Below are 72,089 nucleotides of genomic sequence, written 5' to 3'. Positions count from 1 at the left end.
GTGCATAACAATGCGAGTGAAACGTGCATAACAATGCAGGTGGAACGATGCATAACAATGCAAGCGAATCAGTGCATGACAATGCGAGTGAAACGTGCATGACAATGCAGGTGGAACGATGCATAACAATACAATGTAATGCACAAAATAGTGCGATACGCAAGAAAGCGCGAAAATAAATTGCACAAAACAGTGCGATACGCTAAATAGCGCGATTGTTTTGAAATGCACTAAACAGTGCGATACGCTAAACAGCGCGATTGTTTTGAAATGCACAAAACAGTGCGATACGCTAAACAGCGCGATTGATTTGAAATGCACTAAACAGTGCGATACGCTAAACAGCGCGATTAATTTGAAATGCACTAAACAGTGCGATATGCTAAACAGCGCGATTGATTTGAAATGCACAAAACAGTGTGATACGCTAAACAGCGCGATTGATTTGAAATGCACAAAACAGTGAGATACGCTAAACAGCGCGATTGATTTGAAATGCACAAAACAGTGCGAGTGGAGATACAACCACAAGATGCACAAGACAGTGCAAGTAAGATACAAAGTGTAAGTGCACAAGACAGTGCGAGTGAGATAAAATGCACAAGAAAGTGTGATAAAATGCATTTTCTATGCAAGTATGGGGGCATTTTCCATGTATGAAACAGGAGCATATTCTATGCAATATTGAAAGTAAGCATATTCTATGCAGAATTGAAAGCAAGCATATTCTATGTATGAATCATAACGATGAGCGGCACGCATGCAACAGAAGTATATATGGAAGTTGACATTCTATGCAATAGATGAGCATCAAATATGTACTCTAGTGCCTCCGATTTACCTCTCGGAGGACTTGGCAACACGCTCAGCTCAAAAGGGGACACCCTGTCTATATTGACGAGAGATAACATCTGCTGCTGCTTTAATTTCCATTCTGACTTGAAGTAGGCTTACACTTGGGGTTGAGATACACTCATACTCTAGAGAAACGACGAGGCCTGAGAAGGTGCACCTGGAATGCAGTCTCGGAATTGCCGAAGTTGAAACATGCTAAAATGCTCCAAATTTTTCCTCTTTTCTTTTGCTTTGCAGTCTGGAACCTATACAGCTTCGGATAGGTCCTGGTTTTATTGTTCCCACATGACTCGGGTTGAACCCTGCGATTTTTGAAAAAACAAAATCCTGTTTTGCACAAATGTGGAGAATGGCAGGGCACTCTGAGCACAAAACGATTTTTTAAAATTGAGAAAAGCGGTCTCAGCCGGGTATTGAGCCTACAATTGACCACAATCAAAATGACTCATCAACGGAAAACAAAAGGTAAACAGCCTAAACACATCGAGACATGCTCGGAACAACTCAAAGCAAGAATCGAGACAAACAAAACGACTGACACGACACACAGACGTGTTCCAATGACAAGAGACCTCTCAGTGCACAAGGAGCCAGTTTCTTCGGGTATTATTCCCCACCCTTTCTTATTTGTGATTCTCACATCACTCGGCCCTCAAGCTCAGTTTTTCTCTCAAAACCTTTTCATCGCTTTTCCTCTCAGCGCACATCTCTCTATTCTTTAATCTCTCATTTTTTATCCCTCTCCAGGGTGGTTGATGGATAAACAGGAAGTTGCGGGCTCTTGCCCCTAGCATGCTGCTAGATTCTCTTCTTCTGTTCATAACAGTGAACTTTCCCACAGAGGAGTTGCGCTATAACTGGGTGTGTAGCAAACCTGCAACAGACATCGGTTGACGATGCTATGCTAGGGAGTTTGGACGTGATCAGATCTATCCAGATGAGGGAGTGGAATCTCTTGATCTATTCCAGTTCGTGCTTCGCACTTGATTTGATACCTCGTTGCTCAGAGGATGGGAGAGCTTTCAGCCCTTTGTTGTTAGCTTCTGTTGTGCCCTTTCTGGCGAATACGGTGCCCTTTCTGGCAAGTAGAGTGCCCTTTTTAGCAAGTGCGTTGATAAAGGGGAAAAGACAGAAAACTTGACTTAACTGTGCCCCTAGTTCATCATTTTGACCATTTTTTGTTTTGGTTTTCCACTAAAACAATTTTGACCAATATGGGAGTTAGATTAACATGCTTGTTCAACTTTTTGATTTAAAATCATGCAAGTCAGGCTATGAGCACTGAAAATTTTCCTTTTTTGGGTCCAAGAAATGGTCCAGTTTTGGAAAAAAGTGGAATAATTTTTGAAAGAATCAGTCAACCTTAGTAAAAATTCTCAAAAACTTTTTTTTTTGCAAATGGCCAATGCTCAACGAGCACGGAACCTACCCTTGAGATGCACAACCTCAGATCAGAAGGAACACTGCCCCTTGTCTGAAGGACACCGCATGGCAACGGAAAGTTGCCCCTTGTTTGAATGGCGACTCTTGGCAACGGGAAGTTGCCCCTTGTCTAGATAGCGCCGCAGCATGTCGTAAACAGTCCTCATCAGTGATGATCGCAACCGAACTCTTGGATACAGAGAAGACGAAGATGGTCAAAACCAATATATGGACATAGTCGCTTTAAAAGCGTTGGGGGCTGGACTTCAGGATGAAGTTGCCTACGTATCCCAAAGATAGGAATCAAGCCTTACGTAGTTCAGGTGTAAGGTACACTCGGGTATTAACCTCTCCTTTTGCGATCTAACTTTTGCCAAGGCCGCCCTTTCTGGGTTTTCAACCTTGCGAGCTTTGTTCCTTTTTATTTCAATTCTTTTCATTTCTTTTCTTCTTTCTTTTCAAGATTTTTTTTCTTTCTTTTACTTCATTTTTTTTTCTCTTTTCTTTTGCATTTTTTCTCTTTTTTTGTATTTTTCTCTTGCTCTAACTTTTGCCTAGGTCACCCTTCTGGGTTTTCGGCCCAGCGAGCCTCTCAAAGGGTAAAAGTGTAACAAGTCCATGCCAAATGGTTTTAGGGTTTTGAAACCATCCGTATCGAGGAGAGTGGCCGCTGTTCACTGATGATGAAGACGTCCATCCAGGGGGTGAATTTGCCCCTGGTGTTGTGGATAGGAACTCGGTTATCCTTCAGCGATATTTTCTTCTTTCCTCTCTTCTGGGATTTGGCATTCTTGCCGATCTTTGTTAACTTGAGAAGCATCTCAATTTTTGACTCTTCGAGCACATCTGACATTTTTCTGCCCCTAGGTCAAGGGCTGCTTCAAATTTGGCCACACAGGCCTCACATTGCGGTTGACCGTTGAACATTTTGAATCCAAGTTCAAGGTTTGAAAGTAAAGGGGTCGAGTCTCGAGGCTGAGAGCGATCCTAAGCTGCACAATCTCAAGAGCGATTCCATACAGGTCTTCGCAGGACTGCGCAAAATATTTTTTGAAATCTTTTAAGAAAGCGACTAATCGCTCGCGCGGAAGACAATGTGAAACCAATCTAGATCAAGCCAGGATCCTTCTCAGTACTCACATTAACAAACATGACTTCATTCATTAAGGGCTTAACATGCCTCTCTTTCTCTCAATTGATCAAATTTTTGCAAATCCCGAGGAATTCCTTCCTCTTTGTTTTCATCACAATGTTCAAAAAGTTTTGAAAAAAACTTAGGTCAATGCAATGATTTCAAGGCACAGAAAAGTAGGTGAAAAGCACTGTCATCTCATTTGAAACTTCCGGCACAACTGGCACAAGGCAGAAGCAAACACAAGGGTGTGAAAATCACTGTTGTTTCATTCAGATCTGTTGGCACAACTGGCTCCCCGGTAGAAACAGACTCAAAAGAAAACAAAAGGACAAACACAAAACAAAATAGTGATATCCGAAGTAACACCCCCGGAATCACCCGACTTCTGTACAACAGGATTGACTCGATACAACAAGACAGACCCTTAATCAAAAAGACTGACTCAAAACAAAGAGACAGACTCAAAACAAAACCACAGAACTGATTCAACACCCAAGTCAGGGGCTATAAAAACCAGCATTTGCAAATGCTCAAAACAGTGCGTGCCACACACCACTTCTGAAATATACTGAGCGCCGCCCGCAGGTGGTCCAACCCCTGGTCACATACTCGTGGTATCCTCGAAGTCCAAAAGCTTAGTGGTGACAGACTTTGCTGAGGTAGGTGGGAGGATGACCTCATTGTCGATCAAGTCCTGTACTTCATGACGAAGACGGAAGCAGTTGTCAGTGGCGTGACCGGTTTGCTGATGGTACGCGTAGTACTGAGTAGCGTCATGGCCTGCTGGAAGATGACTAGAGAGAGGCCTAGGCTCGAGGGGTTTAAGATGCCCCTTTTCAGCCAGGATTTGAAGTGCCTTAGACAGAGGCATGTAGAAAGCGTAAAAGAGTCTAAGCCCTCGGGGCAGATACTTCGAAGTCTGTGGATTCTTGCTAGACGCACTAGCGAAAGGGTTGGCAGGCACTGCCTTGGCTTTCTGATCTCTTCCAGGTGCAGGGTTATAAGTGGAAGAAACTGTTCTGGCATGACGGGGCTTATCTCGGTTTTTCATCTGGCTTGAACTGCCATCGGTTGGAGTGGGGAAAGCATTATCTACAGTCTTGGCCACAACTACGAATACCTGCTGCTTATTCATCCGCCCGGCTTTCAAAGCCTCGACTGCCCACAGTAGTTGTTCAATGGGATCGGTGTCTGCCTTCATTTTGTTCTTACCTCTGGCCTCAGCCTGATCAAGAGTTTGGGTTGCCGTTGACATGTCATTGCAATAGCTTGGGACAACCTCAAGTTGGCTGAGCTCGATCACAATTCACCCCAGTAGGGGGGCCTCCTGCGGCACAAAATTTCCGGCATATGATGCAGTTGGTAGCAAAGCTGACATTCCGTAAGCGAGATCCGCCACGGACCTCTGAAGGTCACCAATCACAATGCAGTTGGTCTCGCTTTGCAGGATGATTCCTTGGTCTAATGCGGCTGCCATAACCACGATTTCCTCAGAATTTTGCGTCATCATAGATCCGCTGAACTGAATGGAGGTGGTGCAACTGGTGACTGACGGATTAGATATCTGTCTTGCCTCAGCAAGGGGGAACACTAGCTATTCTGAACTAACTCTCTGAACCCCCACCTCTGAAAGAGAAAACACATGGCATTTCAGCCCAAGCAAAACAGACGTAAGCATAGCTGAATCACTGTACTCTACTACTGATCATTGTTCTGAAAAGTCGCTGCCCCAAAACTGAATTTGATACCCGCAGATATAACTAATTCCTATATACTGATAATGGTGCCCTCAGGTCTGGTTCTCAGATTTGCAAATTGATACGTGCATTCCCTGTAGAGGCCAACTCTAAAGCACATAACAAACAAGTGAGAGCCAAAACACCCCTATGTTGGGGTAGGGTTTCCCTGTCCTATTTTGTCAGGAGCTAGGGTTTCACTACGCACGCAGCGGTTTCAAACAACCTAAACTCGGGTAAGTAACCTGTCCTAGCTTGGAATGGTCACTATGGATTCCAAATATGCACTAGGTCGAATGGTCAACAGGGGTGCCCCGGTAAAACCAGGGTTTGTGTTCCTTTCGTGGCAGAGCCCGCAACCGGTCAGCCTTATGGCACACTTCTCGAAGTGAGCCTCCGGCAAACCGTTCAGGAATAGCGTACGGCAAACACGGTGTCCTAGGCGCACCAATGCACATGTAATGCAAAGAAACACATAAGTGTAATCAAAACCAGATATCATGAGTTCGAGTCAAGTTCTCTAAGTCCCTAGCAGAGTCGCCAGAAACTGCAGACGTCCCCGAACGTCCCGGGAGGGAAATCCCGTTTTGTTCATTTGAGGCTCACTACAATTCAGGACTCAAAGTCACGGTCTTGTATCTAATCTCGCAGAGTACAATGCAAGACCGATGAATCGTCAAAGAGTCCAAATCTGGCAAATCATTTTTGAAAACAGATTTTTTGAAAGAAGTGCCAAACATGGACGACTTTGCCAGATACAGAGTCGCTACCTAAATATTTTATTTTGAGAAATTTAGGAAACCCTGACTCGTTGCCTAAGGCCACGTGTTCGTCATCACCAAAGTTGCCTCGGCTCGGAAACTTGGGTACGATTGGGGAAGGTCAGCTATGAGCACCCCCTCTCACCCGATCCGAAGATCGGCCTCTACTAACCATGATATCTCGTTTTTGAAAACACATGCGTTCTTATTCCGATTAATTAGCTAGAATTACTATGTGATGTGCATAGCAAAACAAGTATAGACTAGATCGCCTAATTTGGAACAAAACATTGCATATCCGTTTGTTTGGAAATGTTTGAAGTTTGCTACTCGCAAGTAGGCTAAAATGCAGATTTCAATGAATTATCCCAATTCAAGTAATCCAACCTTCACCCACAAGCATTCAGGCAGGTATATCACATAAGCATATAGTCACATGGTAAGCATGCTGTCATGTTAACAATCACACTCATGCGAGATGCTAAAGCATAAATACTTACATCGTACTCCACGCCAAAACAGAGAACTCGTTAGCAATCATGCATGATCCAAGTCCATGTTAAGTGCCTAATGTATCACATACAAAATGCAGTCTAGAATAGGCTCAGCTAATCCTAGGACGGCATGTGAAATGCAACAGATAACATGTATTCAAGTTAGATTTGAAATACTATGCAGTTAGTATGATGCGCCGAGCCCAGTGCGTGTAATATAGATGAATGAATGCACACATGCATAGCATAAGGTATGCTAATTGAAATATGCCCTAAATCTAACCATTATAAGCGGTTAAATAAAAGGGAGAAAGAAATGGGGTTGGAAGACATGCACACACGCACCCACACTTATTACAAATTTGCCCTCACTCAGAGGGACCGAATAAATAATACAAGCCACCTAATTCACTAACTTACGAGCTAATTAATTATTACAAAACTAAATTGAATAACTAGCTACAACTAATTATTACACAACTTAATTAATTAACTATCAAATGAAAGACAACAAACAAATAGGGAAAGCAGTAAACGATGTTGTTCCAGCTCTGTTTAAAGAAGAGGAGGGTATGCATGCTCGCTTTGGTTCTTCGCCTCGAAACGCCTTCCGGTTGCTCTTTAAAGGCTCTGTTTGCAAGGTGTCTTCCAGTGCTTGTTGCTGAGACTTACCAAAACACTGTTGGAGAGTTCACCAGTGGCCTGCCGGCCATGGAAGGATCACTGCCGGGCAAAGGTGGTCCATTGCTGGCCAAGGGTGGCATACTGCCGGCCATCAGTGACAGGCTGCCGGCCACTGGTGTGCTGTGACACCAAACTGCAATGAAGCACAAAATAGAGAAAATGGAGGGTTTCCCAAGGATATGTACGCACCGTGGCACTCCAAATCACCTCAAGACATCAAGGGAGAGGCCTAGTCGGATCCACGACCATCAATCGCGCATCCCGATGTATGATGGCCAAAGATCCAACTTATGCCAATCAATATGAAAATGAATGCACAAATAAAGCAAGTAAAGCCTAGAACTCTATCATGAATCATCAAGAGATTCGGCGATCGAGAATTGAGACACGTTCCATCACTTGAAGTATGAAACGCCCCTCGCTCCTCGTGCTCGGATTAACACTTAATCCAAGCAATGCAACATATAAGCATGGCAAACATGCAACATGACCTAAATGTGCAAACATGCAACTAAACCAAGCATACAACAAGCATATAAGCATGATGTGAGGTGATGACCTTGGACAACATGACAAAATGCAACATGAACATGTGAGCATGCAAGGTATGCAAAGCTTAAACAAGTATGCGACAACATACGAAATGAAACAAGCATGTGACAACATGGTAAGATGGGCTTACACCAAAGATGGACGGCTCTCAACTAGGTCCAAATCAGTAACCAAAGCGATGAATTAAGCCATACAACACACTCAAGCATGTGAAATGCGAAAGGTTCATCAAAGGGGCCTAAAAGGGCAACTCTCAAAAGTGCCTAAGAAGTGACAAATGTGCAAGCGTAACAACACTATATGCACTGAAATGAGATGATAAATGATGCAAAATCATTTAAATAGCTCAAGGATAGCATGCGCGAATCACCGGAACACGAAGCTTGCAAGGCCAATTACACTACAGCTATACGAAGAATGAAGGATATGGCAAGGGCAACCCAAAATAGTCCTAGTACATACTGATATGAGACTAAAACATGCATGGAAGTAAGCCAAAGCAAGTTAGCATACAATGCTAAAACATAGGACATGAAAGGCTACAAAAGAGGCAATGCATTACACCTATGAGAACCAATCATGGCATGACTTGGACAATGAAAAACAGAGTTACATTATGGTATATTAGGACCCAAAATGTACTTAAATGATGAGCCAAAGGCTTAGGCTAAGCGACATCCGCAAAAATCCATTCTTGAAGCATAAAGCACAAGCTATACAAAGCATTCAAGGCATGTCAAATGCGAGTGAACAACAATATTTCATGGACTGAAATAGTATGTGGAATGAGGGCAAGGCATGCAAACATCACATGTATGGCATGATAGAGGCTTCAAAACCCAAAACTAGCCTAAGCATTTACACTATAGCTATACAAAGCATGAGTGATATGGCCATGGCAGCCCAAAACAGTCCTAGAATACTTCAAAATAAGCATAAAATCAAGTTTGAGCAAAGCCAAAATATGCTAGTATGATGAGTCAAAACATCATGCACAAAGGGCTAGTAAACATGATTTGTTCTACACCTATATGGAGCATGCAAAGGATGATTAAACCAACTATGGATAGGGTCATAACATGTCAAATGATGACCAAATACATGCTGGAATGTAAACCAAACAAGCTAAAATGACATGGCATGGCATGGAGCATATGAAGCTAGTTTAGGAGATTTACATTACAAGTATATTATGCAAGCATGGAGTAATAAAACCAACCCAAAACAGGTTCATGGCATGGTAAAATATCACCAAAAATCCACTGAAATGGACTCAATACAAACTAAGCACACATGCTACTTTGATGAGCTATGGATGGAGTTACACTACACATACTATATGCATGCAAAATATGACCAAACCAGCCATGGACAAGGCCAAGGCAGGTCCTAAAAGTCACAAAAATAGGCCTGAACCAAGCCTCAAAAATACATAGAAGGATGGTCCTTTGGAAGGCCAAAAATGCAAGTAAAGAGGGACACAAAGAGAGGGGACTACCCCCTCTGATTTAGGACCTCAAAAGCACACCTATACCACCAAAATCCCACTGGATTTCAGTGGTAGGAAGGCCAAACCAAGTCTAGCTCGGAGGCCTCAAGATATGGCTTAAAACAAAGCCAAACAAAGCATGCAAGGGGGCTACACACCCCAAACAGCAAAATGACCTTAACCAAACTTAAAAAGCACTTAAAAACAAGATTTTTTCCAGTTATAAGCAAAGCCTAAATCAATATGCAAAGAGGGCTAAAGCAAGGTGCAAAAAAGTGCAAAAATGGAGAAAATGCTCACCCTTGAAGACCCTCTTCGAAACCAGCAATTTTAGGGAGTGGAAGCTTGCTTTCAGACCTCAAGAAGACCTCCCAAGAAGCTTGGTTCAATGGTGGTGGTGTATATCTAGGTGTTGTAGTGTAAAAGTGCAAGGAAATCCAATTTAGAAGCACAAAATACAAACAATATAGAGAGAAAGAGAGTTTTTGCTCTCCAAAACTCAGAACCTCTGGCAAAGAGGGAGCCCTCTTGCTTGTATAGAGGAATGTAAAGCCAAAGCTTCTTCAAGAAGCTTTACAAGGGCTTCATCCCTCCATACACGTGTATGGAGGGGAGCAAACAAAAAACCAGCTGGCTCAAAAGATCTGGAGGAAAACCAGCTGAGACAAGGGGGGTGCCGGCCATCATCAATGGTCGGCAGTGGCTCACTGATGGCCGACAGGGCTTCACCAGTGGCCGGCAGGAGCAAAGCAATGGCCGGCAGTTCCATGCCATGGCTGGCAGTGCACCAAAAGGGTCACTCTGAAAAGACCTAGCTAAGATCCAAAAATGGGGCAGAAAGGATACAAGGTCCGGGAAGCTCGAACCTGTGACGTTCCGCTGCGACAGTCAAGTACTCAGCGAGCAGTCAAACTAGTCGTTGGGGGTACCTGCAAGCACAACCAAGTCCCGAGGACGGTCAAAAATGGGGTGTCTACACATAGTGTCTCTCATCCTCGCTGTGCCTCGCTTCTAACATGTTTAACCCAACTTTAACCACAATATTGACTTCGATCATGATTGTCATCTCTACTTTTTTTTTTTTGATTAATTCTTGGGGGACCAATCCCACCAGCCAGAGCAAAATTCTGTATGGACTGACCAAACCCAATGATTGATAACACCTAAGAGGTTTTTAATTTAAGACCTAGAGAGGAGCAAACTCCTAAGTCTCAAGCCTACACCACTAAGCCAACCCTTGGGGGTTATCGTTATCTCTACTTCCACCTCATACAACTTGAGAGGAGATAGAAAGGAAAACAAGTATTTTATCGAGAGATTTCATTTAACAAGTTGTAAGTATTATACTATACTAGCATATATTTATATCATACAAGAAACAAAAATACTAATAAAAATAAATTTGTAAGTATTACCAATAAGAAATAAATATTTAGGTACCGTTTGGTAACGTTTAAGTTTTTTGTCTATGTTTACAAAAAATTTATAAACTGCTTTTTGTTTATTTTTAGAAAAATATAAACTATAAATACGTTTGCTTTGAATAAAATATTTGAAAAATTTTAAAAACATAAACTAAAAAATATGTTTGTTCAGGCCTAAAATATTTTATATTTATTTATTTTTATTTATGACAATGGGATCATACACATTATAATTGAAAAAAAAATTAATTAAAAAAAATAATTGAAAAAAAATATATTGAAAAGAAAAATTAATTGAAAAAAAATTCGTTAGTCAAATTTTTAAATTTCTATTTAAAAACCAACATAAACTCATTTTTTTGAGTTTATGTTTTTTTCTCAAATTTATAAACTGAGACAACCAATTATAAATAAAAAAAATTAAGAAATAAGTTTTTATGATAATTTTTAAAATTTTGATAAATATAAATTGAAAACTGAAAATGAAATGATTGCCAAACAAAACCTTACTGATAGACTTTACAACACAATAAAGGAAATTTTACCATAAACTAAATATTTAAAGGGAGCAAATTATAAGAACTTCTTTTTAAAGAAAAGAAAAGCATATATACCAAGATATATAGGGAAAATAAAGAAAAATATGTTATTTACATATGCTAATTTATATATTTATTTATTTTAAGTCGAGGAGGGGCATGTGCTCTTATCAGGCATATGCACCCTCTGCCATTACATGGGATAATTAAAAAATTATTTTGTTTACTCGTCTGATAAATAGATGAACAATATTTTTTATTTGATTAATTAAAATAGTGTGACAAATTTCATTTCAAATAGTAGACCCACTATTTTAACCATTCAAGACGAATCCACTATGAAATTTCACAGGAGAGAGAGGCCACCAACAAAGTCCAAATTGGGTAGCTCAACTCTTGGTGGGTGAAGTGAGTTACTACTTAGACTTGGAGTGGTGTTGGTGGGGTGGAAGTGAGCGAGTGGCAATAGATATTGTGATTTTGTATTAAATTGAAAGTTTTATCAAGTGCTTTCAAGGATAAGGACAGTATGCCAACTCTGCCTAAAATTAGGTTTGGAAACCACTCTCTTTGTACCCCTCTCTCTCTCTCTCACTCCCTCACTTGCCCAAACCCCAATCCCCCCACCCACCCCACATTTAAAAATAAAAAATAAATAAATAAAAAAGTTATATACTCAAGAAAAAAAAATGTAAGCCATATGTAGAATAAATCTAATTCACATATTTTATTTTTTATATTTTGAATTTAGACAACATTTTTGTGTACTTATTCTCAACATATAGTTTTTTTTTTTTTAATGACCAAAAAAAAAAAAAAAAAAACATAACAACAACAACACTACTAGCTGACTCTCAACTTTCACATTAAGCAATAACAAATGAAAAAAAAAAAAAAAAAAAAAATCCATTTATGGCATGAGCAGATCTCAGTCATATTATAAATTCTCGAGTTTGATATCTCAACGTAGTTGTAATAGAATGCAAAGTCACATGAGTGTCTCAGTAGGAGAGATCATATACTAGAACTTTCACACAGTTCCAAAATGTTTTCTGGGGTTGACAGAACTAGGCATTAGAATTAAACTAATGGGTTTCGTGTTTGAACCAACATTGCTGTCGTGGCATTCTTGTGCTGATAAATCACAATGAACAATAAGTACACCGACACGGAATCGAGAACATAAAATATAAATAGAACAATTAGAATGAAATTGTATTTTTTTTCTGATGAAATTCATCATCTGATATGCATGATTAGGATTGTTTTACATGGTTACTTATTTGATCACTTCTGTGTCTATACTTTCAGATATAAGTACCGGCCAAGCCCTGAGATTTCAGGAGTCCAAGTCGCTAATTAACTGAAACTTTTTGGGGTTCTTCATATTTTTTTTTTCATTGGAAAAAAAAAGAAAAACGATTTGAAGGCAAAGGACAAAAATATTTGTGTCAAAATCACAAAAAATACTTAGTATTACATTATAACAACTAATAAGTATCGCTTGATTCTCGCTCTTCTTACAATTTTAGAAGCAAATAAATCAATCATACTTGCATAATTTATTTTTTTGCAAAATTATTTTCAATGGATAACAATACTAATTATTTTAAATGGGTTTTTCAATTTTTTTAATGAGTCAATTTATTTTAAATTAGTTTGGCCTTCCTTAATTTTTTTTTGGACTTAAAACATACCTAATATATTATACTAAACTATAATAGGAGGGGGCTTTTTTTGGGTCTATAGTCAATGGATAACAATGTTAATTTTTTTGAATGGGTCTTTCAATTTTTTAATAGATCAATTTATTTTAAGTCAATTTGGGCCTTTTTCAATTTTTTTTTAGAACTTAAAACATACCTAATATATTACATTAAATTATAATAGGAGGGGACTCTTTTTTTAAATCTACCATGGCTTGATAGGCCTATGCCTAGGGCTGACCCTGTATAAGGATGATCACTTCATAAAACTCCCACTACACCCACTAAACTAGAGTTCGGGAAAGTTAGTAGGTTTTGGGGGGGACAAGATTTACATTTTTGCATGACTTACTGCATGAGACTCCCGTTAAAGTAGAGTTTGAAAGGTTAACGGAATTTAGGAAGGATAAGATGTACACAGTTTTACCCACTTTATAGAGAGGATTATTTCTGTAATTCAATGTCACGCCATGACTAAAGAAACTAAAACCTAAAATAAATGAATACTTGGTAAATAAAATTACTCAGAAAAAGGAGGCAACGAGTATTATCTGAAAATGATATCGGGAATAATATCAACCATGGAGAAACACCCCCATGGCTGGACATGTCAAGGTTTTTTTGTCTGTGGGTGACAATTCATATGGGCATCAAACAAAACAGAGGATTAGAAACTTTAAGCCCAACTTTCCATGTAATTCATATTAGTGTTTCTACCAAATATGGAATCAAATCAACTCAATAATCCTTATCCCATTTAATTGGGCACAGATTCATTTTCTCCAATTAGTTCTACTGACAGTCATATCCTTAACTCGAGTTTAAGATAGCGATGTCTGTTTTTTTATCATCTTAAACCTAAGTCACTCTCTACGTGAATCAAATTTGAATCACTTCTCGTGTTCAATGGACTCCTCAAAGCAGTGTTTGCTAAAATAGCATTGCCTTGTTATAATTTAACAAGGAATAGTGTTATTTTATCAAATTATAGCAATAGTGCTTCAATAGTCACATGTTATTTTGGCAAATCTCAACCAACTTTCCTTTCAAGTTTGTAGGTGTTGTTTGGATATAAGTTTTTTAGTGATTTTTTTGGTTTATTTTTTTTCACCTTTTGTCAAATATTTGTAAAAAAAATTATATATATACATATACCCGACTAGGCAATTAAAAAAAATAAAAAAAATTCCAGAAAAAATTTAAATATAATTCACCTATAAATTTAAATATAAAATATTCAAAATTACCTTGAAAAATAAATGACATTGCAAAATTAAGAATTACATTCCCCCATAATCATTCATCAGGAGATAGGGGAAAATAGTAATTTGGGTTGCTGGCATGTGCCGACCACTTGACGAAAATCTCTTTTTTGCACATTATATAATACACTTTCGTCTGAGAGTCCAAATGAGAAATGTCCGTAATCATTATCAAACGTTTTCCTTTTTGATCTTAAGTTCTTTCATCTCCTGCAAATGTTCTTCTTTTTTGATCTCTAGTTCTTTCATCTCCTACAATGCTTGAATCTTTTTTTCTTCTCTTTCAGTTCTTTTCATTTCCTTCTTGACAAGGTGTTAGTTAAATGTCTCTAACAAATTGTTATATTTGTGGATTTCAGCTTGAACTTCACTTTTCCGAAGCAATTCTTTTTTAGATTTCCTATCTATAGGGCTTTTACCCCTTGCAGAGACACTACTCTCATCGAATGGATTATTACCAACTGTTGGATTGTTACCAACACTTAGACTGTTGTCATCTTCAAGAGAAATGCAATTATCCATTTGGGATTCATGGCTGAATTAGGAGAAAAAAGTATATGTATCCTTGACTTCATTATATTTGTAAGAGTTACATCTTGCCACCTAATATTATTTTGCAAGATTTGCCAACAATTTTCAAAAACAAAATGTTTGTTTTTATCTTAATGGTATAAATAAAATATTAAATGAAGATGAAATCGTATTAAAATATTAAATTAATTAATTAGTTATTTTATATTATGATTATAAAAAAAAAAAAAATACCAACATAATAAATGAAGATGAAATCTTACTATAACAACTTGAGACATCCCACTGGGATGTAGACTTTTAACTTGCACCAAACACCCACGAAATTGTTGCAACATTTCATGATTATACCCCATCGAGATGAGATAGACACTTGTGTTCTTAAGTGATCGTTCTGCAGCAAGTAATAAATTTAAAAAATTCTTCCCCCAAAATGAGCATGAGATTGCGAATTCCCAACAATTGGGTCTTCAGTAATGTGACACCAAACTCTACAAATTGCCACATCTTTTTGAGTGGTTCGTTTTTGATGAACCTTCCATACTAATTGTGTGAAAAATCTGTATAGAAAAAAAAAATGTAGATTGAAGAGAAGGTGTATATCAATTGAGATTGATTGTTTAGTTTTATAGGGAGCAAAAAATATGACCTTTTTTTTTTATCCATTTAAATTATAACCGTCACAAACCAGCTATTTCAAACATTTCTCAATTGGAGAAAAAAAAAGAGTCGTTGCTTAATTTGTGTATTCCGATGACAAAAAAACACTATTGGATTAAACAATCCAAGGATTCATATTGCTGCTTATGTTTCTCTCTCTTATCACTTCTCTTTTGATTCTAGAACTTACTCCCACCTCTGCTCTCTCTCTCTTTCTCTCTACCCAACACTCTCTCTCTCTTTATCTCTCCAATGGCTCCCCGATGAAGTAGTCTTCATCTCTCTCCCTCGCCCTCACCGATTGCATTCTTCCTCACTCACTCACCACTGATTACACTCATCGCCGGAACAACCACCACACCCACTACTAATCTCCAACCCTTAAACCCCAATCCTCTTTCTCACTTTTCCAACCATTTTCTGCCTCTATCTCTCACCTTTTTCCTTACCATAACCACCACAACCACAGCAACAACCAAAGCCCAACACCCTTCTCTTGATCTCCAACCTTTTTCTCTCCCTTCATTCTAAACCGTCGATCTCCATCGATCGAAACCCTAACCCTAACCAAAATGATCCTCTTTCTCCCTCTTTGATCTATCTCTCCCTCTATTCTAACCCTTGATTCTGACAATCCCTCTCTGTCAGTGATGATCTAAAGCCAACATCGTAATGACAACCTCTTCTCCAACGATCCCTCTGTCAGTGATGATCCAAACCCAAAACCCTATGGAAGACCACCCAAAGAACATGAAGAAGATCAACCCTTTGTGTCAGGTATTTTTTGTGATTCTAAAATAGTTGTTCAATTTAATTATTTATTTATTTATTTTGCATGAAATTGCTGAAATTGAAATTGTGTTGAAATTTTGCTTGAAATTGAAATTGCTTGAAATTGCTCAATCTTTGTTTACTTCTGAAATTTTGCTTCTATTTTTATTTTTTGGTGGATTTTGAGTGAATTTTGCTTCTATATTTATGTTGGATGATGAGAAATGAAGGGAGAGAGGAAGGAAACGGTTGATTGAAGCTAATTTAAAACAGCTATCAAAACTTACCATTAGAGGTGACTTTCTATGAACTGCTACTATAATTTGACAATAGTAGCTCCAATGACAAGCCATTGGAGATGCTTTAAGATCATCACAAATGACTATAGCTACTTCTAACCTCTTACTAGTGGATTCATTTTTTTTAACTGCTTAACATTTAGGGCTGGTTTGACATACCTCAAAAAGGTCAAAAAACTAAAAAGTTACCAAAAAGATTAAAAAGTTATCACTATTCACCAAAAAAAATATAAAAAAATTAATTTTACAAAAAAAAAAGTACAACTCACATGTCGCGTGAGTTGTACTTCAACTGCCCACCGTTTGTACAAAAGGAACAGGCAGCGAAACAAACAAGACGGTGCTATTCGACTTGTGGAGGCCCATCACGGGTCCCCTTTTGATAATATGAACCGTTCAATGTGTAGAACTCGTCGAGTAATACATACCTGTAAAAAATTACGTTGATCGGATATCACTAACTACATGATCAAATCAATTTTGTATAAAAAATAGATAGTATTATAATTATCGATTGACAAAAAATTAATCCAATTAGATAACTATCGATATCCGGTTAACGTGATTTTTTACAAGTATATAATACTCAATGAATTTTACACATTGACGGTTCCGATTAGCAAAACGGGACTCGTGACAGGCCCCCACAGGCCGAACAGCACCGTCAAATTCAATGCCCGAAAAGGAGGCAAGCTTCTCCTAAACACTACTCTACCTACTGTACTTCCTACTCTGCCCAAGCTTCTCCTATACACTAATTTATACAATTTTTTAATACACATTTTTTCGTAAAAAGTCGAAAAATTACCCTAAACAACCATATTTTTTTCCTTAACTTTTTAGTCTAAAAAAATCAAAAAGTACACTTATTTAGAACACCCCAAACAACCCCTTAGTAACCATATATCATAGCAAGTCTTATAGCCAATTTTTTTTTTACATCAACTTAATAAGAATCCTATAATTTCCCAACACTTATGATATATTAATCTATTTCATCAATCCTATGGCCCCGTCAATCTCTCCAATAATCACTCTTAGGTATCTAATGCCAATCAAGTTTTCTCTACATTCTTAAATGTTTTTTAAGTTTCACTATTGTTAACACTACATAAATATATATATATATATGTATATATATATATTCCAGTCTTAATCCTACTTAATCTTTGCATGTTAGCCTAAAATCTATCATCCTGGTAGTGATTGTAAGGTGAATTGTTTTGCTGAAAAGCCATTGCAATCAAAACTCAGCTTTGGCATCACCAAAGTGCTACATGAGATCACAGGTGCTCAAGTAAGAAAAATGACTATACAAACTAACAAATCTTACCGATTTTTCTTAATAATTTGATTACTACACACAAACTACAAATTTCATATACATATCATTGGAATATAGAGGGGTACAGAACATACACCAAAAATGAAAGATCCAATATCCCATGGCTTGGCAATATATATATTCCCCCAATCCCCAATGACCCTTCACATTTCAAAGGCCATCATTACACCATGAACAATAAAATAATTACCTTGGTCTCTCCTATCCTTACTGGCATGTTTGATTGGATAGATTAGAGCATGTGATTGAAATTATTAATTCGTGAACCCAACTATCCTATGTTTATTTTAACATTTTAGTTTAGAATTATTAATCCAATAGATAATTAATCCAACAAATTTGTAAGATTATTAATAATGGGGTAATGGTGAGATTAGTAATCCAATTAGATAATGAATACCACACTAATTTAATATGATTATTAATACTTCACTATTAATCTTGTGAATTAAACATGAGCTACAAGTATACAATTTAGCATGCTTGCTGCTGTCCATTGCTATATTGGCAACTCTGTTTGGTTGAATTTTCAGAATTTGTTTTCTGATTTTTTTTTGGGAAAATTTATTAGAAACTAGTTTGATAAAAACAAACAATAAAAACATATATATTTAAAATTTTAAAAATTATTCCCTTCCCCCCAAAAGAGAAAATCATATGAAAATAATGAGTAATTTTTATTTTTTCATTTTTCGCAAAACAAGTTTTTTGATCTTTATTTTTATTCAAAAAAAAAAAAAAGAAAGATTTTGAAAGCTCAACCGATTCAATGTCTGAATGCCATGCTTGGATAGATAACATATGAAAATCAAACTGCCATGTTTGACAGCACATGAACCTCAGATGTTTCTAGGCTCAACAAACACCGACGTTGTTCTCGAGGGAACTGTAAAACTCCCAGTCAACGCTTCATACGTAGAGTTCTTCACAAATTCATCAATTGACATAGCCTGCACCGAGGATCGCACAGAAAAACCAAAATTATTTAATTCAAAATGCATCATGCTTCAAAACACAAACCAAACACACCCTATATGATTATTATGTGCATGATAATTTGTGGGCAGCCTCAGAAGTAACTTTCAGATGACCACAGTACTTCTCATTGGCCTAGATCAACTGCACATTACACTCCATTTGACAGTAGGTTATACCCTGGATGGGGACCCCCCCGTATGATGATTTTGTTTGGCAACAGCTAAAAGCCATTTGTTTTTCCTGAACCTTTTTTTTTTTTTTTTTTGGGAGTGAACTTTTTTTAACTTTTCAAATCCATCCAAGTCTAAAAGGATCCAAAGAGTACATTTTTTTAAAAATAAATTTCAAAAACATTCACTAAAGACAAAAATAAATAAATAAAAAAGGTTTGTTTTTTGGTCTTCAGTGGAATTTTTTCAGTTTTTATCTATTTATTTACTTTAAACCTTTTAGGTCCCATCTAGTCTATTAAGACCTAAAAGTGATTTTTTTCTTTTTTGAAACATTTAAAAAAAAAAAAAAAAAAGCAATTGTCAAAACCCACTCTGAATCTGAAGTAGTTAATCAACAACCAAAATGGCAGTTATGGAAGTTATCTTCTGACAGAGACCATTCATGCTTTCTTCCAAAATTAGTTCAGATGTAAAATTTGTATATTTTTAATCAGACTAGATTATATATAAAGCATAGAAATTATAAATGTAAATATCAAATGAAAGCCACCTGGCTAAATGTTTTTCCAGTTAATACTAAAGAGAAACACAATACCTGTATGGGGTGCAGTGCAAAAGTTCTCACCCGTAGTGCAGGGTTGGCAAATGAGACAGCAGTTGGGCAGACATTGACTATAACAACAATGTATGAGTAGCTGTTGGAAACAAAGCAATAGAAGTATCATTACCTCATATGATTAGCATTGGTGTACTACCAAAAAGAAAAGGAAAAGAAAAATTGCATATACTTCATGTTTACTCACATGGGATCCAGTTGAGATAACCCAGGGACACCTTCATGACCATCTTCAATGCTCATCACTATGACACCGGGGACCCATGAGGGACCAGTGTTATGGAATCGTACGCGTTGCTAGACAAAAATGTGATTACATGACTTCAGAACTTTGAATGTTATTGGTTTGTATTTAGCTGCTTGACTCTAGTTGTACTCAACAAATTTAAAGCTGCGATTATCAATTTCTGAAAGTTTAAAAGAGAAGAGAAAAGGAAGAGACAAGGATATAATCACTCGAGGTAAATATAAAACATATCAGTTTAAAATCACACTACGGGTGGTAGGACGCACACCATTGTCTCCCCCTTCAAGCCATTTCCAAACTTATAAGATTAAATTTCTCTATGTTTTGACTCATAATGGCCCTGAAAATTACCTCCAAAATTCAATTTGTTAGTTGCTATGGTATGACCTCTTGGCAACCTCTAGGAAATTATCACAATTTCAAAATACTCACGCTCCACCTTGAGATCTCAATATTTGCAGCAATATGCCACTGCAGTATTTACAACAATATGCCACTGCAGTATTTACAACAATGCCACTAGCCCATGCTAGTGTGCCAACAAGCACCATAGCATGCACAACACCTCCACCTTTGTGCCAAACCCACAAATGGCAACTCAATGTCACGTAAAAGGGAAGATCAAATGTAGGTATTACTAAAAAATAAATTAAATTACTTTTTTATAAACAATATTTAATTCCATCTACACTTAAAAACAGTTTCTTACTAAATATAAAGTGTAATAATAGCTGTTCTAACCTGGATGGCATTTGCTGTCCTCAATCGGAAAAGTGGTGAAGAGTACCTAATTTGTAACACATTCAAAAAATTCTCTACAGCAGCAAGAATGTGACTACTCTGAGGCTTGAAGGATGGATCTGCTAATCTTGGTTTAATTCTGAAGAAGAAAACAACACCTTCAAGCTTATTATAGATATATTATATATAAAATTGGATGCTTATAGAGCAAGGGGTAATCCACGAAAAAGGATTGTATGCATAGAAAAATTAAACTCCAAAAGAAGTTTGGGTGTAACCTACATAAATCCATAGTTAAAAAGGAAATAACTGAATGCTTACAGGGGCCAGTTCTTTTCATTTTTTTCTTTTGGTGGAAGGCCGACGCCCCAATTGTTAGATTTGTAGCTGAAGTCTAACCTGAAAACAAATTCATCTAAACAATAAGTTGAGCTGATGGAAACATGCTACAACTTGGACTAAAGTCATCTGCATTATGAGACCATAAATCAAAAGTAACCATTTATGATCATAAATTTAACCAAAATATGATTCAGTTGTACCATCATCAGGGAGTTGGAAAAATGTTTCAAGCAGAGCAGATAACAATTCTGGAAAAATAACAATTGTAAACAACTAGAATTCACTTATAATTGCAGACCTGTTAAACCAATCACCAGAATTATATGAATCCCGGTCTAGTGACTTTGAGCGCAGGATCTCATCACCAGAATGAAAAAAAGGTATTCCCTACAAATAGAAAAAATATTTAATGATGAATCAAGAAATACAACAAATAACATCTTATTGGAAATTTTTTGCTGAACTTTGTGAATTATTCTATGCATCTGACTCATTTTGATGAATTTCCATGCCCAAAGAATTGGCCCTCCCCAATGACGTATGAAATCCGTGGTACAAAATACAACAGACTCAAAGGTTCTGTAAAATGTGTTGAAGACTTGCATAGGAATAGGATCGATGCAAATGTTACAACTGATATACAGCTAACATCTACAAAGACATACCTGATAAAGCTCTTTGTATTACCCAAAAAAAAAAAAAAAAAACCCTCTGTTTTGTGCACTCTGACTGGAAATTTATTTTTCAAAACCTAGCTAACAGAAGACCTGTTGTTACATAAGCAGCACAATTCAAGTAACAATAATTCAGCCTGCTTGCAGACAGATCAGATTTAACTTCCTTTGCAACGAGTTTGACTGGAACAGGGCCAATATTATTACTTCAATTATCATAAGAATTTGACCTAGTAAATTCATTTAGTCCAGGATAATCGTCCAATATTAATTTAAAGATATTAATAATTCAGTTAGTAGGTTGGGTCATATGAATTATTTAACAGGATAGCCCAGACCATTTCTTGGAATCCAAACATAACTGGACCTACTTAGTTGTAAACCAATGACAGCTCAACAATTCAAAGATCTTGCAGCACTATTAAAATAACCATGAATGAGATTCGCTAGGGCCAACAAAATGGAAGATCTTACGGAAAATTCATCTACGAGTAAAAAGTTACACCCAACAAATATACAACCAAAAGTTCAAAAATCCATATAGAATGTTATTGCTTGAAAAGCGCGTGATGGATAAAACAGTAGAGAAAATACTATTATTCAACAACTATGGAGTACCTGTGAAAGTCCGATTATACTTGTTGCCAAATGATTTAATCTGCATCTCTCATCTACAGAAATTTCCATTGGAGTCTATGGCAGTGCAGGGGGCCAAGTTAGACTAGAAGATAAATGTATGACTCAGGTAATTTAACATATTTTAAGAGAAAAATAGACTATACCTTCAAACTCACAATGTCAAACAAGGTCTCGTTGTCATGAGCAGAAACATAATTAATCTGCAAACGGTTTAAGATGGTGATCAAAGGGTACTTTAGAAGTATTAGAACAGACAAACAAGGGGAGAAGATTCAGGAAAGCATATTATAGGAATGACAAATAGAGCATTCAAGTGATGATATCATATAACACCACAAGAAGGAAAGCATATTATAGAAGAGAAGCGAAGTCGGTCTCCCTATCACATCATACTAATCAAACTGAAGAGAAATAAAATAAAATCAAATATATCACACCAAGAAAACATTACAATCCTTACTGTTTCTATTGGACTTAGAGCATATGCAACAGGAATCCCGTCGTAAGTACAAACTTCTGATCCTTTGACCTGAAAGAAAACAAAAAATTACATTAAATTAAAAAAAAAAAAAAAGAAAAAAAAAAAGGAAAAGAGTCACCAGTTTAATACTAGGAGAAAGAAATCAGTCTGAAATTCGGAAGAAGTATTGATAGAGCTTTATTAGATTAAAACTAACCACCTTAGAATAGGTATAGGGATAGATAACAATGTAGCCAAATATTAGAACAAATCATTTTGAAACAAATTCTCTTGCTGATACAAACTATTTGATTGATTTCTGCTGTGTTGATGAAAGAAGTTTGTTGAGCAATCTATAATGGTTCTCCTCTTCTGTTATCTTGTGTATTGATTCTCAATTTCTAACCTCATGAGAGTTCAACATGGGCTTTAGAAGGATTTTTATTTCCAAATAAAGGTGCCCCTCCCAAATGAAAATTAAGGATTACATCAAAGTTTTACTCACTTTGCTAAATATGATAAGTCTGGGAACTTAGGGATAATTGACAACATTGTTTCATTATAAATAACTATAACCAAAAACCTCTACAAGTGGTTTCAAGGAGGGAACTAATGTCCCTGCAGTAGCCTACCTATTCTTGGGCAACTAGCCTTTGCCAAGGGCTGTATTAGAAAGATAACGAATACAACAGTGGCTTAATGTCTCACTGCATCTGTTTACATAACAAACGTCCGGGTTTCAAGCATTGTGAGGCCTCCTAGTCTGGAAGAGATTATTAGTGCTCACCCAGCTGCTAGCTACTAACCAAAGAAGCACCTTCACTATATGAAGGCTTAAACTTTCCAAATCAGTTAGTTTTGGAAAAGGAGCAGGAATTAGCTTTGCTTGAGACTAGAAAGTATAGGCCTTCTTCCTCTCTATCCTTCCCTCGGTTTATCTCTCCCATTCTCTTTCACAAAAGAAATAAAATAAAATATGTTTTTTTACAGATTTTTACTCCCACTTTGTACTAATCTGTGTGGGACAAGTACATGGACTTGCAATCTTCATCTCAGTTCAACAATCTTGAACCTGTTGATACCTACTCAAGCAAGCCAAGCTCATCCCCTGTTGGACTCAGCCAAGCATGTAACCATGTGGAACACATCCTAACTCATCCCAACATGTGACCTACCAAAGCACATCTCTGTATGGGAACCCATACAAGAACGTCTCCACATAGGACCCACCCTACATTTCCAATTTGTGCTAGCTCTTATGAAATTTGTATCACCTTGGACCAGCATTGTACAATATTAATCGTTTTGGGCTAAGCCCACGTGACTTTAAAATGTGTTGTACAAAGCCGGTTCAAAGCTAACTCTTATAAAGAACTTCACTCAGATCACACTTCACCAAGCAATGCGGGATATGTACATGAACTTGCAACCTTGACCTCATCTCATCCATCTTGGCCCCAAGACTCAATCAGATATATTGGTTCTTGGCTCGGGCAAGGTTTCGAAAAGCAGTTATGGCCGCCGCAACGGTTGTAGTGGCGCGGTTGCGGTTATGGTTGCAGTTGCAATTGTGGGGTATAAAGGCCGTAGCGTAACGATTGCAGTAACCAAAATCATCACTTTTTTTAATTTTTCGCACAATTTGAAAAAAACTTACCGATACACATTTTTTTAGAATCATATTTATTGGGATTTTAAATAGATTTTGATCAAATTTTGTTAGTTTTTAAGTATGATCCAATATATTTCATATTTTTAAATCACTATAAAAAAAGTTTTTTACATTTTATTTCAATAATTAAAGACTTTAAGAATAATTGATTTTAAATGTTTACAAAATTATTTTTGATCAACACATGAACTAAATAAATAAAAAATATTTACAATTATTAAATGAAATGATTATAAAAATAAAAAAATTATGCCATAAACAAAAATTATTTTTGAGCTTTTTTTTTTTTTTTTTAAAGACATTTTTTAGACAACACTTTATAACTGACTATATAAAATTATTTACAATTAAGTATTAAATGAAATGATTATAAATATAAAAATAAAAATAAAAATTGTGCCATAAAACAAATTATTTTTGAGCTACTGATTTTATTTTATTTTTTAAAAGACATTTTAGAATAAACATTACAGTAACAAAATGAAAAAATATTTACAATTAAATATTAAATGAAATGATTATAAAAATAAATACAACCACCGTTTATACCAATAAATCCCAAATAGTGATCTTATGAACTATTTTGTCCTCCCTTTTTTCTTATAGACCCAAGTCTCATTCTAATGCAAATTACATAAAGGGCCAAATACAAATACTTGTGTGCTATGTATTGAGGGACAAATGTGGATTTTTCCATAATGTTAAAATTACTATACGTAACACTTCAAAAGAACTTCTTAGTGTACTTTTCCCAAATGTAATACTCCAATGTAATACTTAAAAAATGTAACACTCCAATATAACACACTAAAGAACTTCTTAGTGTACTTTTCCCAAACATAACATTCCAATGCAACGCTTAAAAAATGTAACACACTAAAAAAATTTCTTAGTGTATTTTTTCTAAACATAACACTCCAATGTAACACACTAAAAAACTCTTTAGTATACTTTTTCAAACGTACTCCAATGTAGCATGTTAAAAAGCTCCTTTCGTATATTTTTTTCAAACGTAAAAAAAACTCCTTAGTATATTTTTTCAAGACATAACACCCCAATCAATATAACGCTAAAAAACTCCTTAGTGTACCTTTTCCAAACATAACACCCCAATTAATGTAACACTAAAAAACTCCTTAGTGCACTTCCAAATGTAACACTCCAATGAAACACACTAAAAAACTCCTTAGTGTATTTTTCTTAAACGTAACAATGTAACATTTCAAAAAACTCCTTAGTGTATTTTTTCCAAACGTAACACTCCAATCAATGTAACATATAAAAACTCATTAGTGTACTTTTTTCAAGCACAACACTCTAATGTAACACTCCAATGTAAAACCAGAAAACCACACTAGCAGAAATGTAGATTTCCATGCTCGACAACCAACACTTCAGCCACCAATCCCTCCAAAAAAGAATCTTCCATACCTCATCTTTCCATTCCTATCCCAAAAACTAATAAGCAAATTAGAAAAACGAATCAAAAAAGGACATTCACTTAAACTTAAATGACATCAAATCAAATAAATGCAACTTTTCAAAACAAAAATTACTAATTGGTTCATAAAAAAACTCTTAAGACTAAATGGATCAACATTTTCCCATATGGGATTTACAGGTAAATTTTCCTTTGTAGCAACAACAAAGGACTTTATTGATAAATTCAAAAAAGTAAGCAATGATAAGGCATCCTCTTACAAAAGAAAAGGAGAAACAAAGCAAAACCTTAATAAGAAACTCTGAAGCAAAAGGCTATATATCACTCACCGCCAACCAATCTCTAGCTAACAAAAAAAGTGGGACCCCCTTAAATACAGGATTCCCCGAAACCCCAAAAAAAAGTTAAATGGCAAACACTATCCCACAAACAGTCTATCTCCCGGAAACTTATCTTCAAACACCCTCGCATTTCTTTCCATCCATAGAACCCAAAAAGTTGCAACGACCGCAAAAGACCATAGCATTTTGGCTTTCTTCGATCCCCCGAAAAAGCGAAAGTCAACTTGGAGCATATGTGCAGTCCCTTTTGGAGCTGCCCACATAACATTCCCCAACAAAAAAAAAAAAAAAATTGTGCCATAAATTCAAAGCAATTGGGCAATACAGAAATAAATGATCAACGGATTCCCCATTCTTACAGCACAGAATGCACCAATGAGGTTAGAAAGCGATTAGGTCTCCGTTTATACAATATATCATTTGTCAAAATGCCTCCATGAACCAAGGCCCACAAGAACACCTTCACCTTAAGAGGAACACAAGCCTTCCAAATTCTCTTGCAAAAAGGAAACTAAGGAACATGAGGAGTATTGATCAGTTTATCAAAAAAAGACTTACAAGAAAATATCCTAGATGAATGAAGAGTGTTAATCATATTGTTTAATTTTGATGATGCCTAAAAGATTATTTGAAAAATTCGGATTTTTTTTTTTTATACATATTCTATACTATTTGACACAAAATATTATCTGTTTAAAATATAGATTGTATGATATATTTGTTAAAAATATTATTTAAATGGAAATATTTTGAAAATATCACTATTCACTTTTGTATTATTTTGACAAAATTAATTGATTGGTTGGCTGGTCACTATTCACTTCTTGACAAAATTAAAATTGATTAATTTTTTTTTTGACAAATGTGATATTAATGAATTATTCCTTTTTAATATACTCACATGGGATGATTAGTTATTTTTATTTTATTTGAGTATATTTATAATCTCTTCAACAATTACAAAACTTTTAAGAGGGATATATATATATATATATATGAGTGTGAATTGAATTTTATATTTAAAATTATGATGACTTGCTTGCAAAACTGGTCAAAGAAAAGGTGTAATGTTTGACAAAAAAAAAAGTGGACAAAGAAAAGGTGTAAAAGTTGGACAAAGGAAAAGTGGACTAAGAAAAACAAAAAGGATATGCTGTCGAGGAGCATCTTCTCTTCCAACGGGTATATTTTTTTGTATAAATAGAAGTGTTGTGTACGGAGAAAAATCAAGAACTTGAAGAGAAAAAATTTCAGTGTGCTCCAAAATTATGAGTATAATGTATTCTGCTCTTTCACTTTCAGATCTAAGTATAGCCTTTGTTCTTATACTTTCATATCTACTCTTTGTGAGAGAATTATTGTAAAAAAATGTTTAAGTACCACTTATTTTTATTCATTATTTTTGTGAGAGATTTTTGTAAGAGTGAGACATTAATTGTTGAGCGAGACTCAATAAATAAAAGTAAGTCTTGTGCCAAATCCACAAGTTTGGTGGTGTATTTATTCAGTTGATAGTAAAGAAATTCTTAAGGAAGTTCCTTGGCGTGAACTATAAATCTCAGTGTTTGATTTCTCTCTCTATCTCTCTTACTTTTATATTGATAATTATTATTCTGTTTTTTTTGTTTGTTAAAATTCTGAATATTGCATTAATTTTAATATTGTAATTTTCTTTTAATAACCCAATTCACCTCCCTCTTGGGTTGCCTACCTAGCATAACAAAGAGCCCAAACCCTCTTGTCCTCCAAATGAGGAGCCAAAGAGAAATTATCGATTCTAGACAACAAAGACGCCAACTGTGAAGCCTCCCTATCATTAAGATTTTTAAAAAAATCAAAATTCCAAGAAGTTGGAGCCAAAAATGAACAGGCCATGGAAGCAATAGAAGAACTATGAGATCGAGTCACTCTATAGAGATGTGGAAAATCAAAAACAAAAGAAGATTGACCCATCCAAACATCCTCCCAAAAACGAACAAATTCTCCATTGCCCACCCTTACAGAAAGATGATGAGACCAACATGTGTAGATATAAGAAATTGATTTCCAAGGAGCACGATAATTACCACTCAGAACCACCCTTGAATCCTTACAATTGTCTTGAGTCCCATACTTGCTTCTAATAACCGAATGCCATAGTGAATCACTCTTAAATGGAAATCTCCATAACCATTTTCCAAGAAGGGCCATGTTCCTAGCCAAAATGTTACCAATGGCAAAACCCCCCTTATCCTTAGGCAACGAAACTAAATCTCAATTCACTAAGTGATCCTTCTTTCCGTCATCCTTGCCCTTCCAAAGAAAATCCCTCATCAACTTTTCTAATGCCCTTGCCACCTCAACTGGTATCTTGAACAAAGATAAGAAATAAATAGAAATACCACTCAAAACCATCTTAACCAAAGTGTATCTACCCCCGCGTGACAATAAAGCCTTACTCCACCCTTCCAACCTCTTACCAATCTTCTCCACAACTGGATTCCAAAAAACTTCACTTCTAGGATTACCCCCCTCAATGGAAGACCTAAATACTTAAACGGAAGTGCCTCTATACCACATCCTAAAAGTGCCGCCCTATTCTAAAGTAGGTTTTGCTGCATATTAATGCTCACCACACTACTTTTCTCCAGATTAACTTGAAGCCCTGAGATTACCCCAAAAAGTGTCAAAATCGAATAAAGGTTAACTATCTGACTTTAATCCCCTGTAGCGAAAAATATGATATCATCCGCATACTGTAAATGTGTCACACTAACTCTATCCCCCCCCCCCCCCCCCCAACCTCCAATCTCGCAAGACCTACTTCTCTAACTCTATCAACCATCTTTTCCAGTATGTCTTGCCACCAAAATAAAAAGAAAATGAGATGGTGGATCCCCTTGCCGTAACCCTTGCAAAGCCCTGAAACACTCCCCTGATTTACCATTAACTAGAACAGACATATTGCACGTCGACAAACATCCCCTAATTCGAGATCTCCACCACCTACCATAACCCTTCTTGTCCATTACAAAATCCAAAAACTGTCAATTCACATGGTCATATGCTTTCTCGAAATCCACCTTAAAAATAAGTCCCCCTATTCCCTAGACTTCTATTTTCCTCTACTACTTCATTTGCCACTAAGGCTGCATCCAGGATTTGTCTTCCTTTCACAAAAGCCCCTTGCGCCATAAACACAGTCTCCCCCAATGAAATCCGTAGTCTCTTTGATAAAACCTTCCCCAAAATCTTATAAAGTGATGTGACCAAACTGATGGGCCGAAAATCTCCAATTCTTACAACATTCACCTTTTTAGGAATTAAACAAATGAATTCATACAAGGTTTTTTCTTTGGGTTTGGATCATTGAGTATTCGTTCTTTTTTTTTTTTTTTTTTGTAACTTTTGTAAGCTCTTCAGAATATTATAAAGATGTGTAATGGGCCATTACGGTACTGCTACAGCCATTATGTAACACCGAAACGGCCGTTATACATATAAATTTCTGTCACATCGCAAAAGCGGGTGTAACGAGTAGCACCTACTGCCGCAACCGTCATCGCTTTTTGAAACCTTGGGCTCAGGTTACCACCAAAACAAAATAAAATAAAATGTGAAAAGTAATATTCAAAAGGTGTATTAGATAACTTCAAACTTTATTTAGTGCCATGCTATGCTTTACCTCTTGTCCTTCGTAATTGGTTAGCACAAAGTCCCTTAAGTTTGCAGCCATCCCAACCTGGATTATTTGAGAAGTACTTCAGTTGTATATAGCTACTAGATGCAATAAAGAAAACATAATGTCCAGACCAAGAATGTAGAGGCCCAAACCCAATAAATAAAAAATGTTGGAAAAGATGTAAAATCTAGGTCGTAAAACTAGTTATAACCATTACATGAGGAACAATAACAAACACATGACTGAATCGCTGAGACAGATGATCATGAAATTTTTTTCTTTTTCAATCAATTTTCGGTTGATTCACAAGATCATGACATACTTTTCTCAAACATTGTTTGCAGTTCATCAGACATCAACCTTTGTTCCCTAAACTTCAGATGTTCTAGCCATTGTTATGTGCACAGACAAATATTTATTTCTATTACACTTTCAGTTATGAATATTATGACATATATAGGTGAACGCATGTAGAAGTATCATATTATAACTTTAATTAACATGAATGAATACACATAACGCAAACTAAAAAAGAACCTTACTCCCAAGATTCCGGCTACTTGAGCACAAATCAAATCACTTGTCTCTAGTCAACTTGATCCAAATTCATATATATATACACACACACATAATTTTTTGGTGGGGTAAATTACACTGACACCCCCTAAAATTTCTGTTTAATATAGATCCCTCCTCACATTTGAAAAATTACACCTATCCCCCTGTCAGATTAAAATGACATAGTTGCGCCTTAACTTTTATACAGATAAAATAATAAAATAATGCAGATATTTTGTTCATATCATTTCAAGGGAAAGAACAATCAACTTCTTTGGTTTAATTCACACAAAAAATTGAGTTTTTTTACTTTAATTGAATTTTTTAAATATTTTAAGCATTTTTTTTTTAATTTATTTTTTAGATACACCTAATCTAGATATACTTAAGAAGTATAATATTTTGTGATTTTTTTTAAATTCACCAAATACAAAAAAAAAAAATACAAAAATTCAATACATTACCTTATTTTGTTGTATTCAATTTTTTTTTTAAAGTTTTTTGAACAAATTTTATACTTTTTAAATATATCTAGATTAAATTGATCTAATCTAAATATAATGGTGGAAATAAAAATAAAAAATTATATTCATATATAAAAATTTATACAAAAAATGTCATAAAAATGTTGTGATAATTGTATTGTTGTAAATATAAATTATAATTATGAGTGTTTTGCTTTAATGTGAAAGGTCACCATTAAACTATATCATTATGTTTGAAATTTTTTTATAAAATTTATATTTGTATATCATCACTCAATAAGAATATGCTTAGGTTGAATTTAATAATGGAAAATTGTAGAATGTAGTCATGACGATAGGAACAAGAAATGGTAGGGAAAAGGGCATAGCATCAGCAATCCAGAGGGCAATTTGTAATGAGATTACAAACTTTAGGGAGGGAAATGTAATTTTTCAAATGTGAGGGGGGATCTGTGTTAAACAAAAACCTCAGGGGGTGTCAGTGTAATTTAGCCTTGTTGGTAGGCTTAGAAAAGCAAAAGAAAACAAAAACAATAACTTATAGCACAAACTGAAACTCCCCTCTCAATGAAACAATTAGCAAAAGAAATAGAAGAATATATCTCCAAAGCAAAAAACAGGTTCCAGGAGCTATATATCATAAGAATTTACCTCATACACACTCTACAAATGCTCTTCCCCATTTGTGAGCAGCTACTATTTGCTCCGTCCATCTAGCTCATCACAGTGATTGAACTAAACAATTTCTTTAGTTCTCGTTCACATCTCAAACTAGACCAAAATCTACTCTCCTTTGACCCTAAACTCCCCATAGGTCTGCATCTTGTTCCACCATTCCCATTCAAAGTCAATGCTTCATCCCAAACCCCTAAAATGGAAGGGAAATTACGTGTAAATCCTAATAAGTGACTTATTGTTCAATAAGTTCTATGATAATTAATAACATTTTTCATTAAGCATTATTAAAAAACGTCACTAATTATTAATTTTGCAACGACAATTTGAAAATTGTCACAAAAAATGTCACTAATTATAAGTTTTAGTGATAGTTTAAAAAAATCGTCACAAAAAGTCGCTAATTTTCAACTTTCAGCTACAATTAAAAAAATTCATCACATAAAAATGTCACTAATTGTCAATTTTTAGCGACATATGTAAAAAATCATCACAAAAAAATTATTTTTAGCGACGATTTTACTAGGACTTATTTTTAATAGGATTTTATGGGAATTAAATCCAACCATTAAGACCTATTAGTCATTTACCCCAAGCTGAAACTGGAAGGACTTCGCTGAAGCCCTTAATTCTCTTTTTCAACCAAGCTGGCAATTAACCAGAGTTCCATTCGAACCACCTAACATCAATTCCTCTAAAATGCACCATGAGGGGCTCAGAGCATCCCCTTAGGGTAGAACCATTGATATAGGGTGCACTAATTGGAGAGATTTCTTATCATTTAGTCATTTTTTTCTTTGTTGGTGGACTTCTTGTCCCTTTCCTACTGTGCTTCATCTTTTTTTTTTTTTTTTTTTTGTAATAAAGTTTCACCTTTGTTGCTGATCAAAAAAAAGAAAAGATTCTCATCAACTTACACATACACTATCTAGCATTTATTTCCCAACAACAAAGTCTAAGCTGTCATTTTTTTTTTTCACTTTTTTTTTTTTTTTCACTTTTTTTTTTTTTTTTCATAGGTAAAGTGCAATTGAAAAGCAAAGAAGAAGAATAAGAAATGCTAACTACTATCATTTTTAGCATATATGCCTCTCATCCAGTCATTCGTATGCTAACTTATTGCTCTACATATGTAATTGTTAATCACAGTAATACATCTCAATAACTTATCTCTAATGTATTCTCTTCTTAAATCCACCATTATCTCCTATGGGGCCTGAAATATATATATGTACAATATAACAGAATGCGAGGATACATCATTCTCAGACATGCACGACACAATCACGTGAGAATCTATGTCCACAGATTGGGAGGATTGGCAAGATCGACACCAGAGCAAAACCCTAATAATATTATTCACACAAGTTGCACAGTACCAAAAACTTGTATGTGGAAGCCTGCTATCATTCTCATAACTTGTTTGAACAAGAAGTTGACCGAATAACAGGGTAACTTGTTTGAGCTAAAAGATCTCTGAACTCATTTTTACTTCTCTCCACAGCTAGTACACAAGGACATCTAGTACTCCAGATGCCGGCATATGAACAACTCAACCAAATCTATGGATAAGGTAGCAACTACTAACCAAAGTCAAAAACCATTTTACAACAATGAAAGAATGTTATAAACTCAACTATACATACATAAACAAGATGCAACCTAAATACACTTCACCTACCACTGCTACCAACTGGACCTCTCCCACAATGCACTTAGTTAGAAGCAGTATTTCTTATGCCTTGATGAACAGCATAAACCAAAATATTTCCTCCATTTAAATCGCACCATTTTTATATAGGGTTTTAAGGACTCTCCACTAGACTGGTGTATCTGAGCTGAAACAAGAGAAACTTAAGACAATTTAAAGTAGGAAGGTATGAAGACTGCCGACCTCAATGTGATCCTTTGATCCAGCAAGCATACACTCTTCAACTGCTTTAGAACCATGGTCATGATCATTGGGCTGCCAAAGAAGCATAAGCAAATTCATTGATTAAATATGATCATACAATTAACTGTAATCCAAAAAAAAAAAAAAAAAACGTGAAAGAAAGCAGCCATCCAACAATCTTTTATTTATATTCTGTAACAAACCAACTATAAATTTTGACACTGTTCACACCTAGAGCAACCAAAATTTTATGTAGATGGCCAAATTCATTGGTCTTCGTTTCAACAAAGATGTGGGTTCTAAAACACAACATAAATTATACATTAACAAAATTGTAGGAAGTGTAGAGCAATGAACAAAATTGAATTGACAACTAAGAATCATGGACACGCAACCCAACACAAACACGTTAACACAACAAATTTCAAAAGGGTAGATTACGAATACACCCCCTAAGGTTTACTGTAAATAGTCTTCCATTAAATGGATCGTCACCTATTGTGATCTACTCTATTTGCTTCTTCTAAGGGTCTTCCATTCTTGTCTTTTATCTTCCATTGAAATCTCTTAGGTACTCATTTGTTATTTTGTTATATGTATTTGGGTGGATCTGTGGATCAATGGAAAATATTCAAGAGGCAGAGGGCTGCTTTGGCATATCAATTTAATATCATCAGCTGAGAGCTTTGATGAATTCAAGCATTAACATCATATATAAAGTCCATCGTGTATAAGCTTTGACAAATCCAAGCATGGGATTGACACTGTTTTGGTGTTTGAGACAGAGAAGGCTGAGTCTGACCATAGTGGTTTAATGTGGTACAAAAAAGTACCCAAACAAGATACTCTTCCTTCAGTAGAAATTCCCTGCTATGCACATCAGCTGCAGCCACATTTAAATGTGAATAAGACACCCATTTGGCAGGCCTCTTGTGAACCAAAACGTTATCAAAATAGGACACCACACAATGCATGAGACTTGCCCAAGTATAGTTTTTACAGAAAGATTCTCCAAGTTGTCCCATGAACTCTTTCCTCTCTTTGGGTGATAAACCTTCAAGTTGTCCCAAAAGTTCTAACATCTCGTTTAATGATATTCCACGTTCCAAATCTCTCTAATAGTCTTCTCTCTGTTAGTAGCCCTACCAAGCAACCAAGTTTTAGTCTAATATTCTTTGCAACACATTGTGTTTTTCTGGATCTTGCCATGGGCAAGATAATTGATATTGTAAGGAAAGAGCGAGCCTTTACTTTATCAAAACAACATTTTTCTTTTTCTATCAAATAATATGTTGATGATGAAATTTCTTGAAATCTTTGCCAATCAAAAGAATAAGGCTCTTCTAAAACATCAAAAATTTTATCTTGATTTATTAGCCATGGAAAAACATGGCTTGGTTTAACCACTTCCTATAATATCATGTGGTTTTCAAATGACTTTCATCAACTTCATCTTCGTCTCAAGTCAAATGTGTTGGAAGTAACCTTCATTAACCACAAAATAATCCTTACTTGCAGTGCCACTTTTCATCATCAAAATCTTTCAAACAAGCTGCTATACCATCAAAGACTTGTCCAGAAAGGTTGTCCTTCCAAGCCTTTGTAGGTTTAGAGAAGAGAAACAGTTACGGAATGAGTTAGACTTCATCCTCTTTTATATTGATAATACTAAGTAATTACAGGAGTACCATAAGGCATAATTTATGGGTCAGCTCATTACACCAATCAAGGGAATAAAATAAGAATAAAATACAATCAATATTATTTCCTATTCTAACACTCCCCCTCAAGCTGATGCGAATATATTTCTTATGCTCAGCTTGTTGAGAATGCCATGAAATAGTTTGCTCCCTAATCCCTTGGTGAGAACATTAGCTAGTTGGTCCACAGTATTCACAAATGGAAGACATATAGTGCCACTAGTGAGTTTTTCCTTAATAAAGTACCAATCAATCTCCACATGCTTAGTTCTATCATGTTGAACTAGATTATAAGCTATGTTGATTGCGGCCTTGTTGTCACAGTATAGTCTTATGGAGTCAGTCTGATGGATTCTCAAGTCTCCCAACAATAGTTTAATTTATAGCAACTCACATACACCCTGAGCCATAACCCTTAATTCTGCCTTAGCACTAGATCTAGCAACTACATTCTGTTTCTTACTTCGCCATGTGACTAGGTTGCCATCAACAAATGTGCAATATCCGGAAGTTGATCGTCTATCAGTGACTAATCTAACCCAATCTGCATCAGTAAATGCCTCCACACTGAGATGGCCATGTATTGAGAAATAGAGACTTTTCCCAAGAGAAGATTTCAAGTATCTCAGGATTCTCATAATTGCCTCTAAGTGGGAAGTTCTAGGAGCATGCATAATCTGACTAACCATGCTCACGACAATGGCAATGTCTGGACGTGAGTGCAATAAGTATATAAGCTTGCCCACTAGTCTCAAGTATCTCTCCCTATCCACAGGCTCTCCCTTTTCATCCTCACTTAGTTTCTGACCTGGTTCTAGAGGTGTATCGCATGGTCTACCGCTAAGCAGTCCAGTTTCCTTTAGCGAGTCAAGTACATACTTTCTCTAACATATGAAGATGCCATCCTTGCTCCTAATTGCTTCAATACCCAGGAAATACTTTAAACACTACCAAAATCTTTGATTTCAAACTCTTTGGCTAAGTATTCCTTCAATCGAGGGATCTCCTCAACGTCATCCCCTGTCAAAACAATATCATAAATATAAACAATTAGAGTTGTGGTCTTACCTCGTAAGGAGTGTTTTACAAATAAGGTGTGATCAGCTTGACTCTACTTGAACCCATATTTCAACATAGCTCGAGCAAACCTTTCAAACTAAGCCCTAAGAGACTACTTTAGTGCGTTAAGTGACTTTCAGAGCCTGCATACTTTATCTTTGGGCTTAGCATCTGTAAAACCAGGAGGAATATCCATATAGACCTCTTATGCTAGGTCTCCATGAAGAAAGACATTCTTCACATCAAACTGATGTAGTGGCCAATTCAAATTTGTAGCAAGAGAAAATAAGATTCTCACAGAGTTCATTTTAGCAACCGGTGCAAATATCTCCTGGTAATCTACCCCATAAGTTTGAGTGAAACCTTTAGCAACTAATTTTGTTTTGTACCGTTCTATGGAACTATCTACTTTGTGTTTTACCATGTACATCCACTGACACCCAACTGGATGTTTGCCTCTAGGTAACTCTACTAACTCCTAAGTACCACTCTTGCTGAGAGCTCTCATCTCTTCTATCATGGCATGCTTCCATTCAGGAATAGAGAGAGCATCCCGAAAACTGATAGGTAGACTCATAGAAGACACTTTAGACAAAAAAGCCTTATATGACGAAGACAGATTAGCATAAAAGACATAATTAGTAATAGGATGTTGAGTACATGACCTAACTCCCTTCCTATTAGCAATGGGAACATCAAAATCTGAAAAATCAGGAATATGAGCACTAGGATCAAAATTACTGGGACTCTCAGGAGAGAGGATTGAATCTGAACACTCATCAGGAGAAGAAGTTGGCAGTGGAGGAGGGAAAGTAGGCTCTTGCATCCAGGTGTCTTGCTGTCTATCCTGGTCTCTGACATAAACTTTGCCTACTTTTTCCTCAACAACTGCTGGCTCATCATCCTCTATCTATTCACTATGTTACCCAGACTCGGGTACGGATATCGGGTGCGGGTGTGTATCTAGGGGTCGGACACTTCAAAATTAAAAATTAAGAATACATGGATATGGATCCAAATTTGGATACGGATACGAGGATACGTTAGATAGTTTTTTTTTTTTTTAAATATATTTATTTTATGAAGATGAGTTTAAAAAAAATAAGGAATAAATAACAGATTTTGTTAAATAAAACAAAGAAAATATAAATTATTTTAGATATAAATAAATTATATTATATATGATAAAATAAGTTATTTTTATTTTAATAAATATGTTAGCCAAATACAAAACACTAAAAAAACTAAATAGGCCCATACTTATTTTATTTAGGCCCAAAAAATTAAATAAGCCAGAATAAAATATTATAGGCCCAAACGAAATAAGGCAAATACAAAATACTAAATAGGCCCAAACTTTTATTTGATTTATTTGGGTCTAGCTCATTAGCCAAACCTAGCAAATGCTCTCCAACTATATATAGCCAGTCAAACTCTCTCTTTTCTCTCACTCTTTTTCTCCTCTTTCCTCTCTCTAAAATACGCACAGCAGAGTTCAAAAAAAAAAAAGAAAGAAAGAAATACGCACAGCACCATCAAAGCTCTCCTCTTTCTTCTCCTTCACACTTGGTGATTATGACTCTCTCTCTCTCTCTCGGTTCTAACTCTAGATGACATGGTTATTGTAGCCGACATTCACTCGTCGATAAAGCTATGATCCAACGAATCCAGATCTCGAACCCAACAGATTCATGTAAGTATCTCAATCTTCTTCTTCCTTTTCGATTAGCCGTGTCCGAGAGAGAGGAGGTGAATCCGACACAGATCCCGTACCCGCACCCATGTCGTGTCGTGTCGTGTCGTGTTGTGTCGACACGGGTACTTCACCTTCAACTGCCGAGTCCATGTAACACAGTCTGTTCAACCACTGGCGGAAGTGAAACAAGAATCTTTTCACTCCAAGGCTCCTCCTGAAGGGATGACTGGAATACCACAGAGGCCGAAAAGTAAGGCTGAGACTCAAAGAAAATGACATCCATGGAAACAAATCATTTGCGAGTAGGATGATGATAACACTCATAACTCTTTTTGGTGGCAGAATAACCCATAAAAACACACTTAAGGGACCTAGGATCCAATTTACCACGAGTGGGTGACTAATTATGGACAAAGCAAATACGGGCCAAAGGTCTTAGGAGAAATAGAGAACCTGGAAGAGGTTGACCCGAACAAAACTTGAAGAGGTGTTTGTTTTTGAAGGACTTGGGTAGGAAGATGATCAATCACATAAGCGGCAATGAGAACCGCATCCCCCAATAGGATTGAGGAACCCGCATCTCAAAGGATAGACAACGGGCGACATCAAGGAGATGGCAATTTTTACGTTCTACAACACCATTTTGTTGAGGGGTATTAGTGCATGAAGTCTAGTAAATAATGCCATGAGTGGTGAAGTAAGTGGCAAGACCTGAGTCAATATATTCCCCCCCATTATCAGAACGTAGAATTTTGACAACCGCCCCAAACTGAGTACAAACCATTTTATGGAAGTTTTGAAGCACAGAAAACACCTCACTTTTATCTTTCATCAAATATACCTAAGTAGACCTAGAACAATCATCTATGAAGGTAACAAACCATTTGTGACCGGTTAAAGACACAAAACGGGATGGACCCCAGACATCAAAATGAATCAAAAAAAAGGGAACTGAACTTTTATTAATAGAAGGAGCAAAAGAGGCTCAGTGTTGTTTTCTAAATTGACAAGACTCGCATTGAAAATCAGACACATTATTTTTCTCAACGACAAAAGGAAATAAATGCTTAAGTAATAAAAAAGGGGGATGTCCTAAGTGACGGTGCCATAGCCAAGTGTCATCCTTGGTGGATGGTAACTAAATAGATGAATGGGCCAGCTTGTCTGTCTAATCCAGAATGTAAAGACCATGTTCCTCTCTACCACTGCCAATCCTCTTCCTCATGATAAGGTCCTCAAAAAGACAATGATCAGGAAAAAAGGTCACCCTACAATTTAAGTCACGGGTTATATGACTCAAAGGTAAAAGATTAACACTAAAATTGGGAACATGGAGGACAGGGGACAAAAGAAAAGAAGAGGCGGCATAAATTAAACTTTTCCCTGGCACAGACGAAATAGTACTATCAGCAATACGCATTTTTTCTTGACCTGTGAAGGGTTTATACTCTGAAAATAAATTAGAAGAGCCAGACATATGGTTGGAAGTACCAAAATCAATAATCCATGGTACAGGCATATGAGATAGCAATGCACATTGCGAGGAAGCCAAGTTACCTGAATTGGCAAAGGAAGAAGAGGGTGCACCTAGAGCAAAAGTAGAGGCTCGAAGATCTAGCAAGTGGCGAAGAGCAATCTTAAAATCCGAGAAAGATAATCCCAAAACATCCGCAACAGAAGCGATAACCGAAGATGAAGATGGTGGATCAATCATGTCTGAAAGATGTGCCCAAGCATTGGCCCCTCGGCCTCTAGACTGACTAGACCTACCCTCTCAAGTACTAGGACGGTTTCCTCGGCCACCAAAAGGTGTCCCATGTAGCTCCAACAGGCCTCTCGTGTGTGGCGAGGTCAACGGCAGTAGTCACAAAAAATATTATCCTTCTCAGAGGAAGGACGAAAACCATGAGTTGCACAGTCTCCATCGCAAAGGGGAGCAGAAATCAAGGCCGAGCGATCAGTAGTGACAGAAGGAAGCATCACAGAGCAGCGACTCTCCTCATTTTGCACAAAAGCAAACACCTCCTGGAGAGAAGGAAGCACATCCATGCCAAGTACTCTGCTCCGCACTGAATCATACTCCACATTGAGGCCTTCTAAGAACTTGAAGACACGCTCTTGTGCCACAAACTTCCAATAACCACAAAATCAGTGGGACAGACTAGTTTGTAATCCTGAAAGTAATTAAGTCGCTTCCACCCATTGCTAAGGAAAGTAAAATATTGAAGGATAATCATCCCAACTTGGATCGACCTTTCAATGGAGCGACGTAACTCAAAATACCAATTACAAAACAAAAAGGAAAGGAGCTTTCTATTATTTTTATTATGGAATTATGATGGAGTTATGAAATTAAGAGAAGTTAGTAACGAAGTAGGAAACAAAAGGATGGAGATAATTTACATTGTTTATTATGTTGGCTTGAAAGCCAATTTATAAAATACATCTTATATATACAAACAAAACCATAAAGTTATCCTAGTCTACTAACATTATTACATTGTAAAAAATTAGCACACCAATACGGCCAAAATTTTGCACCTTTCTACCAAAGGCTATAAGCCTAGACATAGGCTTGGACAAAAGTTCTATAAAAAATAAATACAAGATCAAAAAAGTCTTGAAAACAATAAATAAAAAACTGTCATTATTGGTCATATTCTAACAAACTACAATTATACACAATTATATACACTATCTACCCTCCCCGGTTTTCAAAGGGACAGACTGAAACAGATAAGATTTGGCAGATCTTTTCTGTCTTGTAGCTTCGGCTGAAAGGATTTGTTTGACCACTTTCTACCTAATAATGTAAGCTGCTCCACGTGTCCTGGATAAGGTTGGAGTCGTGTCCTGGATAAGGTTGGAGTCGATCAGGAGACAGCTGCATATGATAGTGGGGACCACTATGCTTCTATCCGGTTTATGAGATTGTGATAATCTTCATCAGTCTCAGATGGAGGAAAATCAAGATCCTGGTTGTATTGCTCATTCTGAAAATGTTCTACATCATCCGCGGTCATGGCTAGTTCCAACGGAAGATCCAAATTATTTCTCTTTTTGAGATTTAATAACATGTCAAGAGCTTCATTAATTTGTATAGCAGACCTTTGATATGTTATGGGAAAATGGATTACAAATACTATTCTACCATCTGTGATCATGATTGATAATTTTGTTGAGCCATGGATAGCAGACGCTACCTGTGAAACAGATATTAGACTGTCTATCCAATATTCTGTCAAAGAAAGTTTTTGAATATTTTCCAATCGCTCTCTCCAACAATCTTCATCTAAATAATCATCTTCAAATTCAAAATCTTCAGTTTAGTTAAGATACTAAATCTGGTATGGTTGGAAAAAATGTTCTCGTTCCCGCCAACCAATAGTGCTGGAGATCCAGAAAGTAAACTATTTACTCCATCGGAAGCCTTTTACTACCCATGAGAGCATTGCTTTGATGATCCTTGGATATTCTATCCATTGGATTGGATCTAAAATTTGAAAAATAACTTGATTAGTTATTCCCCAATCTATATCTTCAAAATACCATATGCCATGATTTGCCATGATGGTTATTTTGGGAATTCCATCTTTAAAATTTAATTTATCATAAGATCGTTCTAAGATTTGTCTAATCTTATCAAGATGATCCTCAACTCAATTTTTGATTAATAGATAATTTTCTTTTGAGAGCAAAGTTCTTGCTTTTTCAAAAAGACATTCTTTTTATTTGTTCCAAAACTGGATCAGAAAACTCATTTGATATGAGGTATGATAGCTGAAGAAAATTGTTTATTTTTTCAAAATTGAAATCTTCATTACAATTCATTTGTTTAAAGATATTGAAACAAAGATTTTGCAAATCTTTTAATTTAGCTGTTTGCTCAGCTAATTTGTTGGCCAGAACTTCCATTTGTTTTCGAAATTTCACTTTGTTGTCTACAATATGAGTTTTCCAAACTCCGTTGAGTTCTGTATAAATTTCTCTGAATATACCAGGGTTGAAAAAATATTTTATCTCAAATTCATCTGGTTTAGATATCTAAATATTAGTTGGAACTGGGTTAGTTATCATTTGACAAAAATTCTTTAGATAAACAGGCATAGCTGGTGCACTGTAAAAAGCTTTTTTAGCTTTGTTCATGCTATCATATGATTTATAGCTTACACCTGAATATCCCCAAACTTGCGTTTTGCAATCATTCCATTCTGTGTAAATTCCAAGTTGTCTTCCTAAAAATACAACATAAACTTTTTCTTGTCTAGGGATTGCTTTTTTAGCAATTGTCACCCAATTTCCTTAAGCGAGTTGTTTACCCTTGTCCATTTTTTCGTCTTGGTCTAGAGAACTTTTGCAAAAATTAAAATTACTTGTTTAGTAATTTAATTTTTTGAAACAATTTCTACTAAGAAAATCTGTAAGAAAATTGTTAGTACCTTTAAGATGTTCTACCTCAAAAGTATATTCATAAATTTTATTATACCAGGCTAATCGTCTTCCTTACTCAATAGGTTTTTTATTGATCAAGAAATCTCTTACTGCCTTATTATTAGTGTGTATAATAAAATTTTCTGGGGCTAAATAAATATGAAAACTTTTTATTGCCAATTTTATTGCAAGTAATTCTTTTTCAAAAATAATATATTTCTGTTCATTTGGTTTAAATATTCCAGAATTATATCCACAAATCAATTCTTCTTTTTGTAATTTTATGGGTATTGGATTTTTTTCTTGGTCTAATCCCATTTTCTGATAAAGGTATCTCTTTATCATGCCATAAATTACTTGGTATTGTTTTAAGAACACATTCCCAGCATGCTTCTGAGGCATCTGTTTCTAAAATTAATTTATCACCTGTTTTAGGAAGATAAACGTATGGAAAAGTTTTAACATTTTCTTTAATTTGTTTAATTAAAACATCTTCTGTTGTCCATTCAAAAATAATATTTTTCCTTAATTTGGCTAACCAAGGAATTTCTATTTTTGAAATACTTTTGATAAAATTTAGTCCATAATTTAAAATACCTAATAAACTCTGTAATTGTGTTATATTTTCAAGAATATCAGGAAAATCTTGTACTTTGGACAAAATATGATCTTATAATTTTAAACCTTTCTGGTCTAAAATTATTCCCAAAAATTCAATTGATTTTTTTTTTCTAGTTCAATCTTTTTTGGAGAGAAAATAATTTCATGTTTTTGGAATTTTTCACAAAATAATTTTTAATATTTCTCATGCTCCTCCTTGGTTTTAGAGAAAATAAGTATATCATCAATATAAACTACACAACAATCTTTAAGATCTTTAAAAATTGTATCCATCCACTGTTGAAATACCTGTGGTGCTATATTTAACCCAAAAGGCATTACATTCCAGTGGTAATATCCTCTAGGTGTACTGAAAGCTGTCAATTTTTTTGACTCTTCTGTCAATTGAATTTACCAAAATCCACTCTTACAATCAAATTTGCTAAAGATTTTTGATCCTTTGGTTAATTGTGTATAATTTACAATCAAATTTGCTACAGTGTATATAATTGTGTATAATTGTAGTTTGTCAGAATATGACCAATAATGGCAATTTTTTATTTATTGTTCTCAAGACTTTTTTGATCTTATATTTGTTTTTTGTAGAACTTTTGTCCAAGCCTATATCTAGGCTTATAGCCTTTGGTAGAAAGGTGCAAAATTTTGGCCGTATTGGTGTGCGAATTTTCTACAATGTAATAATGTCAGTAGACTATGATAACTTTATGGTTTTGTTCGTATATGGAATATGTATTCTATAAATTGACTTTCAAGCCAACATAATAAGCAATGTAAATTCTCTCCATCCTTTTGTTTCCTACTTCGTCACTAACTTCTCTTAATTTCATAACTCCTTCATAATTCCATAATAAAAATAGTAGAAAGCTCCTCTCCTTTTTGTTTTGTAATTGGGAGAAGTTCCCCTTCCGAGAGTAAGTGGTAGTCACGGCCTCCCAAATATCCTAGGCAGTGTCAATAAAGAGACCCCTCTCCAATCTCCGAAACCATAGAATGCATCAACCAACCTATAATGAAGGAGTTGGTGATCTCGGGTCCGTGGTGGTGGGTGCCTGTATCCTATCAACATACCTCATTTCTCTCTGCTCTTCAAGAAAATAGTCAGACTCTGCGACCACGCTAGATAGTTCTGACCATTGAATAGAGAAGTGGTGATTTTAAGGCCAGGGTTGAGATTATCAGTTATAGTAGAAGGCAAGGGAGCTCTCGCTCTTAAGCGGCTGAGAAGTTGGCGACTCATTAGTGAAATCTGCCATGTAGATTCTACTAAACAACCCTCAAACCCAGGGCCAATCACACACTCGGAAGATAATAGTGGAAGGAAACGCACAACTCCTCCTATGAAAGCATAAAGAAGAAAAGAAAACTTTTGTTTTTTTTTTTTTTTTTTTTAATGCATTTTTTTTTTTAATTTTTTTTTCTTGGTTCTATTTTTGTGTTATACAGAGACTACAAGAAAGAAACAAGGGAAAATTAGCAACACTAGGAAGGACCAACCAGAGGCATTCGTGTGGCTAACCAGAGGCTAGACGACCAGCCAGGGGGGATCGAATGCGCTAGTCGACCACCTGGGAGGCCACAAATGCCCTCATCAACCACCTGGGAGGCTAATCCAGAGGCTAGACGACCACTCAAGTAGGATCGAATGCCCTAGTCGACCACCTAGGAGGCCACGAATGCCCTAGTCACACAACCAGGAGCTATCGCCAGAGAGAGAGAGAGAGAGAGACGATGGCACTGTTAGGGCTACCGACTGTCCTAGGCAAGAGTTTGGGTGGCCTGGGCAGTCCTGCGGTGGAGGAAAGGAGGCTGTGATTGGTGTAAGATTCCTCCAAATAAGGCTCTGATACCATGTAGGTTTAGAAAAGAGAAAGAGTTAGGGAATGAGTTAGGCTTCATTCCCTTTTATGTTAATAATACTGAGTAATTACAGGAATGCCATAAGGCATAATTTATGGGTCAGCCCATTACGCCAAGCAAGGGAATAAAATACAATCAATATTATGTCCTATTCTAACAGCCTTCAACCCAACTTATTAACTTCGATAGAGCCTTTTGATGGAAAATGGCATCCTCAATAGGGAACTAATTTTTGGTAAACAAAAACCTGAAATTTATATGAGTACTGAATGATTCTCAAAACAACAATCCGGAAAGCAAGCTTATATTTACCATACTTGGTATATAAATGGTAAATGAACTAAAGAAAGCTTTGTACTAGTTTGTCAAAAGTGTATAAAGGTAATTTTTTGATCTTCTAAAAATTTACAGAGTCATATTTTGAAGTTTTTAATAGGGCTCCACAATTTCCCAACCAGAAATCCATTTATTGTTTCGACATGCCTTGAAATGTGTACTAAAAAGGAGGTTTGATTACCATTCGATATTCACAAGGAAAGACTAGAATCAATTATGGACTAGATTTAAAAGAACATTCTTAAATGAACTGAGAATGGGAATGAATATACCACCCCACCACATGGTAATGAGATAACCTCTGTATAACGGTATCTCATTCATGTAGGATGGGATTCAAATTATCAAATGTGCACACCAAACATGGGAAATTGGTGGGACTCTTTCCCTTAATTCTTGTCAAACAAATGCATCCTAATCTCTTTTAACAATTGTTCCTAGGAGCTTGTGATAAAGTTGTCAAACTAAAAGGCTAAACTTACCTTAAACATATGTACTACTCAAATGACTATCATAAAAGTTTCCATATCACTCAGATTCTTGCACTAAGAGCAGAATGTTATCATAAAAATAAAACAAGAAGATTTAGTCATGACGAGAGAACAATCCATAGATAATCTTTTATAATGCCTTTTCAATGACAAATCTATTGTTTACCTGCAATAGCAAACCAGTCACAAAACCTTGCTGAAGAGGATGGCCAAATGGAGATCCACCAAGCAATGCGTCTCGAATTCGATCATTGAAGCTGAATCAAAACATAAAATTCACTTAATAGCAAGACTTTCTTACTGCTAATTTCTGTGATATTAATTATTTACGGAGAGAAAAATTGAACATCCTTTGACGCAGTCAAAAAAAAAATGTTACTATAATTCAAAATTCTATGTGCATTTTGAATGGTTGGTATTTAAGGGTGGTAAGCCCCTTCCCTGAGCAATTTTTGGATTTTGTATAGTCTTTTGCCTAGCCTTTGACGCTTTTTTAACATACTTCTCAAAAATAAAATTAAAAAATCCAACATGATTTTCTTCATTTTCAGTATTCCCTTCATCAGCATGATCCTCTTCTTGATAAACTGAGGCCTAGAAGAACCAAGCTTTAAGGGATTATAGCTATCTGAGTCGCAAGAAGTAATTAGATATTACTTAATGGTTTCACATGCAATCAAGGTAATCCATCTTTTCCATGGGCACTTTAAATGAGTTACTCAGTTAGGAAAAGCTACAGTTTATTGTCCTTCTAATCCAAAGGGCAACAGATGCTGACATTTGCAAGTTAACATGTTAACCATGGTGACTTAATCTAAGGAATCAATATACATTATACTTACTCTTTTGCATGAACCAGCCACTGGAACACAAAGAAAAAAAGATGTTACACCATATCTTAGGATGAGAAACTAACAAAAAAGTCTATACCTCCCAATTCCAGTTCCACATAGGTTGAACTGCGATGCATTTATCCCACGTCCATTTTTTGCCACTTCGCCAAAATCCCATCCTTCACCATATCTACAAAAAGCAATGTTATCAACCGAAGGTAGATGAAATTGATGCATATAAAGGAGGCAATGGTACAGGAATCACACAACGGTAATGATACAACCAAAATGTCTAGAAGGAGAGGAACAGCTCAATAATTCCATGCTTACATGTAAATACTAGAACCATCAACTCCCCTTGTATCCTTTGATAGGCCATTAAGCACACTTCTTGCTTTAACCTGTATTCAAAATAAGTTATCTTTTAACAGCACGGATTTCGTGCATTGGGTACTATCACTCAAACAAAAAGGTCAAGAATATCCTCTTCTTTTCTTTTTTTTGTGTGTTATGTAGGGTATCTTAGGCCATCTTCTGCGCACCAGACTAAGTTCTTATAGCCCGAACAAGCCTTTTGGAACAGGTTTCCCTGCAGTCCGTGGCCTCAAGGGTTTTATATTGGTTGGGGGAATCAAACCTAAGACCTAGAGGGAGTAGACCCCTAAGCCCCTGGCCTCAAGCCACTACGCCAACCCCTTGAGGTTGGTCAAGAATATCCAATCCAAGACGTTTTTCATATTCCAGCAATGCCTCTATATTTCTATCAAGAATTAGTTTCTTAAGATTGTCGTTCAGATGTCTATCAACATCCATCATTTTATGATATATTGAAACATTGATATCTATTTCATAACAAACCATACAATAATACAAACTAATAATCTCACATATTAATAAAGATCATATTACTCGTGATGGCTAACCCTTAAACATGTATATATCATCAAAATTCAATCAAGTCGTCAGTAGGGAATATGAACTTGCAAGTTGCAAACAAGTAACCAAGAATTGGAATATGTCGCAGCATTAAGTTGTGACTTGTGACAACTCTAACTGGAAGATAGGTGACTAGAATTATTCAAATTTGTTTATAAAATGCTTAAGTAACATAAAAATCATTGATAAGAAGAGTGAGGTGTTTCATACCATAGTACGTTTCATAATATGACCCATAAGGTCAAATCGAAACCCATCAACCTGCAAGACAGCCATGAAGTGAAATACCAATTATGTTAAAGAACCCCAAATGAATATCCAAATCCATGAATAATAACCAGAGTGTAGTGTGCAGCTTACAATAATAAATTCTTCAGCAAGAAAACAAGTTATCAATATGCTAAACACACCACTAAAAGAGAAACAGAGCGAGATTCCCTATCTTGATAACGAGTATAACAAGATCTTTTTCTCAAAGTTAATTCATACTACAATTTAGATTACAGCATTAGAGTTCCTATCTTTAACCATCAACGTCATCTTTAAATAGTTCCTATCTTTAAACCTAAGCGTCATCTTTAAATAAATTTCTCACCCTTTTACAGTTTACCCACTATAATGGTCTCAATCTGTCAAATACTCTTGCACAAATATGTATTTGCGTATAAGTTAGCACATGTAATTCTAAGCATATGGAATGGGAGTTTTGAGATGCTCACAAAAGCACAAGAAGCTCATTGTATTTACATGAAGAGGCACCAAACCAAACTAAGCCTTATGTCCCAATCAAGTGGAGTCAGCTAAAAAGGCATCACTTTCCCATAATTAAAATCAAATGCACTTAAGTCCTCTGTTTTAGCTATTTATCATCTTCAATAATCACATCAGACACATGTTGTGAGGTAAAACAGACCTTCCAGACATCAACTTTGTGCAAGTTTCAAGTGGATAAGTGTAGCTTAACCACACGTGGGGGTGATAGTGGTAATAACAATGGCAACAAAACCAATAATGATCGTGACAATGATGATGCTGATCAAATAAGAAATCATAGCAACAATATTAACAACAACAACAACCTTATCTTAAGTGCTTGCAAGGAGAGGGTGGGAGTTCAACTCCCCCTAGATGCCTAATCTAACAACTAATTACTGACTTTCGCTGATCAAAAATAAATAAATCTTATCTTTGTTTTAGCTGCTGTTGCCACAGTTGCGTAATCATTGTTATTACAAAAATTGACAATAAGGAAACTCAACCCATCAAAGCCTAAAATTCCAATTTTCTAGGCAATCATTTCTTCCTAACAGCCTCAACACATGTTCTTCATGTTAGAATATGTTAGAATATTTCCTATTTTATTCTTATGCATATTCAGTATATTTATGTGCTATAATGGGCCGGTCCCTTATTTATGCCTTGGGACACTCCTGTAGTTATGCTTAAATGATTTAATATAAAAGGGGATGAGATACCACTCATACCTCTAACTTCACTCTTCTCAAAACTTACATGATATCAGAACCACTCTAAAAAAAATAAAAAAATCCTAGAAACCACAACCCTATAGCCACCATCACACCACCACACCAGCCGCAGCCCCCCTAGGGTTCCGACAGCACCAGTCGCAGTCTGTTAGGGCTCCGATAGTCCTAGCCGCATCCTCCTAGGGCTTCAACAACACCCTAGGGCTCGTCGGAGCCTCCATTTTCCCAGCCTAGGTCTGTCGGCAGGTTTGGAGGTCCAATCGGGGGTGATTTTCCTCCCTCCTCAGGCTGTCAATAGACGCTAGGAGCCTTGGTTCAATCGGGTGGCTCTCTTGGGTCTGGGTTGCTTTGAAGTCCTTAATCGGTGACCATTAGTGCTTAGTCTCTCTCTTCATGTAATTCTTTTCTATCTATTTTCTGTCTCCTCCAAAAAAAATATATATATATTCTTCCATCTTCTGGGTTTGTGATTAGACCAGTGTTTGTTTGTGAGGGTTCCTTAGTAGAGTATTCATGGCGGAATTGACTAGTGAGTCTACTACTTCGCAGCTTGCTCCTCAAGGCGCGAGTCCTATTTTGCTTCCTACTATGACTGATTCCCTCAACCTTAGCCAAAAAATCAACACCTCTCTCTTTAATGGTCAGAATTATCTGGCATGGTCACAAAGTTTGACTTTTTTTATAAAAGCAAAGGGAAGATGGGATATGTTGATGGGCCCGTTCAGGACCCCAATACCACATATCCGGGTTATGATCAATTGGAGATTACCAATTCTCTTATCATGGGCTGGTTGATACATTCAATGGTTCCGGAGATTGGTGAGGGATACTTATCTATGGACACAGCACAGGATATTTGGGAGGCTGTGGCCACTACGTATTCCCGCAAAGGAAATTTTTCACAGACTTTTAAGTTGCGATGATCCATTGACCAGTCCGTCCAGGGTGAGATGACTCTCCTCCAATATGTTACTTTCCTTACCAATGGGTGGAAGAGAGTTGATCATCTTCAAGACTACAAGCATGTCTATCCCACTGATTCTGCTGGTTACCAAAAATTTGTTGAATAAGTGCAGGCCTTCAAGTTTTTGGATGGTCTGAATGTGGAGTTTGATCCTGTTCGGAGTCATGTGCTTGGTATAGATGTGCTTCCTTCTCTCCAAGAAGCGTTTGCTTATGTGCAGAATGAGGAGAGTCGTCGTTCTGCTATGCTTTCATCTGTCTCTTCTGATCGATCTGCCCCGGTTTCTACACCCTCTAGAGATGGGGATCATGGTTCCCATCCTACTTCTAAGAAGGATACCCTCTTCTGTGCCTATTGTCGTCACCCTCGCCACACCCGTGAGACTTGTGGGAAGTTGCATGGGCCGCCATCTAGAGGTCGTGGAGATCGGTCTGGTTCTCGAGAGGGCCGCTCCAGTCAGTCTAGAGGCCAAGGGCCCAATGCTCGAACCCATCATTCTGATACAGTTGAGCCACAGTCCTCAGCTCCTGTTGTTTCATCTGCTAATATCTTTGGGTTTTTTACTTCTGAATTGGAGGTTGCTCTTCACCACTTGCTAGACCGTTGGGCATCTAGTTCATCTTTAGGTAACTTTGCCCATTCAAGTAACTTAACTTCTTCTACAAGTGTTTTCCTATCTCATCAAACGTTGCCTTGGATTATCAATTCAGGTGCTTCAGATCATATGTCAGGGTCTTCTAATTTGTTCTCCGCATATTCCCCTTCTTCAGGACAAGATAAAGTTCAAATTGCTGATGGTACCATTTCTTCTGTGTTTGAGAAAAGTTTAATTCATGTCACTGCTTCCCTTCCTTTGTCTTCTTTACTACATGTTCCCAATTTTAGTGTTAATCTTTTATCTTTGAGTCATATTACTTAAGACTTAAATTGTAGTGTGACCTTTTTTTTTCCTAATCATTGTCTGATTCAGGACCTTATCACGAGGAAGATGATTGGCAGTGGTAGAAACAAGAATGGTCTCTATATCCTGGATTAAGCAGACAAGCTAACTCATTCATCAATTCAATTACCATCTACCAAGGAAGACTTTCTGAGTTTCACTGTGAGTCATGTCAACTTGAAAAACAACACAGAGTTTCTTTTGCTTCTTCTATTAATAAAAGTTTAGTTCATTTTTCATTGATTCATTATGATGTATGGGATCCTTCTCGTTTTGTGTCTTTAAAGGGTCAAAGATGGTTTGTCACCTTTATTGCTGATTATTCTAAGACCACTTGGGTGTATCTTATGAAAGACAAATGTGAGGTTTTTTCTGTATTCTAAAATTTTCATAAAATGATTTGCACTCAGTTTGGGGCGGTTGTCAAAATTTTGCGTTCTAATAATGGGGAGAAATACATTGACTCTGGCCTTGCCAGCTATTTTGCCACTCATGGTATTATTCAATACCCCTCAACAGAATGGTGTTGCAGAGCGTAAAAACTGCCATCTTCTTGATATTGCACGTTGTCTGTCCTTTGAAATGTGTGTTCCTCAATCATATTTGGGGGGAAGTTGATCTCACTACAACCTTCCTCATCAATAGTCTGCCTACCCAAGTTCTCCACAAACTCCTCTTCAGGTTTTGTTAGGGTCACACTCTTCTAGTTTCTCTATTCTTTCCAAAACCTTTAGGTATGTGTGCATTGTTCATAACCATTCTCTTACCCGTGGTAAGTTGGATCCTAGGTCTCTTCGGTGTGTCTTCCTGGGTTACTTCACTACATAAAAGGGCTACAAGTGTTATCATCCACCCTCTCAGAAATGGTTTGTCTCTATGAATGTGTCTTTCTTTGAGTCTCAGTTCTACTTCCTGTCCTCACCGGTGTCCTAGTCATCCTTTCAAGGGGAGCCTTGGTGTGAAGCAATTTCTATATCACTACTTGTATCACTACCATTAATGATTGAGCAGGTTGAGAATGGTAATGGTGACCTAACTATTGAGAATGTTGAATCTAAATCCACAATGAAAAATGGAAAAGTTTATGTCAAGGACAAGGATAGAAAAAAAGTTACTTGGGTATAAGAGACCAATTCGGATTCTCCACTGCTATCTTCTCCTTCTGATGAGTGTCCAGAATCCTCTTCTTTTGATGAAATTCCAAGGAACTCTATTATTTCTGATCTAGATGTTCCCATTGCTAAAAGGAAGGGGATTAGGTCTTGTATTCAACATCCTATTTCTCATTTTGTCTCCTATACTAATCTGTCTTCTTTCTATAAAGCTTTTCTGTCTAAAGTTTCTTCTGTGAGTCTTCTTTCTAATTTTCCGGATGCTCTTTCTACTACTGAGTGAAAGTATGCCATGATAGAGAAGATGAGAGTCCTTGCTAAAAATGACACTTGAGAATTAGCTGAGTTACCTATGGGCAAACGATTTGTTGGATGTAAGTGGGTGTACACCGTGAAGCACAAAGCCGATGGTTCAATTGAACGTTATAAGACAAGATTGGTGGCCAAGGGCTTTACGCAGACTTACAGAGTAGACTACCAAGAGACATTTGCACCTGTTGCTAAGATGAACTTTGTCAGAGTCCTCTCCCTTGCCTCTAATCTCGACTAGCCTCTCCATCAATTTGATGTGAAGAATGCTTTCCTCCATGGAGATTTGGAAGAAGTGTACATGGACATTTCCCCAGACTTTGAGGGTGTTAAAACCAAAGGAAAAGTGTGCCAACTGCACAAGTCACTTTATAGACTTAAATAGTCTCCTAGGGCTTAGTTTGAGAGATTTACTCAAGCCATACTGCGATATGGTTTCAAATAGAGTCAAACTGACCATAATTTATTTGTGAAACACTCCTCACATGGCAAGACGACAGCTCTTATTGTCTATGTGGATGATATTATACTCACAGACGATGATGTTGAAGAGGTTTCTCAGTTAAAAGAGTATTTAGCCAATGAGTTTGAAATCAAAGACTTACGCAACTTGAAGTACTTTCTAGGTATTGAGGTTGCTCGGTCCAAAGATGGCATCTTCATATGTCAAAGAAAGTACATGCTTGATTTGCTAAAAGAAACTAGAATGCTTGGAAGTGAAGGTTGTGATACACCACTAGAGCCTGCACTTAAGCTTAGTGAGGATCAAGGAGGCAAGCCTGTAGACAGTGGGAGATACCAGAGGCTAGTGGGTAAGCTTATCTACTTATCCCATTCGCGTCCTGACATTGCTATTGCAGTGAGTATGATTAGTCAATTTATGCATGCTCCACGTGCAATTCACTTAGAGGCAGTTATGCAGATTCTGAGGTACTTTATGTCTTCTCCAGGAAAGGGTTTCTATTTCTCAAAATATAGTAATCTTAGTGTGGAGGCATATACAAATGCTAATTGGGCTGAATCAGTCACTGATAGAAGGTCAACCTCTGGCTATTGTACCTTTGTTGGAGAAAATCTAGTTACTTGGAAAAGCAAGAAACAGAATGTAGTTGCGAGATCCAATGCAAAGACTGAATTCAGAGCTATGACTCAGGATGTGTGAGAGCTATTATGGATCAGATTATTTTTGAGGGATTTGGAGATTTATCAGACAGATTCTATGAGGCTATACCATGACAATAAGGCAACCATCAATATAGCTCACAATCCGGTTCAGCATGACAGGACCAAGTATGTGGAGATTGGTAGGCATTTTATCTAGGAAAAACTCACTAGTAGCACTATATGTATGCCATTCGTGAGGTCTGGGGACCAACTGGCTGATATTCTCACCAAAGGATTAGAAAATAAACCATTCAGTGACATTCTCAACAAGCTGAGCATAAGAGATATTTTTGCACCAACTTGAGGGGAAGTGTTAAAATGTGTTAGAATATGTTAGAATATTTCCTATTTTATTCTTATGTATATTCAGTATCTTTATGTGCTATAATGGGCTGATCCCTTATTTTGGGCCGGTCCCTTATTTATACCTTAGGGCACTCCTGTAATTATGCTTAAATGATTTGATATATAAGGGGATGAGATACCACTCATATCTCTAACTTTTCTCTTCTCAAAACTTACACTTCATAGCCTTCTAACTCTCCTGGCACGCTCAATGTGAATCAGTTCACTCATTTGAACAAATAGAAATGAATACGTAAATGAACACGTCCAGGAATCACAATCATGTATCATCAGACAGAATTCTTTCATGATGCCCAACTAAAAGCATGTAAAAACTAAAAGATCTTCAAAAAGTTTATTTTATATATTCAGAAAGAGGCTGAGACAAAAGCATACAAGCATCATTGCAAATCATACAATTCTGTAATCCAGTACTCAAGTGATCGTACATCAATCTGTGTGCTGTATAAGTTTTAGAAGAGACCAGAGTATTGTTTATTCAAATTTGAAGCATATCAACTTCTTTAACATTAATGTACAAAACATAACCAAAACTAAAAATCAATGTCAAAACATATCTAGCAATGAGAAGAACAGTGTGCCAGCATCTTCGAGGTATCTGCAAAATTTGAAGTGCAAGAAAAGACCAAATAATTGTATCCAACCAAGACAAAGAAAGCCCATATTATATAATAAACTAAGCTCTGCAAACCCCATGACAGTTGCCACCAACGCTAATTTGTAATTTATCATAAGCCAGAATCAGAATGAACCAGAATTCTTGACCAGGCGCATAATTCCAAGCTAAACACATTGGATACATGCTTATTGAAATGCATAAGTAACACAACAAACGGATAGCCCTTCTTGCACAAATAAAAAATATGATATTTGTGCATCTGCTATTTAATTTAATAAATTGTTATATCTGAACATAGAATTCTTTATATCCATAAAACAGTTGCAGGAGCACTGCAAGCTGTGTCTATGCATCACTGGGACTCAGCTTTGTGCTAATTTCATTAGAAATGGCATCAACAGCATTCAAATAAATTAATCACCATTCAAGTCCTCCCATCATTAACTTTGAGATGAACCTACAAATTTCTGACAACAAAACAACTGAAGAAAATTGCAGTAGGTTTTGATACTTCAAAACCAACATTAATGGACATGAAAATCTCTAGAAATACAGGAATTAGGTAAAGTATCTATTAAGTTTCTTCCATAAACAAATTAACGACACGCAATTTGACTTTCATTTCAACAAGTATATACTTAAATCACCTTGATGCCTAAGTTTAGTTAAACCACTCATTAAAATCGGTGCATTAATAAATCTTCCCAAAACATACAATTTCAGAGGCTTCACTTTGAGAGTAGTTTCAGCAGCAGGTTTAATATGTAGCCAGAAACATCAACATGGAGAATGAGAAACCCAAAACACAATATTTTGAATATCATAGGGCTCCGCTTGAATTATTAAGGAATAAAAAAGTGAAACAATGAGAACAATCACCTTATATTGAACTGTCCAGCACAAAAGATCGTCAATAATCAAACGTTCAACCATAAAATGCTCACTGGCAGTGTTATTTACACAAGTGCTATGCTCAATGCAACCATCATTGTTCAACCTGAGGTAGTAACCTGGAACAATCTGTGAAGAACTTTTTGTCATGACAGGAGTATGAAGAGACCTTTTTCAAAAAATGTAAATAAAGGAAGGAAAGAAAGATATTAGGCAAGATAATAATTATACATACAAGCCGACCCCATGTGATGGGACTTAAGGTTTGGTTTGGTTTGGTTATAATAATATACATACACAGAAATCGCATAATCAGAAGCAGATGTTAAAGTAATGGCTGACAAGAAGGCTAAAAATACAACATAGGAATCAACTCATGACCTTGTCAAGAACAGAGTTCTCATCAAATGGACCACTTCCATGCAAATGGTTATAGACAACATCCAACACAACGCGAAGGCCAATATGGTTAAGTGCCTGCAACAAAAATGTCTTTAATACACAATACTAATCATTTATTATCTAATAAAACCAATGTGACTCTTGCCTGAACTGGGGAAAACATTAACACAATATCAGGAATTCTTCATGCAAAAGGAAATATAAAGTACGGACCTGCACCATCTTTCTAAACTCAATTGTACGACATGGACCATTTGGATTGCTTGCATAGCTTCCTTTAGGAACTCCCCATATAACAGGATTGTAGCTTTGTTCAGCACAAGAACATAGTATAATTTTCCACACAAAAAGAAAATGGACTATTAGCATATACAATTCGAAAATAACAACAACAATAATAATAATAATAATATACTTCATCTAAATTGACAATCAGGAACATGAGATCATACCCCCAGTTGTACCCATCCTCATTTTGGATGGCCGTGATATGATCTTGCTGTTCATCTGAATCTGGTGGAAACGATTCCAACACCTGGTTATCTGGTAAAGCCCTCATATGATTTAGTGGAATAATCCAAAGAGGCCAAAAGATTAAAGATAAATTAACCAAACTTTGTTTGTCATTTACAAAACTAATTTCGCTATAAAATAAAAGAGAGGGAACAAGTTGGATTCGGGATATTTAGCAAAAACAGATCTCAATGTGACACAAGTTTTTAGCATATCAGATGCATATTAGCAAAATGTGGGACATGAAAAAAAAAAATTTATTGGAGTTAGATGCATCTACAAGACCAACATTTGTACTCCATTTATGTGGACACATACTTAGAAAATCATAGTAGACCTTAGTGTCATCAAAAATCAATAATCATGTATCATATAAACAAATCGTTATAAAACCTACGCCATAGTTTAGAAGTTAGGAACACCAACCCCATCAAAATATGAAAGTTGTTAAATTTTTGAAGTTAGTTAACATACTCCTGCAAATTTGTTTTCCACGTCGGGAAAAACATGCACTAGCCTATTTTGACCACCAAAGATAAAGATATGAGGCAACAATGAGGAGCTCCAGATACAAAAGGTTAAGACCCAAATATCTCCTTCAACCATTTAGGCCTAAACCCAAGCCCATACCTTCTTCCTGTCTATCGGCAACTCTATCTTCCCAAGGAGCCCAGTCGGCCAGAGTAGCCTCTCACCCACACTATCGTCTGTCATCCCACAGTCCAACCAGGCCATCGTCAGTCTCCTAAGGGGTCTGTCGGCACTCTAGGGCCTCACCCAGGCCATCGTCAGTCCATTAGGGGGTCTATCGGTAGCTTCTCTGGCACCATAGGGCCTGTCGACAGCCCCTCTGGCTTCCTTGGCTTTTATCGGCATCTTCTAGGTTGCCGTCAAATACTGGCAAGGACACTGATTATGGGTTGGATGATCTATTCTATGGTTCCGAAGATTGGAGAGGGCTACTTGTCTATGGACACTGCTCAAAAGGGAAACTTCTCACAGGCTTTCGAGTTACGTCGATCCATTGAAAAGTCGGTACAAGGTGAGCAAACTATCCTCCAGTATTTACCTTCCTTAGCAATGGGGTGGAAGCAACTTGATCACCTTCAGGATTACAAGCCTGTCCATCCCACTGATTCTACTGGTTACTGGAAGTTTGTGGTGCAAGAGCGGGTCTTCAAGTTCTTAGAAGGCCTAAATGTGGAGTATGATCCGGTTCGGAGCAAAGTAATTGGCATGGATGTGCTTCCTTCTCTCCAAGAAGCCTTTGCTTTTATGCGGAATGAGGAAAGTTTCCGTTCTGCGATGCTTCCTTCTGCTACTACTGATTGCTCGGACTTGGTTTCTACACCCTCTCGCAATGGCAACCGTGTGACTCATGGTTCTCGTCCTTCCTCTGAGAAGGATAACCTTTACTATGACTATTGTCGTCGCCCTTGCCACAAACGAGAAACTTGTTGGAAGCTGCATGGAACTCCCTCTGATGGCCAAGGCGACTGTCCTGGTACTCGAGGGGGTCGGTCTAGTACTAGAAGCTGCAGGATCAATGCATGAGCCCATCTTTCAGACACTGTTGAGCCACCATCTTCATCTTCAGTAGTCTCCTCCGCTGCTGATATTTCGAGATTATCTGCCTCGAATTTTGAGATTGCTCTGCGCCACTTGCTAGACCGTCGAGCCTGCACTTCTGCTACAGGTGCACCCTCTTCTTCATTTGCCAATTCAGGTAACTCAGCTTCCTCCCTTTGCCCATTGCTATCTCATACAACTATACCATGGATTATTGATTCTGGTGCTTCCGACCATATGTCTGGCTCTTCTAATTTATTTTCAGAGTATAACCCCTCCTCAGGTCAAGAAAAAGTGCGTATTGTAGATGGTACCATTTCGTCTGTGTCAGAGAGGTTTAATTCATGCCACCTCTTTCCTTCTTTTGTCTTCTGTCCTCCATGTTCCCAATTTCAGTGTTAATCTTTTATCTTTGAGTCGTATTATCCGTGACTTAAATTGTAGCGTGACATTTTTTTCCTGATCACCGTCTTTTTCAGAACCTTATCACGAGGAAGAGGATTGGCAGTGGTAGAGAGGAACATGGGCTTTACATTTTGGATCGGACCGACACGCTGGCTCATTTATCTATGTAGTTACCATCCACCAAAGAAGACATTTAGCTGTGGCACCGTCACTTAGGACATCCCTCTTTTTTATTACTTAAGCCTTTATTTCCCTCTGTTTTTGAGAAAAATAATGTGTTAGATTTTCAATGTGAGTCTTGTCAAATTGAAAAACAACATAGAGCCTCTTTTGCTCCTTCTATTAATAAAAATTAGTTCCCTTTTCTTTGATTCATTCTGAAGTATGGAGTCAATCCCGTTTTGTGTCTTTAATCGGTCATAAATGGTTTGTTACCTTCATAGATGATTGCTCCAGGGCCATTTGGGTCTATTTGATGAAAGATAAAAGTGAGGCTTTTTCTGTATTTCAAAACTTCCATAAAATAGTTTGTACTCAGTTTGGGGCAATTGTTAAAATTCTACGTTTTGTTAATGGGAGGTAACATATTGACTCTGGTCTTGCCACTTACTTCGCCACACATGGCATTATTCACCAGACTTTATGCACTAATACCCCTCAACAAAATGGTGTTGTAGAATGCAAAAATCACCATCTCCTTGATGTCGCCCATTGTCTATCCTTTCAGATGCGGGTTCCTCGATCCTATTGGGGGGAAGCGGTTCTCACTAATGCTTATTTGATTAATCGTCTTTCTACCCAAGTCCTGCAAAAACAAACACATCTTCAAGTTTTGTTCGGGTCTACCTCTTCTAGGTTCTCCATTTCTCCTAAGAACGTTGGTTGTGTTTGCTTTGTCCATAATCATTCTCCCACTCATGGAAAATTGGATCCTAGGTCAGTTAAGTGTGTTTTTCTGGGTTATTCTGCCACCCAAAAGAGTTATAAGTGTTATCACCCTCCCACTCGCAAATGGTTTGTCTCCATGGATGTCACTTTCTTTGAGTCTCAGCCTTACTTTCCGCCTTCCCCAGTATCCCGGTCATCTCTTCAGAGGAAGCCTTGGTATGAAGAGATTCCTGTTCCACCTGTTTCTCTTCCGCCAATGGTTGAACAGATAGAGGATAATGAGCCAGCAGTTGTTGAGGACAAGAAAGTAGGCAAAGTTTATATTAGGGACAAGGACAGACAGCAAGTCACCTGGATGCAAGAGCCTACTCTCCCTCCACTACTGCCAACTTCTTCCCCAGATAAGTGTCCAGAGTCAACCTCATCTCCTACGAGTCTAGGTAATTCTATTCTAGTATTCCTATTCCTGATAAGAAGTTGGCAATAGTGGAGCCTATTCCTGGATGCAAGAGCCTACTCTCCCTGCACTACTGCCAACTTCTTCTCTAGATGAGTGTCCAGAATCAACCTCATCTCCTACGAGTCCAGGTAATTCTACTCTAGTACTCCTATTCATGATGTTTTTGATCTTGATGTTCACATTGCTAATAGAAAAGGAGTTAGGTAATGTACTCAACATCCTATTACTAATCATGTCTCTTATTCTAATCTATTTTCCTCATATAAAGTCTTTCTGTCTAAAGTGTCTTCTGTGATTTTACCTACCACTTTTCAGGATGCTATCTCTATTCCTGAATGGAAACATGCCATGATGGAAGAGATGAAAGCTCTCAGCCTCTGTGAGAATCTTACTCTCTCTTGCTACAAATTTGGATTGGCCACTTTATCAGTTTGATGTAAAGAATGTCTTCCTTCATGGAGACCTAGCAGACGAGGTCTATATGGATATTCCTCCTGATTTTACGGATGCTAAGTCCAAAGATAAAGTATGCAGGCTCCGAAAGTCGCTTTACGGACTAAAGCAGTCCCCTAAGGCTTGATTTGAAAGGTTTGCTCAAGCTATGCTGAAATATGGATTCAAACAGAGTCAAACTGATCACACCTTGTTTGTAAAACACTCCTCACATGGTAAGACCACAACTCCCATTGTTTATGTTGATGATGTTGTTTTGACAAGGGATGACATTGAGGAGATCCCTCGGTTGAAGGAATACTTAGCCAAGGAGTTTGAAATCAAAGACTTGGGTCATTTGAAGTATTTTTGGGTATTTAAGTAGCTAGGAGCAAGGATGGTATCTTTATATGTCGGAGAAAATATGTGCTTGACTTGCTAAAGGAAATTGGACTGCTTGGAGGTAGACCATGTGATACACCTCCAGAACCAAGCCAAAAGCTTACGCTATGTTTGGATTGAGTGATTTGGAGAGAAAAGAAAAGAAATGGAGAGATATGTATTTCTCTTATTTGTTTGGATAACCTAAGTGGAGAGAAATGAGAAGAAATGGAGAGAAACTCATTTCTCTTATGAGCCTCATTTTCAATCTTTCCAAAAGTAGAGAGATTGGGAGAGAAAAGAAACCACTATTTTCATAATACCAATTTTGTCCTTATAAAAATAAAAGAAATAAAATGATTGAAAATATAAAAAGGTTAATTTGGTAATATAACATAAAATAATTTCTTTTCTTTTCTCTTAATGAAATCTAACCAAACAAGAATGATAGAAATCACAATCATTTCTTTTCTTTTATTTCTTCCTTATCCAAACAAAAAGGAGAGAAATCACAACCATTTCTTTTCTTTTGTTTTCTTTTCTCTTCTCTTATAACTTAAGTAATCCTTTCTTTTCTTTTCTCTCCTAAGTTCCCAAACATAGTGTTAGTGAGGACAGGGAGAGCCAGTGGACAGGGAGAGATACTAGAGACTAGTGGGCAAGCCCATATACTAATCCCACTCACGTCCAGACATTGCCATTGCCATTGTCATGAGCATGGTAAGCCAGTTTATGCATGCTCCTAGAACTTCCCACTTAGAGGCAGTTATGAGAATCCTGTGATACCTGAAGTCTTCTCCTGGAAAGGGTCTCTATTTCTTAAAACATGGTCATCTTAGTGTGGAAGCATTTACTGATGCAGATTGGGTAGGATCAACCATTGACAAATGATCAATTTCTAGATACTGTACATTTGTTGGTAGCAACCTAGTCACATGGCGAAATAAAAAACAGAATGTGGTTACTCGATCTAGTACTGAGGCAGAATTCAGGGCTATGACTCAGGAGGTATGTGAGTTACTATGGATTAAACTATTGTTGGGAGACTTGAGAATTTATCAGACTGACTCCATGCGACTATACTATGACAACAAAGCCGCAATCAACATAACTCATAATCTAGTTTTGCATGATAGAACTAAGCATGTAGAGATTAATAGGCACTTCACCAAGAAAAAACTCATTAGTGGCACCATATGTATTCCATTTGTGAAGACTGGGAACCAACTAGCTGATGTTCTCACCAAGGGACTAGGGAGCAAATCCTTTCATGGCATTCTCAACAAGCTGGACATGAGAGATATCTTCGCACCAGCTTGAGGGAAAGTGTTAGAATAGGAAATATTAATTATATTCTTATTTATCTTATTTATTCCTTTTTGGTTGCTCAGAATTATGCCTGTAATTCCTCAAAATTATCAATATAAAAGGGAATGAAGTCTAATTCAATCTCAAACTCTTTCTCTTCTCTAAAACTACAGTTTCATGGTTAACAGCATGAAGTGAAATGCCTTTTCCACACATCCTCACAAAGCTGACTGATCAAGCAAATTTTTTTTTTTTAATCTTTTTTTATTTTTTATTTTTTATTTTAAGATATTTACACAGAATCAAGTATATATCAATTATTGGGTTCATCATTCAATAAGTTTAAATACCATAAGTTGGTGCTAAAAGAGGTTAACAATAACTTTTTATCCCATGCAAGAATGCAACTTCCAAGAATATCTAATATATGTGTAAAGTGTTAATGAAGACACACCCATAGAGGTAATCCGGGGCCAGGAGGAACTTCAAATACTGATAATCAAACTAAGAAGTACTCTAACCTGCATACTTCCATTTATCCTTCTCATCAGCCACATCAGCAAATTGGAAGGTTGGCAGCAGATGAACATGAGTAATTCCAGCACTAGATAATCTCTTCAGATGACATACACCTGCTGAATCCTTCAAGCAAAATGTATTGGCTTTAACAATATATCCACACAGCATACTTCGAATGTCTACAATGTACATAGATACGTGTGAAATAATCCAAGTCCCTAGTAGTATTTCATCTTCCTTGATGTTGTCCTTCTAGTTCACATTGTATTTCAATTGGTCAATACTGTGAGTGCATGGGTTCTTCTTTAATTTATTTTTTCTCTTTTGGTATATTCATAAAAATTAAAAAAAAAAAAAAAATTCATATTATGTACATTGTAAGATTAAGATTCATATTATGTACATTGTAAAAAAAAAAACAAATCATTTTATGTACATTGTAATTCATATTATAGAACTGTAAGATTAAGATTACTCTTCACTTACCAAAGGCACCATAAAGATACACTTCAACTCTAAAACTTTATAAAACAAAAATAAATAGGACCAGCGGCATATTATCATATGGAAAACATAAATTAAGACTCAAAATAAAGATAAACTTAATTCCATAAGGTCTAAACTCTAAGGTAAACCAAATATAAGTTTGTAATCTGCTCTTATTCTTCTTGGCATGCTTGTCAATCAAGACGTGATGGTGTTCATTTCATCTTGTGTCATGTTTGTACCACAAACTTCATAATACAGTTAATGTCACATTGTTAAAATTTTAAGGCATGGATTACAATCCAAATCACGCTTTTCTTCTTTTCATTTCTTTTTCCCATCTGGAAGATTTCCTTCTAAAAATACTCCATAGAGAAACAATTAATTAAGGAGACTAGCCATAAAAGGAAAAAGATGAAATAAGAAAAGAAATAAAATATTTAGAGATGTTGTTTTAAAAACAAACAAAAAATAAAAAAAGAAAGAAACATAAGTCAGGCTTCTGGCATTTCAAGTTGAGTTAAATTGATGCCAAAATAATATAGCCCACCCAAAGAATTGTAAAAATGTAGAATATCAAAGTTTAAAATGTGTATTCTGCGGCAGAAATTTCTTCAAAAGTGAGGAGCAAAAGAACAAAACTACCTGAGAAGCAAAAGCAAGATAACAGCCACGAAAGTTGGGATCCACAGTAGGGTCATTAGCACTGTCATAAAGAAAAATAAATGCCATAAAGAACAAAATAAAAACAAAGTCAATAAGAACGTGCCAATGCAAAAAGAGAAAGTCAACAAGAATGTGTCAATGAAAAAAGAGAAAGTCAATAAGAATGGAAATTATTACAATGAGTCAATGACACAAACACACTTCTAACCAAGTCTTCCAAAGCAATTTCAGGTAAGGGAGTGAAAGATACTTCCAAGTCCCAAATGTGGCTCAGAACCATGTCTATTGCATGAAGCAAAATTGGATAAGTATCCATTATTTAATAACAGCCTATTCTACCCCTTATACTTGAACTATTTACCATCTATAATCCATTTGTTATCCTGAAAATATCCTAGGACATTTAGCAATGACATTTTTTACATGTTTCTGGGAAAGAAATCTAAAATAAAAAATGGAATACTTACCTGAAATCTCTTATATGCAATTCATAAATGCTCATGTCAGAGAAAGAAAGGAGATCAGGTTTTTCATCTGCCAACTTATCCCATCCTTCAGGTTTTAAGGCATCAGAATCAAGATCAACAAACAATGTCCTTCTGCCATCAGCTGAAAGCCTGCTCGAAAAATGTAACAGTATGAACATAATGTATGGACAAGCATTTCAACCCCCCCCCCCAAAGCACATAAATAAGCAGATATATAAAGACACCTTAGCTATTTTCAGAGAATTATTGGCTAACAGGATAACCAGCATACCCTCTAGCATATGGATCATTGGCAATGCATTTTTCAACTCGCAAGGTGCTAGAATGGTACACAGAGACTTCATACACATAATAACAGCCTTCCCAATTTCTCAGCCCATTGGCACTCCAAACGCCATTGAACTCCTGAAGTGGGACAATTTCAACGGGATCCCCAGCTGACGGATCTTCATAGATGCAAGCACTTACAACCTATTTTGATACACATGTAATTATATATATATATAGATATGCAAGCATTCACTGGTTGCACCCTCTTGGTGCTTCTACTTTTTATAATATTTTATTTATCAATATATACATTTATATATATATATATATATGCAGGTACATAGTAATATGAAGTGGAGACTTTGCTTTCCTTTTTCTTTGTTTTTAATGTTTTAGAGCAGTGTTGAAAGAGAACTGGAAGTAGGGCACAAAAATAGAGGAATATGACGTGCTTGAGCAGTGGGAGCCCAGAGGTAAAGTGAGACTGCTTCTTGTGAAAAAACTGCACCAAGGGGTCCATTATAGGAGAACAATTCGTCGAGGACACCAGGTAACTGCAAACCAGTAGCAGCGCTCCATTTCCCGTCAGCTATATATGATATAGAAAAAGTAATTATCATTAGCTGAAGAACAAAGGCCATAATAACTCTTCTACACTAATTTGGATTAGTATTTTGGAGCTATTGTGATTTGTGATTTTATCAAGAGAACAAAGTAAGTTCGTAAAACCAATAATGTAATATATATATATATATATGCAAACAGTCAAATGAGATGGGGGCAAGTGAAAAATAGCAAAATTTTGCAACACAATCCATTTCAATGAATTTCTTAAACTGATTCAACCATGCAATAAATATTAATTGGAAGTGCACTTCAAAAAAAATGTAAATGATTTGCTTTCTCAGTAAATGAGTTTTCAGATGAAAATATACTATTCGGAGCACATTCCCTTCGATGTGCAAACCATTTTATTCCCAATATTCACTAGTGGTCAGCTTCTTAATAGTGACTGAGAAAGAAAGAATCATGGAGAAATGCTTACAATTGAATATAGCAACAGCCAACTGGCATTTGACTAGACTTTCAACATCCAAGGTAGAAGGGACCTTGAAAGCTTTATAATCTCGAATATGAGGAAATTTTTCCGTAACCTGGGATTACAGTATAAATATTGAGAAGAAATAAAATAAATATGATCAGTTTTTTATACTTAAGATGCTATATCATGTGGAACTACCAATAAGAAGTTATATATAAGCAAACCACAACAAAAGATCAACAGTATGTAATAGGTAAATACTATAATAAGTGCTGCAAATTAATCACTGTGATTATGTGATACATTTTCTGAGAGCCCAGTGTTGTCCACTTCAAGCTTGATTCTCACATCATAGCCTGTTTGCATAGAAATGTCAAATTTAATTCCAATTATTTCCACAAATGAAACATAAAATCGCCTCAATTAAGGCAAAAGAAGAATCAGGTGGCAATTCGTGGCAGAGTCCAAACCTTGAATTCCATCATTTGTAACAGACAAAAAAGCAGTTTTACTAGCATATAAATAACATGAACCATCTTCAGCATCTACATTCCAAGCAATTCTAGATCTACTGACCCAGTATGCTCTGCAGTACAGCAAGCTATCCCGCAACTGACAAACTAATGAAAGTTAGCAAATTATGAGTTTATCAAAATAATCATGTTATGAACTTGCACCAAAAAGACAAGTTGAAAATATGATTTTTTAGGTATACCACTTACTATATGGCCAACTCCCAGAGCTGATCCCCAAAAAATGCCAGAAAATCTCTATAAGACTCATGTTCTCCTACCATAACTTACACAATACCATTTTAAAATTACTAAACCGACAGGCAGCAGGAAATTTTAATTCAACTCAAACAATCAAGTATTGAAATCTAAGCTTACAGTTTTCTATTCCAAATAAGCTTCAACAAAATCTATACTGATTTTTTGAATGAAAGGGAAGCAAGATGCACAACCTTGTAAATAACCATAAGCTCTCCTTAAATTTTGTGTATGACGGAGGCAGTGCATCCATGGCATGTAGATGAATACATGCTTGAAACTCAGTTGGAACTCACATGTAAGTGCAGAACCAGGTAAGATGATCGAAGAAGAGAGAGAGATAGAGCACATGAACCACAATGCATTGCATTCAGCATTCAAATTCGATAAGTAGCACTGAGGAAGACTTGTAAGCTAGATAAAAGGCCTAGCTACATAGATCCTTTATTCAAGATTGGGCATGACTTGAATACCATCGTGATGACTCATCATCTGGAAGAAGCCGAAACCCTCGCATCACAGTTCGTGGCAGCCTCCTTTGCTCTCAATCAAAGTCGTCTTCTTCCTTGACTTATGTTGTAGCTGAAACCGCATCACAGTCCTCCTTTATCTTCTTCATTGGTATCTACTTACCATTGTGACGGTTCATCCACTGATTTCTCACTGGAATTGGTTCTCGTAATTCATCTCCTTCTTCGATTCTTTGATCTGGCCCTCTTCTCCAGCCGAGCGGTTTGGCACCAAAGAGGCATGCTCAGAGCCCACCCGAGGAGCAATGATCCATGCACTTTGTAGTTGAAAATAGTTCAAAACAGGGTTATTTGGGCAAGATAAAGATGTCCAACTTGATGCTGACTCGAAGCTCTCTTGAACGGAGTAGCATTAGAGAGGCGAGCTCGAGTAGTTTGACACCAAAGAGGCACCGTCAAGCGGTTTAGCATTAGAAAGGCATGCTGGAAGCTTACCCAAAGTGCGCTCAATTGGTAGTGTCTTTTGTGGCCATAAAAAGTCCACAATCACGTGCTTGAAGCCCACCCTCTCAAGTGGGCTGGCAAAATTCTAAATTTGAACTTTACTTGGTTTTTGACAAATGATCATGATAATGACAGCCCTATGGGCTGTCCATAAGGTAGAGAAAATTCTAAAATATATAGAATCCTAATGCATTTCACTTATTCTCACATATTTGTATACACTTTGTACCCATTTCAATACACTTGTTATATGCACGACAAGACTAATGACCACACACTAGGCGGTCATTAGCATCTCCCTTCGAGAAACTATAAAAACAAAGCCTTAGTTTTTCAATCTAAGATAATAAAGATACACACAAATGATCATAGAGCAGCCCCAACCTCTCTAAAGCCTTCTAATACCTAGGAGATTCAGCCCATATTGATTGGCAGGAAAAAATTCTGTTTATGCATATGCTTGGAACTAAATTGAGAAAAACCTACTCATATCTTATGCGTTAAGAGTGAATGCATTTTTATTCTTGTCAATTGGTTGATGCAAGGAGTATAGATATATACAAGAGGAGGCTAACATTGGTGTCAGAGCCACTTATGACTGGAGTTTGAGCTTGCATGAGGGGTAAGGCATCGAGGCTAATGCATTCAAAGTTGGGTTACTTGAGTCTTTTGTATTAAATTCGTGATGTAGTGGATTTCACAAGCAAGGGTGCCGTGGCTTTTTACCCAGTGGTTGTTTTACCCAAGAAGAATGTTCCCAATGGTTTTTCTAGTATATCATTTTGTCTGTTATATAGCTTTTACAATTTACTACTTTATTGTGTGAATGATATATAAATGATTGCTACATTGGAATTGGAAAACTGAATTGATTCAAATAATCCAGATGGAAAATTTTTACTTGGTAATTTGTTTTAAGGACCATGTTCACCCTTCTCTAGGCACAAATGTGTCAACCTTAGCAATTTCAGGGGGGAAAAATATATATATATATATATTAATATAATTAAAAGGCACGTACGATGGAGTTGTGACTAGTGTGAGAACTGTAGAGGGAGAAACAAGTGAATTACTAAAAATAATAAATTTACATCAATAATCAGCACTAAGTCCTTACCTTTTTACATTAGTTATAAATGAACTTAATAGAAACATTCAAGAAGATATTCCCCGATGAATGTTATTTGAAAACGATATTGTTTTAGTTGACACAACAAGAGAATAAGTAAACTTTAAGTTAGAATTGTGAAAAGATAAATTAGAATCTAAAGGGTTATAATAAGAAAAATTCACACAAAATATGTAGAGAGGTGAACGTAGAGTAAAATTTATGGGCATGAGATATATATACCTAAGAGTGATTATTTTTAATAGGATCATGCTCATGCCAGCCCTAGGAGTTGTCATTAAGATGGAGATAATGCCAAAATATCCCAATGCACTTTTCATTTATCCCCCAACCATTTTTTTACACTTCACATATTTCTATACACCTTCTACACATACATTGAGAATAATGACCACCCATTGGTCCGTCATTAGCATTTCCCTTTTCACCATCTTTGGTCAATTATTCATAAAGATATTGAAGTTGAACAGGTTGGATAAAATGGAGGAATGCATCAAAAGACACATGTGAGTATAGGATTCTGTTAAATAGAAGAGAAATTTTCATAGAATCACTATAAGATGTATGGTACTAAATATTTGGTTGCTAACAAAAATTGATTATAGCTGAAATGGCAATGTTAAAATGGATAGATGGTGTTATTGAAATAGATGTGTGGTGTTGTTTCAAAAAAAAAATGAAGATAAAAATTATTATAAAAAAAAAAAAAAAAAAGAATCAATTATGAAGAACTTTCCTTTTTTTTTTTCTTTCTTTTTTTTTTTTTGATAATTCAATTATGAAGAACTTAAAATGACACTAGTTGAATAAGGGAAAGTTATGCAGTATAGATCAATTAACATGCCTCCAGAGATGAGTAATTTGATTCATGTGAAAAGCAGCAAAGGAAAAAGAGGAGGAATTATGATAACTTGGGTTGAGGTAATAAGAAAGGTCTTACAATAGTGATGACACTAACAATAACAACATGGGTCACGGTGACAGCTTAACTTGGGTTAAGGTGACTAGAGATTAAACAACATCGACGTAATAAGAAAGTGGTCTACATTTTTATTTATTTTATTTTTTTTAATTTTAGCAGGAAAAGACCTACATGTAATTTAAGCACTAACAATGTATTTATAAAAATAAAAAATAAAAAATAAAAAAACACATTTCAGAAAATGATAAGTTAATTAGTTTGGAGCGCAGATTCACTTTTACACAATAATAATGTTACCATCGTCTCACATCAGAACACAAGAGGTTTGGCCTTGTGAATATAACACTCTTAGGCACCCGCTTCTTGTAAGCCGGTTTTCAAAAGTGAGTTCTATCCAAGGATTCATATCATTTGATATTAGAGCCAATCATCACGTCAAGGATTGGATCAGACATACCTATGTGAGAATGGAATTAAATACATGCGGCTACCATTGGGTCAGTGTCAATAGAGTAGGTTGCCGTGTAGCAGACCATGCTGGTATGTTACAATCCCCACCACAAGAAGCCCGTTTTCAATGGTGGGTATTTTTTGTAAGTCGATTTTCAATGGTGATTTTCTGTTATGTATACTTATGTTAACAAAATTAACAGAAATGAAAGCAAAAGAAACAGGGGAGAAAAGACTCAGTGAAGACCACCAATTGGTCCACATTGAGGAGAACCTGGCATTCTGAAAATATTTTTCTTCTCTCCATATTCATTAATAGATTGAAACCATAACCCACTAAACCATGATTCTACACACTAGTCCATGACCCCATTACCTCTACAACTAATTAATATCTAATAAACGAGGTGTTTGTATCAAATAAAGACAAAACGGTTACTTTGAGATGTGGGTTGATTTTTTGGCATTTTGATTTTTTTTGGCTATTTTTAGGACAGGCTTTTTGATTTTTTTTTTTGATTTTTGATTTTTATTTTTATTTTTATTTTTTGACTTTTGTAAAAAAAAAAATAATTATAATTTAAATGTTACATTCTATATAAAAATTTATTTATCTTTTTAGACTATTTTAGCCGAAAAACCCCCGTTTAGCTTATGCCAGACGAGGCTAAATAAAATCAACAAGACAAATACAAGAAGACAGTTTCAATTTTAGACTTCAAGAATTCTGGGTCACACAATATCCTGAACGCAAACCCACTTTATTCTAGTTCAAATATAAACGTTTTCTCGTCTCTTAATTACTTTTTCTACTTTTCCTTATACTAAAATTTTTCTAAGCATAGCCACCCAAAAAAAATTTTCTAAGCAACCAAACGAATAAAAAATTGCATTGATTTCTGGGTAAAGAAGGGAAAGAGAGAGAAACCTGAGAAGATGAAGTGGGTCCCTCGACAGGCATTGATAAGCAGCAGAGAAGGTCTCGTCTCCGCCTCCGGAAGGTTGTGGACCAAAAAGTGGGGTTGAAACCGAGTCGCGCCCGAGTCAGATAACTCGTCGTCCTCTTGTTGTTCTTATGGTGAGTTGGGAGATAAACTCGGTTGGACTCGGATGGAGTGGTGATAGCAGAAAGCAGAGCGGATGATAATAACAAAGAAGACATTTTTAGTGAGTAAAGTACGCACCACTGCGTTTCTGAGACCCTGCTTTTTGTCTTTTTGGTTTGCCGAAGCTCTTTTGGGTCATCGTGATCCGAAATTGATACGGGCGTGACCCGAATTGCAAGATTCGGGTGATACTATTTAGGCCCAATCGGACCAGGGTGCGGTTGGATTTTTGTATTTATTACGAAACTCGCATTATTAATTCCGAAACTCGCATTATTAATTCGAACTATTTAATATGGAAGGTCTATTAAATATTTTATCTCTATAAATAATCACGTAAATTAAATATCAATATTTATTTTATTAAATAATATTTATATCAATGATAAATATAATTTTTAAAATAAATTATGAATTCTAGCATGACTCGAATTGTAAGAATCAGGTGATACTATTTATGTATTTCCCTTACATGCACAAATGTCTTCCTTTGTCTAGTTTTTTTTTATTTGGTGAATTGTATTAATAGTTTTTATAGTTTATAACTCGTGTCATTTTAATTTTTGACTTTTTAATTGTGGCGCATTCGATTCTAAATTTTGAATCTTATTTCAAATAAGAACAATTGAAGATACCATTGCACAATTGAAGGGTAAAGTCGTCAATTTGATAAAATATAAATTAATTTAAGAAAAATAATTGTCAAAAAAATATTTTTGAATTTTTTAAAATTATTTCTACCCACCAAAGATAAAATTATGTAAAATTAATAAATCATTTACACATCTGTTTATTTATTTTTTACCAAATTAATTTGCATTATGTGTTTGGATGATAATCATATAATGGATGGTTGTTAGACTTTTAATGTGTAATCGATATATTTTATATGAAACATTTTTAGTTTTGGATTTTTGATTTAATTGATTGGTTTAATAATGATATCAAAGTTGTCGCCATATTTGACTTTTAAAAAAATAGAAACTAATTTAATGAAAAAAAAAACAATTACCCATTACATGATTATCATCAAAACACATAATAAAAAGTAATTTGGTAAAATAAATAAATATGAAAAGATTTATCAATTTAATTTTAAATAATTTTATCTTTGGTGGGTAGAAATAATTTTTAAAAATCTAAAAATATTTTTTTGACATTTATTTTTGTCAAATTAGTTTATATTTTATCAAATTGACAATTTTGCTTTTGAAATTGAACATTGGTATATTCAATTGTCTTTATTTGGAATAATATTCAAAATTCAAGATCAAATGTGTCACAATTGACAACTCAGTGACCAAAGTGACACACGTCACAAACTATAGGGACCTTCAGTATAATTCGCCCCCCCTCCCCCTTTTTTTCGCTATTGACATTTCTTTCTTAATTTTTCTTTGGATATTCTGGAGATAAATTCAATTTTGAATTTTTTTTTTCCCCGCAAACTCTAGTCTTTTTTTGTCCAAAAGCACAACAATAATTTTAATTTTTTTTTGCAAGTCATAAATTTTATATTAAATTAGATATTATAATGAAACTCATTACATGTCTAAAAGGCAACACGTCCTTAAAACGAAGGACAACACTCTTAACTACTAACACACAACATAATATACTGAGTAGATTTAAATAAGTTCAGAGTTAGACAGAAAATACGACACTTTGACAAAATAAATTTTATATAATTCACGGTCTAATCACTCATTTACTTCAATAAAACCAACTAAGGTTTTACAAAATGTATGAGCACGAACTAAACTTCTCATATAATCCTGTTAATTAAGTTTGCACTCCTCCAAACGACGTCACTTTGCTACATGAAAACACAAACG

The 72,089-nt window shown here is 36.1% G+C and overlaps 1 protein-coding gene across 1 annotated transcript; it reads right to left on the bottom strand.

Annotated features, from left to right (window-relative positions):
• Window positions 1–18,228: 18,228 nt before the first annotated feature.
• LDA (limit dextrinase) lies at window positions 18,229–70,351 on the bottom strand. Its single transcript, XM_028213039.2, has 28 exons — window positions 70,077–70,351; window positions 65,374–65,515; window positions 65,207–65,259; window positions 64,907–65,015; window positions 64,314–64,450; window positions 63,863–64,062; window positions 63,571–63,720; window positions 63,083–63,143; window positions 61,954–62,074; window positions 55,929–56,019; window positions 55,690–55,783; window positions 55,456–55,551; window positions 55,063–55,203; window positions 47,433–47,483; window positions 46,617–46,687; window positions 46,384–46,476; window positions 45,620–45,710; window positions 33,263–33,334; window positions 29,654–29,710; window positions 22,536–22,604; window positions 22,219–22,275; window positions 22,055–22,129; window positions 21,061–21,149; window positions 20,742–20,819; window positions 20,421–20,559; window positions 19,620–19,729; window positions 19,412–19,511; window positions 18,229–18,615 (listed from the first exon to the last, which is right to left on the bottom strand). The coding sequence occupies exons 1-28, from the start codon at window positions 70,308–70,310 to the stop codon at window positions 18,505–18,507; spliced, it is 2,892 nt and encodes a 963-aa protein (XP_028068840.2). The 5' UTR covers window positions 70,311–70,351; the 3' UTR covers window positions 18,229–18,504.
• Window positions 70,352–72,089: the final 1,738 nt, after the last annotated feature.

Source organism: Camellia sinensis, chromosome 8 (genome assembly GCF_055761805.1).
Source record: "Camellia sinensis isolate YWXY chromosome 8, ASM5576180v1, whole genome shotgun sequence".
In the NCBI taxonomy this organism is placed as follows: domain Eukaryota; kingdom Viridiplantae; phylum Streptophyta; class Magnoliopsida; order Ericales; family Theaceae; genus Camellia; species Camellia sinensis.
Note: the sequence above shows the minus strand (reverse complement) of the source record. Positions and strands in the feature narration are given on the sequence as shown.

What these genes read in the sequence shown, in the direction of transcription:
- LDA (XM_028213039.2), bottom strand. Translation starts at nt 70,310, where the DNA reads ATGTCTTCTTTGTTATTATCATCCGCTCTGCTTTCTGCTATCACCACT. An exon ending in GACCCACTTCATCTTCTCAG is followed by an intron (nt 65,516 to 70,076) that starts GTTTCTCTCTCT and finishes TTAGTTTGTCAG; the next exon opens with TTGCGGGATAGCTTGCTGTA. An exon ending in AGAACTCTGTTCTTGACAAG is followed by an intron (nt 55,204 to 55,455) that starts GTCATGAGTTGA and finishes AGTTCTTCACAG; the next exon opens with ATTGTTCCAGGTTACTACCT.